The sequence below is a fragment of the Heteronotia binoei genome, chromosome 1 (assembly GCF_032191835.1).
Source record: "Heteronotia binoei isolate CCM8104 ecotype False Entrance Well chromosome 1, APGP_CSIRO_Hbin_v1, whole genome shotgun sequence".
Classification (NCBI taxonomy): domain Eukaryota; kingdom Metazoa; phylum Chordata; class Lepidosauria; order Squamata; family Gekkonidae; genus Heteronotia; species Heteronotia binoei.
Window position 1 is genome coordinate 257,575,552 of NC_083223.1, and position 61,347 is coordinate 257,636,898.

General features: G+C 47.8%; 2 protein-coding genes across 2 annotated transcripts; one reads left to right on the forward strand and one right to left on the reverse strand.

The window, feature by feature from the left end:
- Positions 1–3,799: 3,799 nt before the first annotated feature.
- LOC132582457 (5'-3' exonuclease PLD3-like) lies at positions 3,800–48,826 on the reverse strand. The gene is made up of 13 exons (XM_060254039.1): positions 48,606–48,826; positions 31,098–31,298; positions 29,172–29,249; positions 23,101–23,388; positions 21,749–21,933; positions 17,206–17,389; positions 14,871–14,985; positions 11,855–11,982; positions 11,310–11,510; positions 8,809–8,948; positions 7,487–7,652; positions 7,063–7,162; positions 3,800–4,043 (listed from the first exon to the last, which is right to left on the reverse strand). Exons 1-13 carry the CDS (start codon positions 48,690–48,692, stop codon positions 3,844–3,846), a joined length of 2,073 nt encoding a protein of 690 aa, XP_060110022.1. The 5' UTR covers positions 48,693–48,826; the 3' UTR covers positions 3,800–3,843.
- A 2,483-nt stretch (positions 48,827–51,309) lies between these two features.
- On the forward strand, positions 51,310–55,250 carry ZBTB3 (zinc finger and BTB domain containing 3). The gene is made up of 2 exons (XM_060254051.1): positions 51,310–51,344; positions 52,811–55,250. Exon 2 carries the CDS (start codon positions 52,862–52,864, stop codon positions 54,254–54,256), a length of 1,395 nt encoding a protein of 464 aa, XP_060110034.1. The 5' UTR covers positions 51,310–51,344; positions 52,811–52,861; the 3' UTR covers positions 54,257–55,250.
- The last annotated feature ends 6,097 nt before the right edge of the window (positions 55,251–61,347 follow it).

Here is a 61,347-nt window from a genome sequence, read left to right on the forward strand (position 1 = left end):
ATTAGCAAAAGCGAAGTTTTAAAGATTGCACAAGATCAGCCTGGATCAATAGACCTACATTTAACACAAATTACTCAATAAAAGTTAAAGAAAGTTATTAAGACAGTAAAAGAAAGTTATAACAATAAAAATGTAAGAAAAACTGTTGGCAGTTCTTTCTGGATCTTCGTCTCTCTGGGTTTATTTTGCTTACCAGTAAATGACAGAAGGTGCAATGTAAATGGAGGGGGCGGTGGAACCCAACTTTGGTGGGTTAAAATCTAATTTGAAACTAATTTGAAACTTAATTTTCATGGTGGTAGATCACCAGCACTTTTGTCCAGAAACAATACATCACAACTTGTTCGAAGTTGGACATGCCTGATCTAGGGGTTTTAGTGGACAATACACTGAACATGAGTCAGCAGTGTGATACGGTAGCTAAAAAGGCCAATGCAACTTTAGGCTGTATCAAGAAAAGTATAGTGTCCAGATCAAATAAAGTGATGGTATCACTTTGCTTTGGTTAGATCTCACCTAGAGTATTGTGCTCAGTTTTGGGCACCACAATTTAAGAAGGATATAGATAAGCTGGAACATGTCCGGATGAGGGTGACAAAGATGGTGAAGGGTCTGGAGACCAAGTCCTATGAGGAAAGGCTGAAAGAGCAGGGTATGTTTAGCTTGAAGAGTGGACAACTGAGAGGTGATATGATCACCCATCTTCAAGTACTTGAAGGGGCATCATGTAGACTTGGTGCAGTTGTTTTCTATGGCCCCAGGTCAGACCAGAATCAGTGCATTGAAAGTAAATCAGAAGTTTTTGACTAAACATTAGGAAGAACTTCCTGACAGAGCAATTCCTCAGTGGAACAGGCTTCCTAGGGAGGTGGTGGGCTCTCCTTCTATGGAGGTTTTTAAGCAGAGCCTAGATGGCCATCTGACAGCAATGCTGATTCTGTGAACTTAGGGGGAGGTATTTGTGATTTTCCTGCCTTGTGCAGGAGGTTGGACAAAATGACCCTGGAGGTCCCATCCAACCCTATGGTTCTATCTGAGAAGTGTGTAGTGTCTGATCTAGGAAATCTAGGTTCAAATTCCTACTTTGCCATGGAAGTTTACTGGACAACCATGGGCATGTCACATGCTTTCAGCCTAAACTATCTCAGGGTTGTTGTCTGGATAAAATGAAGGAGAAAATTTTGGAAGCTGCTTTGAGTCCCCATTGGTAGGAAAGGTTGGGACACGGGTGACATAGCATGGTAAAGAAACAAAATGTGTAAGTGGCCTCTGGAAGGAAATTAGGGAGTTTTTGGGTTTGCCACCCTCAAGGTGTGGCCTGGAAATTGAGTCATAACTGATCTCCAGACAACAGACATCTGTTCCCCTGGAGAAAATGGCCACTTTGGAGGTTGGACTTCATGGCATTAAACCTTGGTGAGGTTCCTACCCTCCCCATGCTCCACCCCCAAATCTGTAGGAATTCCCCAAAGTTGGCAACCCTAGTTGCACAAATGCCCCTATTTGAATCCATCAGCTGCCGGAGCGCATTCATTTGTGCCACATGCAGTTAACAAAGAACAGAAGTGATGTATGAATGGCAGCAATGTTCAACACTTCTTTATTAAAAACAGTTGTTGTATAAAAAATATAAATTCTGCAATAGAAAGCAAACCCCGCCACTTCTCCCACGCCAGAACTGCTTGGGCCCTTTTATACAGCCACTCTCTTGCGTATCGCTTAAAGTACATGTAGATTTTTAAAAAGACACACAATTGCTTAACTAAAAAAATCATTCCCTGAGTAAAAAGTCAGGTTCATTGAAAAGACCACCGTGCCAAAGACACTGCCTGCCCATCATCTCCAACAGGGCCCTATTTCTTTGTATGTAGGATATAACAAGAACAAACTTAAAGTACATCCCCCTTTCCAGTCAGTACATAGCTGTGCTCAGGGATGATAGGTTTAGCTATGTTGGTCCACAGAAAAAACCCAAGAACAAAGGGGGGGGGGAATATATTTTATCTGTACTATCCCAAATATCACAGAACGGTGAGCAAGCTTTTGGGCTCTCCCAATTTTTTTTTTTTAATCAGCTGGGTACCACCCAGTACAAAAAACATTTAAGGGTAATTGATGGGAAGAAGCAGGCCTCAGATTCAGCAGGAGCACAGCTTCTGGACCTTTCTGACGGTTCCCCCTCTTCCTCCCAACCTCCCTTGTCCATTGAATAGTAGGTGCAACGGCATAACAATCCCTGGATTAGGAGGACAGGCAGCCAGCCATCTATCAGGGGCCTTGTCATGCCCCCAGCAGCCCTCATTAACCCTTGGAGAAGCCCGTACCACCCTTTCTCCACTTATGTAATTTTGAGCGGCGGGTGGCTTGCTGGTCTTTTGACGGGGGGAGGGGGGGCTGCCCAGGAGAGCCCCAAGCAGGCCTTGCTTACCTGGGGCTCTCCTTTCTTGCATTGGGTTGCTTTTGGCGGGGGGGGGGGAAGGGACAGCATATTTTAATGAATTATGCTAATGAGCCCCACTACCTATTTTTTCTACAAAATGCCCCTGGGAGGAAGAAAACATTTTTTAGGGTATTGTGGAAATGTCCCAAGTCTGCAGCTTTGTAGAATTTTTAAATAGAATACAGAATGTGTTTTGGACTTATCCGGATTAACAGGTACTGGGTGCAAGATAGGTTTTCACCTGATACCTTTTGCTATCAAGCTTCTGGTTTAATTCTGCAAGCCACTTCTTCCATCTGAAGATTTTCACAAATGGCAGACCAGAGGAAGGGGTCTCTCTCACATCCAGCAGTGTCTCGTTCTTCCCCCATTCCCTAACATTTTATTCTTTTTGTTGTTGTCATTTAGCATCCAGCTTGATGGAAAGCTCTGAGGAACTCCTGAAGCTTGCAGACCGCTTTGAGGTTTTTCAGTCATAAGAAAGCTGTTACTAAATTTACCGCTTCTTTATAGGATTTTTCTGAGGGACCAACATAACTAACCTGTGCTTTAAAGCTCTTCCTTCTCCAGAGATTGTCCAGAATATACTGAAAAATTAAGACCTGCTATGTATTCCTCCCCACCATTTCCTCAAAAGGCACCCCGCAGAGCTCCCGATGATTCCCTCCCCAGCACCCTGCAAGTGACCCCCCACCCCTTAATAAGGCTCCAGCTCTGCACAACAGAGCAAGATGCAAGCCAAGCGTAGCATCAGCTGCCTCCTTTTCATCGGCAGCACTTCAAAATCCACAATCCAAGCCTGACAATTTTTTTTAAAAAGAGAAATATTGTAAGTTTTTTTTAATTCTTTCCCGTTTCTGCTACATAGTTTACGGTGCGCATCCACCCTGCCCTGCTGCCACCTGAGTCCACGTGATTGCTGATAGCAACTACTTGCCCCACCATCTGAGGTAGGGTTGCCAGTCCCTCAGGTGGTAGCTGGAATCACCTGGGATTACAACTGATCACCTGGAGGAAATGGCCACTTTGGTAGGTGGACTCTATGGCATTATACCCTCCCCCCCCAAACCCTGCCCCTTCTTAGGCCCCACCCTCCAAATCTCCAGTTATTTCCCAACCCGGAGCTGGCAACCCTATGGAAGCACTCCATATTCTCTGGCTGTGCTGACCATGGCTGTTCTTTTGATGGCTTGTGGTGGGATGTTTGGTCCACCGAAAGCTTGGTTGGCAGATTGCTGGCTGCTTAAAAAGATCACAAGAGCCCTGATGGCTGAGGCCAAAGGTCCATCTAGTCCAGCATCCTGCTTCCAAAAACAGCCAATCAGAAGCTTTGGGAAGCCCATAGCCAGGGTACACAAAGCCTTCTCCGCCGCAGGGTGTTCAGGGCGGCGCCACCTGCTGTCCTAATTCTTCTTAGTGCAACTTCTGTGACTGCTGAGTGGCAGAACATTGGAAGAATCCCAGTCCCGGAGAAAGACTTGCTCCAGTTGGTGGCGCAGGGTGAATTCCTGGCCTGCCGTAATACTGTCATGGTAGCTCTGGTTGATGATCAGCCCCACCCCTGCGGTTTTGGTAAAATAATCTTCAGACCAGTTGGAGGTACCTGGAGGGGGAAAAGACACCCAAATGTCACCCACACAGAATGAAGAGTTTCCTACAGGATCAAGGGCACAGAAAGTCAACCAGAAGTTGGCATTGGGGATATTGGCAAGCGGGGCTGATGGTACATGAAGCATTGCCTGCCAGCATGCTTTGTTCTCCCCACCTCTACCTGTACGCTGGTAAAGCCAGTTTGGTATAGTGCCAGTTTGGTGTAGTGGTTAAGTATGCAGACTTATCTGGGAGAACCAGGTTTGATTCCCCACTCCTCCACTTGCACCTGCTAGCATGGCCTTGGGTCAGCCACAGCTCTGGCAGAGGTTGTTCTTGAAAGGGCAGCTGCCGTGAGAGTCCTCTCAGCCCCACTCACCTCACAGGGTGTCTGTTGTGGGGGAGGAAGGTAAAGGAGATTGTGAGCTGCTCTGAGATTCGGAGTGGAGGGCCGGATATAAATCCAATATCATCATCGTCATCTTAATTTATATTTTACATTTTACAATTTATATTTTCTACAAAAAAGGCCCAGCTGGAACTCATTTGCATATTAAGTCACACCCCCTGATGTCACCATTGTTTGGTGCTGGGGTTTTTTGTAAGAAAAGCCCAACAGGAACTCATTTGCATATTAGACCACACACCCCTGGTGCCAAGCCAAAGCCACTGATGGACCTCTGCTCCATATTTTTATCTAACCCCCTCTTGAAGGTGGCTATGCTTGTGGCCGCCACCACCTCCTGTGGCAGTGAATTCCACATGTTAATCACCCTTTGGGTGAAGAAGTACTTCCTTTTATCCGTTTTAACTTGTCTGCTCAGCATTTCATTGAATGCCCACAAGTTCTTGTATTGTGAGAAAGGGAGAAAAGTACTTCTTTCTCTACTTTCTCCATCCCATTTATTTTAAAAATGTTATACCCTGCCTCTCAGTTCAAAGGGCTTCTATCTAAATCAACCTGTCAAGTGGGATTCTGCAAAACTGCCTGGCTCAGGAAACTGGAGGTGCACAAAACACTATCAAGAAGGTAGTTGGGAACATGGGGGTGGGCAAAAATGGTCAGTTTGAGAGCAGATTGGTCTGAGATATTAAGATGGATTGATCTGACTGAGAAGCCAGGCTACATTCAGAAGATTTATAGCAGGGGTGGTCAAATTTGCTTAACATAAGAGCCACATAGAATAAATATCAGATGTTTGAGAGCCATAAGACATTAAGTAAGGGAGGGAGGCAAATAGATGGGGGAGGGAGAGGTGGAAAGCAAGCAACTTTAATGTTAAATGCATTCTCCAGTCCGCTGGCTGGCTTGGCGAAGTGATTTAAAGAGACAAATGCCTTCTCCAAGCCGGCTGATAGGGTGCTGGGGTCATCGAGAGCCACACAAAATGTGTGAAAGAGCCACATGTGGATCCCAAGCCACAGTTTGGCCACCCCAGTTTATAGGGTTAGGTGGAACTCTATTGACCCCTTAGTGTCATTTGATCCCTGCTGAGTTGGTAGTTGCAATACCACTCTCCAGCCATTGGCCAGGGGTGGTGCTGGAGAGCAGCAGAGTGCAAGCCCTCCACTGCCTCACCAGGCAAGCTCAGTCAAAAGTGCAAAGGGCAAAGAGCTTGAGTCCTGCAGCTAAAGTCCTTGGTTTGAGACTTCTGGCACCTCTCAAGCCCTGTCTGAGAGCCAGCATGGTTTGAGTCTCAGACTAGGGTCTGGCCGACCCAGGTTCCAAAGCCCCATTTTGCCACAGATGACTGCTGCATGACCTTGGGCTGGTCACTCACTCTCGGCCTAACCTCAAACTTAGTTTTTGTATCTGTTTGTTAACTCTTTTATCTGCAGCCTAATGTGCAGTCATTCATAAGTCATACCAACAAGCTTTAATGCAATCAAAGCCATACTTATCGTTCAGTTACTTATGCATCTTGACTCTAACTAGCTCTAACCACCCCCCCCTCTATCTACATGTAAGGTTTGAGGAAGTCAGTTTCAATGTATCTGAAGAAGCGGGTGCGCACATGAAACCTTTCACCCAGAATTAAACTCCGTTGGTCTTAAGGGTGCCATTGGACTCAAACTTTGTTCTACTAATTCACAGGGCTGTTGTGAGGATAAAAATGGAGAAGGGGAGGCGGAATGTTGTAAGCCGCCTTGGGTTCTTGTCGGGGAGAAAAGTGGGGTACAAATGAAGAGAATTAGGTAAAATAAAAACTTGCAAGTTCCTAAATAAATATTTACAGAAAAGACCATCAAGGCTTTACCATTCTTTATGCCCAAGGAAAATGATCTTGCTGAGGTAGTCCTAGCCAGGGGTCATTTAGTAGAAAAAGAGGTGCCAGAGCTCACCTGCACAGCTCATTTGTGTATGCCACACAGCCTGGACATCACCAGAAGGTGTACTAAATTATATCAGCTCAACATCTACCTTAAAATGCTTCTTGAATTATAATTGTCATAATAAAACCTTCCTCTCATCCAGTGTTCCCGTTAAGCTGAGTTAGTGTGAGCTAGCTCACAATTTTTTAGCCTCCAGCTCACACATTTTTGTCTCGACTCAGGAAAAATGACCCTAGAGCAAACTAATTTATGCTGTAGCTCACAACTTTAATGTCAGTAGCTGACAACTTTAATGCCAGTAGCTCACAAAGTAGAATTTTTGCTCACAAGATTCCACAGCTTAGAGGGAACAGTCCCATCATACTTTTTAAATTACTTTCTCCTATGCAGCCATAGTGGCATCTGACTGCTTTATATGTTTTGGTTATTATCCCTTTTGTGTGTGTGTGTTGGGGGGGAGGGGAAATATTAGAAAGTTTGTCAAACATAGAGTTCAACAAAGTTCTCACAAGGGGGTTGAACACTGGAGCCCAGAAGCAAATATTTGGAGGGTGGGGGTAAGAAAGAAAGAGCACAATAAAATTAAAGGTTCTGGAGCTCCACTCCTTCGAGCTCCTCCCGAGATGAGGCCTGGCCTTGCCATCCCAACAGCGAACACAGATGGGGAGAGAAGGCACAGGGCTCTGAGAAGTACGTACCAATGTAGGCCAGGCGGTCGGTCACCATATACTTGTTGTGATTGACATGTGAGTACGGGATGGGTGGGCGCTCTCCCCCTCCAGGAACCACAAAAAGATTCTGAAAGGAAAGCAAATGTTACAGCCTTGTGTGTGGGGGGGGCGGGGGTCATTTTCAAGGGAGGGGATGAGGCTCAAGGCTTGAATATTTGGTACGCAGAAGGCCCCAGGTTCAATTCCATTCAGGGTGTTGGGAAAGACCTAAACAGGCACCCCCTGCTACGGAAGTAGAGAACAGCAGACAGGGATGGCATTCCACAGCTAGTGTGACTGGCAGTGGGTCTCCAAACCAAGAGACGCCAAGCAGCACACATCTGGCTCAAGAAAAAAATGGTCTACGCAAAAGGTCCTTCCACAGCTTTCGCACTTCAGTCCCAGGACTCACCACCTCAATGGGGCAGCCCAGTGGCTTCTGGCTGAGGATGCTGAGAGACTCCAGGAAGACGAACATGGCAGGGTGCGAGTGTGGCCAGCAACTGATGAGGAGGCGCACATTCACTCTTCTGTCACAGGCTGCAGCACGCAGGGCATCGTCGATAATGGGCCAGAACCTGGAGGGTGGGGGGGTGAACATGGCACAACAGTGTTACGGGCAATCCTAGGTGGTGATCTCAACAAAGAAATGGGCTGATTGCAAATAGGGCGTTACCAACAGCTCTGGCTTGCTGTTCATCCAGTCTGAAGACAGATGGGTCAGCCACAGTTCTCTCGGAGCTCTCTCAGCCCCACCTACCTCACAGGCAGTGTTCCCTCTGAGTTAGTGTGAGCTAAGTCACAGTTTTTTAGCTTCCAGCTCACACATTTTTTGTCTTCGCTCGGAAAAAGTGGTCCCAGAGCAAGCTAATGTATGCAGTAACTCACAACTTTAATGACTGTAGCTCAGCGAGTAGAATTTTTGCTCACAAGACTCTACAGCTTAGAGGGAGTATTGCTCACAGGGCGTCTGCTGTGGGGAGGGGAAGGACACCATCAGCCGCTCTGAGACTCCAAGTGAAGGGAGGGGTTTAAATCCAATTTCCTCCTCCAGTTTGGTGTAGTGGTTAAGTGTGGGGACTCTTATCTGGGAGAACCGGGTTTGATTCCCCACTCCTCCACTTGCAGCTGCTGGAATGTCCTTGGGTCAGCCATAGCTCCCGTAGGAGTTGTCCTTGAAAGGGGAGCTTCTGGGAGAGCTCTCTCAGCCCCACCTACCTCACAGGGTGTCTGTTGGGGGGGAAGGTAAAGGAGATTGTGACCGCTCTGAGATTCAGAGTATAGGGCGGGATATAAATCCAATATCTTCTACTTCTAAAGGAAAAATTCCTTGCAGGTAGAAAATCAGGATTCAATCTAATTCTCACTGATGTGCTATTTTTCTGCCATCAGGGACATCCTGTCCCACCTCCAGAAAGCAACAGCAGTCTTGCAACATGGGGTGGCAGTCCTGTAGTACAGGGTGGGGGGGTGGGATCAGTTTTACTGCTTATGTGGCAAATTGTAGCTTCAGTTGTAGCTGAAGACCATCCCCAGCCCTTGCCTCTTTGTTTTTGGCTGATCCTTCCAGTCTACCCTTCCTTCCCTTCTTCCTTCCCAACAAGGACAGAAGGCATGTCCTTCTCCCTTGTTCCGGAGGAACCAAAAGAATCCACATCCAAACCCAAAAGCCCACATCCACAGTATTGAGGCTCTTGAACTCCTGGCCTCAGCTTCTCCATCCCCTGCTCCTACCTCCTGGGACTGCAGAATGTGCACTGGGGCTCATAGTCCATCACAGCAATGTAGACGAAGGCCTGGGCATCCTCGATCGTCCGCACAATAGCTGTGAGATCAGAGGTGCGGCCTGCTGAACACAGGGCCGGTGGGGAGCTCTGCAACAGCAACAACAACAATCACAGAGCTGCAAGGGAGACGGAGGTGCCCCTGAACATGCAAGCTTCAGCATAGTTTGACCTGTGTAGCAGTGGCTATACAGCGATTCAGGACAAGGGAGGTCTGTTCCTAACACCTCCTGTCTCCAAACACTCTGGAAATGCAAGGGATTTAATATAAGATCAGCCAGGCTGGATTGGACCAATGATCCATCCAGCCCAGCTGGATTTGAATCTAGTCACACCTCTGTCCAAGAGTCCACAGGTGAACTCTGTGGGTCCCCAGGGCTGCTGTACCCAAACCTTTCCTTATTTTTTAATATTATGTGAAGTTTTATTTCACTTCTGTCAAAACAAAAGAGTTCACCTACAGGCAACACAGCGGACTAATACAGCAGAAAAACAAGAAAACTAGCGTTAGCTAGCTAGCATGTTTTCAAAACCTACATTAAAAGGCACAAACCTGAAGCCCAAACATCAAAGGCCATACATGGCTCATGCGTTCTCTACATTGTTATCTATTGCAATATAAGCAAATCATAGCTCAGGCCTTCAGAATCCAAGCTAGCCTCCTTTATCCAGGCCCTTAGCACAATTATAGCTTTTTTGGTCAAGTAGCATCAGGTGATGCTGACACCCAATCAGGACACGTTTGTAATGGAACATTTTGGAAAATTAGCTCATCACTTGATTCCCACCCTATGCGCTGAAGGTTCTTATGAGAAGCTAATTACCACATTTTCTGCGTTGGCCTTGAAGATGATAAGGGCTGCAGAGGCTGAGAGACCAATTAATAATGCCTGAAGGGCAGAACGGGCCATAACCATTCACATTAACCCTGGGGGAAGGGGAAACAGGTTATAACCATTCACATTAACTTTTTTGGGGGAAGGGTGCTTTGCGTCGCAATCTCAGAGACCAACAAGATTTCTGGAGTATGAGCTTTCAAGAGCTAAGGTTTCCTTTGTCAGAGATCTAGCTATTCTGTTGTAGAGAAACTCAGCTACCTTCGGAAACCATCTGGTCTAGTATCCTGTTTCACACAGCAGTCAACCAGGTGCCCCTGAAAAGGCTTATAAGCCTGGCACAGAACAAGAAGTACTTTCCTCATGGAATGAGTAATTAACCTGGGAAATTCACTGCCACAGGATGTAATGACGGCTACTAATTTACTAAGCTTTCAAAGGGGGCTGTCATTGGACAGATTCATGGTGAAGTCCATAAATGGTCACTGCCCGCAAGGACTAAAGGGAACCTCCACATGCAGGGACAGTGAACCTCTGAATACCAGACTTCAGTGAATGGGGTGGGAGGGGCAACAGCACAGGGAGGCCTCGGCCTCTATGCCCTGTTTGCTGGCCACTGCGTGAAACAGAATGCAAATGAAGCCGCCTCGTGCTGCATCAGAGCACTAGTGCATCATGGTTGGGACACTAGCAACGGCTCTCAAGGGTCTTCTGCACCACCTCCTACCTGATCTGAGGGGGACAGCAATGCTTTTGGGGGACCCGACTGCTTTCAGTGAGCGCCACCTGCCTGGCCCTCTACTTGCTGCCCTGACCCCTCGCCTGGTATATCACTGTGGATGGGACAATTCCAGGTTTTGGAGGGCCCCCTGGGCAGAGTGCCCAGGTTTCCCTATGCCAGTTTGGTGTAGTGGTTAAATGTGCGGACTCTAATCTGAGAGAACCAGGTTTGATTCCCCGCTCCTCCACTTGCCGCTGCTGGAACAGCCTTGGGTCAGCCATAACTCTGGTAGGAGTTGTCCTTGAAAGGGCAGCTGCTGTGAGAGCTCTCTCAGCCCCACCCACCTCACAGGGTGTCTGTTGTGGGGGAGGAAGATAAGGGGATTGTGAGTTGCTCTGAGATTCAGAGTGGAGGGCAGGATATAAGTCCAATATCATCATCCTCGTCGTCATCTGCTCACTACTAGGCTTTTCATCCTGCCCACCTACCCACATGCCTCTACATCCTTCCTCTGCCCATCTGCAAGTCTCCTATCACCTGGGTGCAGCCAGGAGCACCAATGCCATGGTCACTGGGAACAGCGATGCTTTGTACGTTGCCCACATGCAGCAAGGAGCAGAGACGACAAAGCACTCAAAAGCAGGCAGTGGAAGGGTGGGAGTACAGACATCAGAGCAGACGCATCAGTAGGGAGGGAGCACCAGTCAGCCCCAGCAAAATCCATGGGCCCAGGCAGCTGCCTCACCTCAGGGTACACTGCGGTTAGCCCTGAGTGCAGAATCTGATAACACAATTGGGTTTCCCTGGATCTTTCCTTGCGGTGAAACTGACCTGCCCCAGAACTTCCCGCTGCTCAAGGGAAACAAAGAGAGCAAAAACAATAGCCAGACTTACAGAGAGGTAGAGTTCTGCACCGGCGCCGTTGAGCTGCAGCTTCAGGGGCTGATCCAGGCTGGACTCTGCCGCAAGGCTGGCCGGCCATGTGGCTGGGATGGAAACCCCTTCTCCTCCCAGCATGTGGTACATGGCAAAGATCCGGCCCAGATCCTGAGCCAGACAGCTGCAGTTGTACAGGACAGCACCCAGCTCCTTGACCTGCCGCACAAAGAACACTGCAAAAATGGCCTCTCTTGCACCAGCCAACCTCCCCTCTAGCTAGGGCTACCAAACTCCCGCTGGGAGCAGGGAATTCCTCCGGTCTGCAGGGCCCCAACCTGCCAGCACGGAGCAGGCCGCTGGGGGGCTCCCCACCCGCGAAGAGCCTCATGGCTGCATGACATGCCCTGTGCGATGACATAACCCAGAAGCGATATCATCATGCTGGGGATGCTCTAGAATTGTGGTAAAACTCTATGATACGAGAGAACAGTGGAGAGAGTTGGCAGCCCTATCTCTAGCAGGGTGCTGTTTCTCAGCAATCTCCCTCCCCCTGGAGGTACCTGAGTGAGGGAGCGCCAGTCCATGTTGGCGCTGCCTATGTAGACGTGCTTCTGATCTACTACCCAAAACTTGGTGTGCACGATCCCCCCGGTTAAGTCCTTCATATTCACATACTGTATGTCAGCACCTGTGGAGGATGCAGACAACGCACTAGATTTACTCTGACAAATGGCCAGTGCCTCCTTTCTTTGTCATTCATCCATTTCAGGGGCCACAAATGGTAGAGAAAGAACAAAAAGCCACTTGAAGGTTGCCTTAATCCCCGAGGCTCTGTGTTTCCCACAACGAAGTACTGGGAACCAACGTTCAGCAAATTTTTAGACCGGGGTCCCCAACTTGGTGCCCAGGGGCACCATGGCACCCACTGATTCCTTTTTTGGTACTGCCAAATGTTATTAGAAAGTGGGAGGGGCCTGGGTGGGCCTTCTATCCAGCAGTGCTTCTGACGGACATTAAAGATTTAATTGGATGGACAGATTTTTTAAAATGTGGTTTTGCCAGCAGCTGCCACCACAGCATAAAGACGTGTAGTATGTGACTGAAGGTAAGCAGTGGCAGCCATTTTGTGGCTGCACCCACTGTGCTGTGCCAGAATTCCAAAGGTGCCCACAGGCTCAAAAAGTTGGGGACCCCTGTTTTAGTCCACGGCATTGCAAAACTATGCTTCAAAGCATGTGGGCAGTGCCTAGAACACTCTCAGAAGCCACTGCAAAACACAGAGGTTTCGGGTTTCCAAGAGATGTGAAGAAAAATGTCCTTTCCTTTTAAGAGAGTGGGGAATGTGTGGAAATGGGCAGCTGAAGCTTTTCAAGGCAAGGAGGTAAATAACATCCCATTCAGCCTCTACTAAAGGGACAGGACATTTCCCCCTCAAGGCAGTTGGCAAGCCTATGAGAGATTCCATGATTGATCTGCAAGAACATCTTGACAGACAAATCACTGTGGAAGAGAATCTCTGAATCTAGAAAGCAAAAGGCATTGCTCTAGCCCCAGCAATGTGAGTTTCTGGAGAATTCTGAACCAGAAAAGGTTCCCAGTGTAAATCTATCAGGATATAATTTAGCAAAATGTGGGGAAAAGAATGCCAGGCTGAGTAAATCTCTCTAAAGTCCCACTTCATAAGCAAAAGTTATTAAACTGAAATATTTGATTAAGAAAAAATAAATCCAAATTAAGCACACACAACATTGGGTTGGAGCCAGACTAAATTGACCTTTTCCACTGATTCCCCCTTCCAGTTGCAGACCCCCTGGTTCCAGTCCTCAGGGTCCCTTGTACCCTAAGAGGACCATTTCTTGGAAATCAGTGGGCTGCTCTTGGGGGGGTGGGGGTGGAGAAAGACAAATTCCATTCTGCCATTTGAAAATTTACACCTGATCCAACCCATTCTCTTCAGGACAAACCGAATGAGACACGGGACTTTTGCACATTATCATTTTCCTCGCTTGTGTGTTCCTGTTACTTCACAGTTCTTTATGTTCCGTACATGTTTTGGCAGGGCTTTTTTGGTAGAAAAAGCCCAGCAAGAACCCATTTGCATATTGGGCAACACCCCATGACATTGCCAATGTTTCAGACAGGGCTTTTTGTGGAAAAGGTCCAGCAGGAACTCATTTCCATATTAGGCCACACTCCCTTACCCTGAGCCAGCAGGAACTGTGTTCCTGCTCAAAAAAAGCCCTGTGTTTTGCTTCCTCTACTGGTTGACTTAATATTACATTGCTATATGAGAGAGCCAGTTTGGTGTAGTGGTTAACTGCACGGACTCTTATCTGGGAGAACCGGGTTTGATTCCCCACTCCTCCACTTGCACCTGCTGAGATGGCCTTGGGTCAGCCATAGCTCTGGCAGAAGTTGTCCTTGAAAGGGCAGCTGCTGTGAGAGCCCTCTCAGCCCCACCCACCTCACAGGGTGTCTGTTGTGCGGGAAGAAGGTAAAGGAGATTGTGAGCCGCTCTGAGATTCAGAGTGGAGGGCAGGATATAAATCCAATATCTTCTTCTTCTTCTATATGTCCAGCATAAAAACTTGCTATTTAAATCTGCAGGGAGATATGCAGGCTATACAGTTATGTAATATCGAACCAACCGCTAGAGGGAGCAGAAGCCCATGGGGAAGTCCAGTATAATTGGGGCGCCATGTACTGAATGCGAACCATGGCACAAGGGAGGGGACTAAACCTCCCACTCCCGTGGTATTTTCCCAACCAAAAGAATGCCACTCCCCATAAGACTCTTTCTCCAGCAACCACCTGCCTAACTCCAAGAAACTGGGAGCCCGCAGAGAAGGCCCTCTCCATCTCTCTAGTACATATTTATAGACCCAGTTTCGTAAATTAGAATTATTAATCAAAGCCCCTAATAGATCATCTGGAATAGATTAACAAACAAGTATGTTATTATAGCAAGCAAACCAGGGTGTATCCAGCGATAAAACTATTTAAAAGTAAGGCAGTTCCCCACCTTCTTTATGGCATAAAAGTCTGGGAATGGAAGGAACATATTATCCCCAGACTGGAACCAATACAAAATCTGTTCATTAGAAGACTTCTTGTTCTACCCAAGGGAATCCCTGCAGCCCTAATGAGGGCAGAACTGGACCTGCCCTCTATCAGAGCTCGTGTTTATCTAGCTTTGCTTAAATCCTAGAATAAACTTAACAGCCCCAACATATTTAGCAAACAATGTCATCAGCTAATGACACATAAGGATACACCCTGGTTTGCTTGCTATAACAACATACTTGTTCGTTATTCTAGTACATTTTTATCCCACCTTTCCTCCAAGAAATACATGCTCCTCTATCCCCATGTTATTACAACAACCCTGTTAGGTAGGTCAGGCCAAGAGAGAGAAACTGGCTCAGGGTTACCCAATGAAATTCATGGTTGAGCGCTGGGATTTAAACCCATGCTTCTTCCATCGTAACCCAATGCACTAACCACTGCACCAAGCCCCACTGACTTAGAAAGACCTTAGAAGATGATTGTCATTACTAGGAAAATGTCTGCCATTACCTTGGCGGGCCAACTCCTCCGTGTCGTCCTCTGACATCTGAGGGCTATTCACAGCGATGCTGAGCTTCACCCCCCGAGAAGGCAGGCCCAGCAGGGAGTCAAACACGTCTCTGCCCTGCACAATGAAAGCGCCTTAATGTTTAGTATTTATACAACACAGTTTGTACTTCCCCAATATTCCCTATAACACCCCTGCAAAGCAGTGCTTCTATTGTAGAAAAAGCCCAGCAGGAGCTCATGTGGATATTAGGCCACAACGGCTGGTCTGGGAGCACGTGGCTGCTGCATGGGAGGTTGGACCAGCTGGAGCCCTGGCCAGCCCAGGTGGAGCTCCACTTCTGTGGGCTCCGGCAGAAAAAAAACTCCTGCCTGCGAACCCAGAGTTATTACCTCTAGGTTGCTGAGAAAGGGCTGACTGGAAGGTGGTTTTGCCTGGAGGTGGTTTGCCTTGTTTCTTTTCAACATTTTTTTTTATTACTTGCTTTGGATCTTTTCTTGAATGTAAAAGTGTATTTAGCTGCAGTATCCATTTTAATTTTTTGTTAGTTTATTTATAGCCCACCTTTCTCACTGAGACTCAGTGCAGATTACAGAATACAGAAAGGGGTTGGGGAGAAATGTAATTGTAAAGTTTAAGACACTGAATGGACAGTGCAAGACGACTAGGAGTACCAAACTAAATGACAGGGAGAGCAAAGATGCAGATAAGGTATAATGCAAATGAATAATGGCAGAGGATTTGGAATACTAGGAATGCCAATACCAGTGCAATGGGACTTCGAATATTAGAAATGTCAAAACTAGTGCAATAGGACTAGGGATGCAGGAGGGGTTACATGAGTGCTTAATTCTCATGGTCCCTTCGTACACGTTCAGGGAAATGTTCACCATTTCGGGGTCAGGCAGCAATTTTTCTTCAGGTCAGGTTGGCCAAGGATCCTGGAGAGATTCCACCCCCCCTCCCCTTCTTTGCCATTTTCTGGGCTTGGAGCAGGGGTCACTGGGTGTGTGGGTAGGGGGAGCATACTTGTGAGTTTCCTGCATTGTGCAGGGGGTTAGACTTGGAGTTCCCTTCCCACTCTATGATTCTATGAATGTCAGTACCAGTGCAATAGGAGTAGAATTAGAAGGAATGCAAATACCAGTGCAAGGAATACAAAAAAATCTGTATATGAGTAAGATCAGAAATTTTGAAAATGTAGCACCGAGTACGATCGTATGAAATTGTTGGTTTTAATTAGATCGTTTTAAGGGAATTTAAAGGAAATTGTATAATGTTGTAGATTATTGTTTTATTATGTAATCTTTGTATTTTATATTATGTTGTGAGCCGCCCTTAGCCTGCTTTGGCGGGGAGGCAGGGTATAAATTAAATGTTATTATTATTATTAACATTATGAACAGTGTGAACATTGGACTGCCCAGGCGAGGATTTCAGAATGTGGACTTTAGCTGAGGGTTGACCTTGAATTGTTCATTTAATAAGCAAACCCTGCTTCTAAAACTGCTTGCAGACAGGGGCAAGAACTTGTGACAGCAGCAGCAGCAAGCGGTGCAGAAATGGGCAGGAAGAGTGCCCATGCACTCCTGTTCTCCTACTGCTCGCTGCTGCCACCTCCTACCCCACCCCACCCCTCTCCCTCCCCACTGTCACACTTGTGCAAACATGCAGGCATGATGGGAGTTATGCTTGAAGCTCCCATGGACTGGAAACTCCCTTTTCTGCTTGCTTGCGCTTTCCCTACTGAGTTGTGTTGTAATGCTACATTGCATACATAAGGAAAGGCACAAAAGACCTTTAAAGGGCTAAAGGTGGGAGATGGTACATGGCAGCCATTTTGAAAGCAGAGTTTAGCTTTGCCTCCCTCCTTGTAATAATAAATGGAGGGAGCATCCACATGGGATGTTCTTCAGGGGAACATCAGGGAAGATCTTGGCCTCTATGCCCTGTTGCTGGCCACCCAGAGGAATGGTTTGGCCACTGCGTGACACAGGATGCTGGCCTAGATGGACTATTGGTGTGATCCAGCAGGGCTCTTCTTAGGTTTTTATGATCTTAAGGATGCTGCTCCACAGATTCGGCTTTCAGCTGGAGGAAAAACAGGTCTGGTTTTTCTTCAAAGCCCTGGGAACCCTACAAGCTGTGCTTGGGACAAGTACAACCCCCCCTGAGGCTGTTCCCTTCTTAGTGTGTCCGCAGCACTCAGCAGCCCTGCCTAATCCATCAGCCAATCTCTGCTGCAGTTCTACCCTTGCCTTCTACAAACAGCTTGAGGTCATGTGGCCTTTTTACTTTCCTCCCAATGCTCTGCCATGCCCCAGAAGCATGTCTTACCTGCTGGGAAGAGGGATCCTCCACCTTAATATCCGAGTCTCGGAGAGTGAAGTAGAAAGCCGCAATATCCACACTGCTGTTGGCCCCATTCAGAAGGTCCATCCAGGCCTGGTAGATACTCAAATGGCGAGGGTCTTCTGGTCGGTATGTCAAGCTGCCCGGGATGCTCTCCACCAGCACTAGGCTGCAGCCAAAGAAGGGAGAGGAAGAAAATGTAACAGGACATCACTACTGGTTCCCAGCTGTGCTGAATTTTACTTACCAAGCAAGAAAGGTACACAGCTGAACCACAACTATAAAAAAGGGTACCTGACCATGGTAGCAAATTATCAAGAATGAGGCCTCTGATTAATGTGTTTGCTTTTGGTCATAGACAATATTCATCAAAAAATTTCACCTTGTTTAATTTATAAGAACTGATTGTTGCATTGTAATGTCAGGACTCAGGAGCCATTTTGTAATATCACTTGTTTGACCAATGAGGAAGGCCAATGGGCTGTCGTCAGGGCCAGTATCTTTTTTTCAATCTACTTTGTAATGAACTTGTATATTTTTGTATGTTTGCCAATATTTGAAGTTTCTAATTTGACTAACAGAATTATTGGGCCTATACATTAATAATAATAAACTTTTATTTATATCCCGCCCTCCCCACCATGGCAGGCTCAGGGCGGCTCACAGGACATGGTTAGGCTTCCCAATCCCCAGGTCCCAGTGGGGGATCCCCTGGTTTTACAGGCTTCCCCCCTTCCCCAGCCAGCTGGCCGGCGGGGGAAGCTCCACCCCCATAGCCATTATGCACCTTCAGGAACGATTCCCATAGGGAATGATGGGGTATTGATCCGCGGTTGTCAGGGGCTCTGGGGGGGCTGTTTTTTGAGGTAGAGGTGCCAAATTTTCAGTATAGCATCTAGTGCCTCTCCCCAAAATATCTCCCAAGTTTCAAAAAGATTGGACCTGGGGGGCCAATTCTATGAGCCCCAAAAGAAGGTGCCCCATCCTTCATTATTTTCTATGGAAGGAAGGCATTCTAAAAGGTGTGCTGTCCCTTTAAATGTGATGGCCAGAACTCCCTTGGAGTTCAATTATGCTTGTCACACCCTTACTCCTGGCTCCGCCCCCAGTGTCTCCTGGCTCCACCCCCCAAAGTCTCCTGGCTCCGCCCCCAAAGTCCCCAGATATTTTTTGAATTGGACTTGGCAACCCTAGACATGGTGCATACCATGATTACAATAAAATACAATTAATACAATAAAATACAGTTAAAATGCAATTAGATAAATAAATTAAAACCAATATAAATTGAAGGTGCTACAGTACAATACATATATATCAAGATGGCTAGATGTCATTTTCAGGATTCCACCTTAAAAGCCAGTTGAAAGAGGACAGTTTTACAAGCCCTGCTCTATATGTTTTATTATCTTACTGTTTTAAATTGTTGTAAATTGATGTTTTTTACAGCTAAACTTATGTTAGATTTTATATGTTGTAAGCCGCCCTGAGCCGCTTCGGTGGGAAGGGCGGGATATAAATTGAAATAAACTGAAACTGAAACTGATTAAAGTCCCGCAGGGCTCGCACCTCCTCCGGCAGCTGATTCCACCAGTGGGGAGCCATTATTGAGAAGGCCTGCTCCCTCGTTGTTTTCAGTTTGGCCTCCCTTGGTCCAGGGATTTTTAGAAGATTTTGAGAACTAGATCTCAGTGCTCTCTGGGGAACATATGGAGAGAGGCGGTCCCTAAGGTAGGCAGGTCCTCGGCAATATAGGGCTTTAAAGGTAATAACCAGCACCTTGTAATGAACTCGGTACACAATTGGCAGCCAGTGCATTTCCCGCAGCCTAGACTGTACATGTTCCCACCGAGGTAGTCCCACTAATAATAATACTACTAATAATAAATTTATTCTTATATCCTGCCCTCCCCCGCCGAAGCAGGCTCACTAACAGCCTGGCTACCGCATTTTGCACTAGCTGCAGTTTCCGAGTTCGGTACAGGGGCAGCCCCATGTAGAGGGCATTACAGTAGTCCAACCTCGAGGTGACCGTTGCATGGATCACTGTTGCCAGGTCGCTACGTTCCAGGAAGGGGGCCAACTGCCTCGCCCTCCTAAGATGGAAAAAGGCGGATTTAGCAGTGGCTGCTATCTGTGCCTCCATTGTCAAAGAAGGCTCCAGTCGCACTCCCAGGCTCTTGACCCTGCGCACTGGTATCAGCGACGCACCGTCAAAGGCTGGTAGGGAGATCTCCTCTCCCAGCCTGCCGCGACCTATGCAAAGGACCTCTGTCTTCGCAGGATTCAGCTTCAGCCCACTCAGCTTAAGCCAACCTGCCACGGCTTGCAATGCCCAGTCCAGGTTTATAGGGACATCATCAGTCCGGCCGCCCATCAATAGATAGAGCTGGGTGTCATCAGCGTACTGATGGCAACCCAGCCCGTGCCTCCGGGCAATCTGGGCAAGGGGGCGCATGTAGATGTTAAACAACATCGGGGAGAGAACTGCCCCCTGAGGCACCCCACAATTAAGTAGGTGTCTCTGGGACAGCTCTCCTCCAATCACCACCCTTTGTCCCCGACCCTCAAGGAAGGAGGAAAGCCACTGTAAGGCTAGCCCCTGAATTCCTGAGGCGGCGGGTCAGCAGCTGATGGTCGACCATATCGAATGCAGCCGATAGGTCTAACAACAGCAATACTGCCGAGCCGCCTCGATCCAGATGTCGCCGGAGGTCATCCATGAGGGCGACCAACACTGTCTCTGTCCCGTGGCCTGGGCGGAAGCCGGACTGGTATAGGTCTAAGGTGGAAGCGTCATTCAGGAAACCCTGTAACTGCAACGCCACAGCCCTCTCAATGATTTTGCCCAAAAAGGGCAAATTTGAGACCGGCTGATAGTGAGCCAATTCAGACCTTCTTAACTTTTAGGTTCTTAATTTAAGTCAAAAGCCACACCAACTTCCTGCATTCGAGTTGGTCTGATGGCTGAAAACCTGCAGTCCCAGTGCTACGATTTTTAGATGGCTCAATCTGCTGTTTCATTTGGTTTGCTACCGTCATTTCCATTATTTGTTACAGTCTGCAATGTGTGTGGGGTGGGGGGTGTCTTTGATAGCCACCAGTGAATATGGTCAATCACACAAAAGCTGGGATATAAATATTTTCATTGAAATAAATTAATATATTCCAGCAGGGCTTTTTTTGAGCAGGAGCGCCCAGGAATACAGTTCCGGCTGACTTGACATCAGGGGGTGTGGCCTAATATGTAAAAAAGTTCCTTCTGGGCTTGTTCTACAAAAAAAAGCCCTGTATTTCAGTGTTTTCTAACCTTGGACCCTTCTTCTAAGGCCTGCATCGCTTGTTATGCAGAAAGCTATGTAACTTCCATTTTTTTTTTCAAAATGAAAAGTAGCCACTGCAGGCTGCAATAATGAGGACTGAAAGAAAAATAGGTGAAAAGGAGGCGGGGGGAGGGGGTTTGACCCTTCTTCTTCTCATAGCTGGTCCCCTCCCCTCAAGCTGCCTTTTCTCCCCAGAAGGAAAATTCAATATCTCTTCCCCTGCAGGGACTAAAGATCCCCTTCCATCTCCCTCCCCCAGCCTTCCACTCTCAATTGCAGTCTCCAGGGGCTATTTTTCATTTAAAAGGGAGGTAAACAGAACACTGCATAATTTGTAGATTAGTGAAATAAAAAACTTTGCTTTTTGGGACAGACTTGATTGATAGCCGTGGTACATGTAGGGGAAAAAACCATCTTACAGATTCACTTGCAGCTTTAGGGTTGCCAGGTGCCCCCCAGTAGGGTCACCAATCCACAGTTGGGGGCCAGGGATTCCCTGGTTTCGAAGCCCTCCCCCTCCTTCAGAGCTAGCAGAAACCAAGAGGTGGGGAGGGAAGGAAATGGCCGCTGAATACTCCATTATACCCTATGGAGACTGGTTCTCATAGGGTATAATGAGAAATTAATCTGTGGGTATCTGGGGCTCTGGGATAGATGCTGTTTTTTGAGGTAGAGGCACCAAATTTTCAGCATAGCATCTGGTGATTCTCCTAAAAAAACCCCCCAAGTTTCAAAAAGATTGGACCGGAGGGTCTAATTCTATGAGCCCCAAAGGAAGGTTCCCCCCATCCTCCATTATTTCCAATGGAAGGAAGGCATTTTGAAAGAATGTGGTCCCTTTAAATGTGACGGCCAGAACTCCCTTCGGAGTTCAATTGTGCTTGTCACAACCTTGCTCCTGGCTCCAACCGCCAAAGTCTCTTGGCTCCACTCCCAAAGTCCTCAGGTATTTCCTGAGTGGGACCTGGTAACTCTACCCTCTGGAGATTTGGGCGTGGAGCCTGAGGAGGACAGGGGCCTCAGTGGAGCACAATGCCATAGAGTCACCCTCCAAAGCATCCATTTTCTCCAAGCATCTGATCTCTGTAGTAATGTAATTCCAGGAGATCCCCAGGCCCCACCTGGAGGCTGGCATCCCTTGGTCACATCCCATATAACACATGCCTACAGGCTGGCCAGAGCACTTGCACCCACCCCTCCCTTACCTGCACTGAGTGGTGCATTCCTCCGTCCCGCTCCACAGCCTCGGCATGCTGCTCAGTCCCCACTGCCCATATGCTGCCAACCCCAGGAAAGAGACGGGGCTTCCGTATCTCCATATGAACCAGCAAGCGAAGCCCAGGACGAGCAGGAAGAGGAGGAGGCAGAGACTGGGCAGAGAAAAGAGTCGCTAAGAAGAGAAGGAAAAGGTGGAGAGAGGTTGAGAAACCTGCCGTTCACACAACCACAGCCCCCCCCCCTTTTCAAAAGACCACCTGGTCCTCAAACTCTGTCTGCTGCAAGCCGCAATTCTCAGACTCTGTCAGTCACAGTGCCCACCCCATCAAGGAAACTTCAGCCAAAGCCCCCCCCCCCCCCCAAAGAACCTAAAGACACTTCTGCCTGGCTCAGATCTGAGGGCTGTCTCTTTTCTTTTTTTGACATCAAGTCACAATTGACTTACGGCGACCCTGGAGGGTTTTCAAGGTAAGAAGAATTCAGAGGCGGTTTGCCATGGCTTGACTCTGCGTCATGACCCCAGACCTCCTCAGTAGCCCCCCATCCAACCAGGGCCGATCCTGCTTAGCTTCCAAAGTCTGACAAGATCAGGCTAGCTTGAGCTATCCAGTCAGAAGGGCTGCTGAGTGTTGTTTCCAAGAGTGGCTAGCCAAAAGCTGTCAGGGTGACCACATAAAGGTGACAGCCCTTCCTTCGTTCTGGCCCCAATACTTGGCAATCAAAAGTAGACTGCCTCTGAACGAAGGCTTCAATCACATGCAGGTTAAAAATAGAGCTCAAAATGTGCAGCAGTTTCTTTTTAATATGTGTCTGCACGCAGTGCTCAGAGGCCAAGAGGAAGTGGGTAGGATCGTCTCCTTCCATCTGGAGTGCAGCAGGAAACACTTGTTTGCTCCACTCTGCCTTGATAAGCAACAGAAACCTCTGCCTCATCCACACAGAGGGCCATGGCCTCAGTCCACTGGGAACCTGCACTGGGGAATCCAAACTATGCTCACTGCATGCACATGCTGGGGGTTTTTTTGGCGGGGGGGGGGGAGCGGGGAAGGGGTGTTGGGGTTGGTGTTGTCACATCTGTTTTCTGGTGACCCTGTGGGGTTTTCAGGGTAAGAGATGTTCAGAGGTGCTTTGCCATTGCCTGCCTCTGCATCATTACCCTGGTATTCCTCGGGGTCTCCCATTCGAATACTGACCAGAGCCGACCCTGCTTAGCTTCCGATTGGGTTATCCTGGGCAGGGCACGCATGCTATTACATGGGGACATATTAATTTCAATGGAACTCATACAGGAGAACTTCCTGGTGCCCAAGAAACAATGGAAATAATAGTCTTTTGGTACCTTGGTCCATTTTTCGCTGCGTGCTTGGGGTGGCAAAGTTGTCCTTGGCAGCTTGTGAGGGTCAGACTCCTTCCTGGCCTGGATTTGTGACGCCGGGCCCCACCACCGAGGGGCAAGCCCCACCCTGGCTTGCTGCCTAAGAGTCCTGTTTGCCACCATGCCTTGCTGGCTGGGTGCCCCCTGTTCCACCGTCGCCCTCTCCTCTGTGCTCCGGGGTCTGGTCTCCAGCACCCGCAGCCGGGCTTGCTGGTCTTTCACCACTTCCCACTCGACGTCCGGGTCCCGTGGCTGTGGGGAGAAGTGAACCAGAAGGCTGTTCTGTCTCGCTGTGAACAGAGGTGTGACTTACAGAACACTCCCCTCCGGGGACAAAGAAAAACAATTTACAAAGGCCCCAGTCGGTACTGGGAGCATGGCTGAATGCCCACCCACCTGGCAGACTTCAGCAACTGCTTCCCAAAATAGAAAGAGGAGGTACATCACCTGCTCCAGCTGTAATGACAGTTCTGATAAGAACATCAGAAAAGCCATGCTGGATCAGGCCAGGGGCCCATCCAGTCCAATGCTCTGGGTCCCACAGTGGCCAACACCCAGGCGTTGATCTGGCACCTCTGCCTGGGAAATAACTTCTTTAATTTTGGTTTTGCCTTTGGGGGACAAGCCTTGCTCCAATGTTGTGTGAACTGTGAGCATTCAAGGTTCAGCTTTGTCTCACGGATGGCAGCATTTCTTCTGTGTGCTTGTCAGTGAACGCACATGAGCACTAAGGCACTAGGCACATGCAGCCTGCCACTGCACAGACGGCAACAACAGGAAACACCAATTACTACACAACTGAAAAACGAATTTTAGCAAAAAATTATTGTGTATTTGTTATATAATATCAAAGCGACTCTCCTGAAAGAGAAGCCAGCATTGCTTGACCCGTATGTGGTTGTTCAGAAATACTGAAACTACATGTGTCGTCCCTGTTCCAGAACCTGAGGAAGCTAGATTCTGTGAAACGGCTGATCCAGCTAGCGGCACCATGGCCAGAGTGGTGAGGCCGGATCACATGGGACACTTCATGAATTTGCATTTTTGGACACTTGTGAAGAGACTTTTTTTCTGAATGTTTGATTGGTTTCCATGCGAAAGTCTAAGAGGTCTTTGTGAAATGTTCACCCCTCAGTGTAGGGATTTCTTTCAGGCCAAGACGCTGTGAGTAATGAGAATCACTTTGATATTACATAAAAGCACACAATAATTTTTTGCTAAAATTCCTTTTTCAGGTGCGTAATAATTAGACCATGGGCCGTTTGGCATTTCTTGTTGTTTCTTCTGCGGTTTCCTCGTGGGTATGTTTGGTGGTACTTCACAGACTGCAGCAGTTAAGGTATATTTTGAATTGATGATATATGTCTTTCAAATAGGACTTTGAAAACAAGGTCTGTCTTGGTTTTCAAACCAGTAGATTGTTGGAGGGTAAACTGACAGGGTGTAAGGCAGGTGGAGTGGAAACTTCACTCTGCACATGCACATTATGTGCACTAAAATCAAAATTTGTGTAAAGGTGAAATAGCCCCAGCTCTCTGCATACACACAAAAGCCAGTTTGTGACCATGCAGAATAGATAATGAGCATTTTAAATCAGCCCCTGCCCATGCAGACTCAGGAAATCTAACCTTTGTGTGTTGGGGGATATGAGGACTTTATTTCAACTTTGCCCTGGGAGTGTTGGATCTCCCAGCTGTATAACTGATGTGAACAAACATGAACACATGAAGCTGCCTTGCACTGAATCACACTATTAGTCTATCAGAGTCAATATTGTCTGCTCAGATTGGCAGCAGCTCTTAGGCAGAGGTCTTTCACGCCACCTACTGCCTGATGTAAGCCCAAGCCCCCTCCTCCATCTTTAATAGACTATGTTCATTCTAGCCCTGGTACCAGACTCCCTGGACTCTTAGTTATTATGGGCTATGTATCCTCATAAGCACATATATCCTGCTACACTGGACTCTCAGCCTTGCTTGAGTCCAATCAATCACAGGGGTTTCAGCTCAATATGTGTGAATCTGCATCAGTGTTCCTTGCCAGTTTCCAGTCAGCTTCATGCACGGTCTACAGAGAAGGACTCTAGATCACACTTCTCTCCTGAACTGCTCAGCCTGCAGATCCTAACTGCATTCCTGTTTCTGAGAGCTGTCAAGCAGTCTAGAAGCCACTTTCCTGTGTTGTCCTAAAACAACAATGTCAATCCTCTCTGGAGGCCATAAGAGCCAAACAGGAGCCCCACATATTCAGGATACACCTTGGAGATGCAAATGGGGAAGCAAATATTATAGACTTGATAATTTCATCCTCTCACCTGGACAAAAGACTGTTTCTGCCAGACAGCCAAAGCAGTTACGTACACAATACAACTTCAGCCAGGACAAAGACCAGCTCCAGCATGGAGACCGTTCCCATTGTGTTTAGCTTTGGTGCCACAATAGGAAGCAATTTGGCCCCAGATTATCCCATTATGTTTCTTTGTTTAGGTTAGGTAAACCCATCATGGCTCACTAATCTTGTGAACCTCCTAGGATCCTGCCCCTTTTGGTGACATGGGGTCACAAGAACTGGCGTCATGTAGTGTCATAAGACACCTGACCTCTGTCATGGGTCACCTGATATCATGGCCCAGGAATATGATTTAGGTTATAAAAAGCCATGTGCTTGACTACTCAGGTGTGTCTCTACAGTATCCTCACTTTGCTGTTTGAGCCATCCCCAATTATCTAATTGGGCCCCATTATGGCTAGTGATGCTGGTCATCTTTGGCTCCCCCTTTCCTTATTGTTTTCACTACTGACCCATTTTGCAGTCTTCAAGATAGAAGAAGAAGAAGATATTGGATTTATATCCCGCCCACCACTCAGAGCAGCTCACAATCTCCTTTACCTTCTTCCCGCACAACAGACACCCTGTGAGGTGGGTGGGGCTGAGAGGGCTCCCACAGCAGCTGCCCTTTCAAGGACAACCTCTGCCAGAGCTATGGCTGACCCAAGGCCACACTGGCAGGTGCAAGTGGAGAAGTGGGGAATCAAACCCGGTTCTCCCAGATAAGAGACCGCACACTTAACCACTACACCAAACTGTAAAGTATAAGCCCTGTATGTCTTTCCCTTATATGTAATTTTCATCTCTATTTTTCTTAGGAACTGTGTGATTGATGAGTGATTTTATTTTCTTGTATGTTTGAATAATTTTCTAGTAAAACCAATTATAAAAAGGTAAAGGTAAAGGTAGTCCCCTGTGCAAGCACCAGTCGTTTCTGACTCCACATGTTAATCACCCTTTGGGTGAAGAAGTACTTCCTTTTATCTGTTTTAACCTGACTGCTCAGCAATTTCATCAAATGCCCACGAGTTCTTGTATTATGAGAAAGGGAGAAAAGTACTTCTTTCTCTACTTTCTCCATCCCATGCATTATCTTGTAAACCTCTATCATGTCACCCCGCAGTCGACGTTTCTCCAAGCTAAAGAGCCCCAAGTGTTTTAACCTTTCTTCACAGGGAAAGTGTTCCAACCCTTTAATCATTCTAGTTGCCCTTTTCTGGACTTTTTCCAATGCTATAATATCCTTTCTGAGGTGCGGTGACTTTGCTTTCACAACCTTTTCACAGCAGACTTTTTACGGGGTGGTTTGCCATTGCCTTCCCCAGCCATCTACACTTTTCCCCCAGCAAACTGGGTACTCATTTTACTGACCTCGGAAGGATGGAAGGCTGAGTCAAACTTGAGCCAGCTACCTGAGCCAGCTTCCGCTGGGATCAAACTCAGGTCATGAGCAGAGCTTAGTACTGCAGCTTTAACACTCTGTGCCACGGGCTCTTACAAAACCAATTATAGTTTACCAAAATTCTCCTCATTATTTAAAAGGGAAATTCTTGGGAGTCCACCACCTGTATGCACAGGTTTATGACCCCGCTTAAGCAGGCCATCTTTGCCCACCAGACTAATTCCCCAACCTCTTTTGAGAGCAATTTGGTTTACACTGGTTCTTTAACTGGAGATGCCAGGGATTGAACCTGGGACCTTCTGCATACCAAGAAGAAGATCGTTGGCTCATCAAGGTCTACTTTGTCTACTCAGACTGACAACAGCTCTGGAGGAGGTCTTTTGCACCACCTACTGCCCGGTCCCTTTTAACTAAAGATGCCAGAGATGGAACCTGAGAACCTTCAAGGGCAACTCTCACAGATGCACAGAGTTTTATTGCAAAGTTATTCCAAGAGTCTGAACGTTGCAGCAGCCTGTTGCATGAAAAATTACTGCTTGCGACCCTGGTGCATGAGGCAAAGCAGCTTTAGCCTCCTGCCACCCAGTGCTCTTTTCACATCCTCAGACTGCCCCGTGGAGACACTGCAGGCTCTGTTGCAAAAACTAAATGTAGTGATCTAAGCAATAAAGTCAAAAGTGACACATCAGCTACACAGTCCTCATGTCGCTCCCCAACAAACAGAAGGGCTTAGTGATGAGAAGACTTGGCCCTCTGTGTTGAGGGGCTGTGGAATAGATGGGCTCAGTATGGTTACGGAGAGCAAGTTTGGTGTAGTGGTTAAGTGTGCGGACTCTTATCTGGGAGAACCGGGTTTGATTCCCCACTCCTCCACTTGCACCTGCTAGCATGGCCTTGGGTCAGCCATAGCTCTGGCAGAGGTTGTTCTTGAAAGGGCAGCTGCTGTGAGAGCTCTCTCCAGCCCCACCCACCTCACAGGGTGTTTGTTGTGGGGGAGGAAGGTAAAGAAGATTGTGAGCCGCTCTGAGACTCTTCGGAGTGGAGGGCAGGATATAAATCCAATATCTTCTTCTTCTTCTTATGTTCACCCTTCCATGCATGTTTATTTCAACGTGCACAATGCCATGTGCAGGGGGGGCTTGTGTAATGAGGGAAGGCAGCCCTCAAGCAGTGAGCCTCTGCATGATAAGTGGAGTGTTGGAAGCATGACCCTCTTCTCAGCTATAAAATGTTATGAGAGCTGAGAATCAGAATCGCGACAGTTTTCCTCCAGCCATAGCTCCTGCACCTTGAAATTCACCTTGTGAATCTTTTCCCACTCTGGAGGAAAGCTTTGTCAGCTGAATTTCTGCCTGAAACTTTAACAAGCCGTGCCTGATCCTAGGGTTGCTTATTTTCCTACAAAGGCAGAGGTAGGGTTGCCAAGTCCAATTCAAGAAATATCTGGGCACTTTGGGGCTGGAGGCAGTAGAATTTGGGGGTGGAGCCAGGAACAAGGCTATGACAAGCACGATTGAACTCCAAAGCGAGTTCTGGCCATCACTTTTAAAGGGACTGCACATCTTTTGAATGCCTTCCTTCCATTGGAAATAATGAAGGATAGGGGCATCTTTATTGGGGCTCATAGAATTGGACCCCCTGGTCCAGTCCTTTTGAAACTTGGTGTTTTTATAAAAGGCATCAGATGCTATGCTATAATTTTGGTGCCTCTATCTCAAAAAACAGCCTCCCCCCCAGAGTCCCAGATACCCATAGATTAATACTCCATTATACCCTATGGGAATTGGTCTCCATAGGGAATAATGGAGTGCCAAGCACACATTTCCCTCCCCACCCCCCGCTTTCAGATGACCCTGAAGTGGGGGGAGGGCCTCCAAACCAAAGGATCCCCTTCCCCCACCTGGGGATTGGCAGCCCTAGGTGGAAAATCTCTTATCACCAGCGTGCCCTTCCTGTTGCTGCTCAGCTGGGCAGCAGGAGAAAAGGGGGGGGGGTAAAAAGGGGAGGGACAGCCAGCTTATTGACATCAAGATGCCATTCCAGCATTTGGTAAAAACTCTATGGTTAAACCATAGAATTTGGGCTGAATGCTAGAATATCACCAGTAATGCACTGACATCAGCATGTTGCTGTTGTCATCCACTGCCATCCCCATCACTACCATCAGTTGCTAGCCTCACCCTAGGCAACCCTACATGATCACACTCTGCAGAGGGCAAGAGGCAAGCAGGAGAATTTTCCTTAGGTAAATTATACTTCCCAAGGGCCCCTGGATTTGCACACCATTGCATCTAGCCCTGGTTACCTCTTTGGGCTTGTTTTGGTGTGGGGAAGACTCCTCTTCCTGCGGGATGTCCAGTCTTCTCAGCCTGACAACAGGAGGCTGAAAAGGAAAATGGATGTATGTCTTATTTTCCATTCAATGCATTCAGCTGTGGTGGACATCTTTGTTTTCTCGGCCTGTAACAGCAGCCTGACTCACACACATCGAAACAACAGATGCTTTCTCCAACGGCCTGGTTCGCCTGCTAGATCTACGTGTATGTCAGGAGGCTGCCAGAAGACTTTGAAGGCCGTCAATCTACCTCTTGAAGAGCTACCAGCCTGAGGTGAGCAGGTAAGGCAAGCCAGAGCATCTGATTCAGAATGCCAGGTGCCATTAAATGAAAAAAAGCAAAGTTCTAGAGATGCCAACCCCTGGTTGGGGAATTCCTGGAGATTTGGGGGGTGGAACCTGAGGACGGCGGGGTTTGGAAGGGAGGGACTTCACTAGGGTCTAATGGCACAGAGTCCACCTTCCAAAGTGCAGTGAGGGAGGGGAGGGGAGGGGAGGGGAGGGGAGGGGAAGGAAGGAAGGAAGGAAGGAAGGAAGGAAGGAAGGAAGGAAGGAAGGAAGGAAGGAAGGAAGGAAGGAAGGAAGGGAGGGAGGGAGGGAGGGAGGGAGGGAGGGAGGGAGGGGATCACAGCAGCATATAATTCCTTGCAGTCCATCCTTCAAAGCAGCCCTGCCACAGGAGGTGGTGGTGGCTACAAGCATAGCCAGCTTCAAGAGGGGATTGGATAAAAATATGGAGCAGAGGTCCATCAGTGGCTATTAGCCACAGTGTGTGTGTGTGTGTGTGTATTGGCCACTGTGTGATACAGAGTGTTGGACTGGATGGGCCATTGGCCTAATCCAACATGGCTTCTCTTATGTTCTTATCCAGGGAAACTGAACTCTGCAGTCTGGAGAACAGTTGTGAGTGACTGCAGATTTCCAGGTCCCACCTGGAAGCTGGCAACACTAGATCTGACTTAGGGGCCTGAAGGGCACAATCCACCCAGAAATTCTCCTGCACCAACCCCACTAAATGAATAATAGTTGTGCAGGACTGTTTTGTGTCTCAGTTGGGCCTGTGCAGATCCCTGTAAATTGTGCTCCATGTTAAAGCCAAACTGGACACGATACAATGGTATCTCACAACAAGCTTTAAAAAAAACTTCACAGCAGCTACAGAGAGGCTCTGAGTCTGACGAGAGCAGCTGTGGAAGCAAGAGGGGGGTTAACATTCCCCCCCCCCCAAAAAAAATCTCCCCTTCCTGCTACTCTTTCACATACAGATGGAAAATTTTAACTAACAATTAAATTAAATTGAAACCACAAATTTTATTGTAGCATAAGCTTTCAAGAAACTTTCAAGTGTTTCTCGAAAACTTATGCTACAATCAAATGTGTTAGTCTTAAAGGTGCTACTGGACTCTTTGCTATTTTTTCAGCAACAGACTAACACAGCTAATTCCTCTGGGTCTACAAATGGAAAGAGAGTGTTCTCATTTCTTTTCACCTAAAAGAAGAAAAGCTTGGTAAGCTATAAGGAGAAATGTGCAGCCTCCACATTTCCCCTTGTATCTCCACAAGGAAAACAACTACAGACTTACGGTAATTGTCAAGTCGGTTCTCCGGTGATGGTGGTGGAGAATGGTGTGAGGGCTGAGCTAGGGAAAATGGTAGGACCTGCAAAAATGTACAGATTCCCATCCACATGGCATCCAATGGTGCTTTTGACTGATATATTTCCAAAAAGATCATACCAAACTAGGTTTTTGAAAGCTTGCAACAAAGCCATCATTTGGATGCTCCCCCAAACAGCACTGCCATGCAAAAGCTAAGGTGAAGCAAAACATTCTTAGGAAAACAGTCCTCAATGAAACCCAAAATCTGAACCAACCAAAATTGTGTCTCAGGACTCACCAATAGATTGTCTTTTTCCGAGACGGCTTGTTTGCTGTCTTTTGGAGCTTCTGGCTCTGATAGCAACAGAGGACCATGGGAGGGAGGAGGAGGTGACGGTTCCTTAGTTGGGATAACTTGTCTGTGAGCTCTGATACTCTCACGGGGCTGAAGAATGTCAGTGATGCTCCTTTCCTTTGAGTGTTGGGGCTCCTTTGAAACCTGCAGCTAAGATAGCACACAGAAATGAGTCAAGAAACACCCCAAACCAGGGTTTTGTAGAAAAAGCCCAGCAGGAACTCATTTTCATATTAGGCCACATCCCCTGACATCATCATTGTCTCACATAGGACTTTTTTGTAGAAAAAGCCCCGCAGGAACTCATTTGCGTATTGGGCCACCACACCCCGACACCAAGCCAGATCCCTTCTTTTCCTTTCTGTTGGTTCTTCTCATATATACTTTCATTTCTATAATGAGGATCTTCTTCTCCCCGCCCCTTCCTTCCTGCCCGCCCTTAAAGCTGCTGCAGCTAGGCAGCTTCAAGCCAACACACACTCCTAATGAAGACAGTGAGCTCAGGTGCCCAGAACATAAGAGAAGCCATGTTGGATCAGGCCAATGGCCCATCTAGTGTGTGACACTCTGTGTCACACAGTGGCCCCAAAAAAATTTTTATACATATATATTTATATATACACACACACATATATATACACACTGTGGCTAATAGCCACTGACGGACCTCCGCTCCATATTTTTATCTAACCCCCTCTTGAAGCTGGCTATGCTTGTAGCCGCCACCACCTCCTGTGGCAGTGAATTCCACATGTTAATCACCCTTTGGGTGAAGAAGTACTTCCTGTTATCCGTTTTAACCTGACTGCTCAGCAATTTCATCAAATGCCCACGAGTTCTTGTATTGTGAGAAAGGGAGAAAAATTCTTTTTCTCTACTTTCTCCAACCCATGCATTATCTTGTAAACCTCTATCATGTCACCCCGCAGGCGATGTTTCTCCAAGCTAAAGAGCCCCAAGCGTTTTAACCTTTCTTCATAGGGAAAGTGTTCCAAACCTTTAATCATTCTAGTTGCCCTTTTCTGCACTTTTTCTAATGCTATAATATCCTTTTTGAGGTGCGGTGACCAGAATTGCACACAGTATTCCAAATGAGACCGCACCATCGATTTATACAGGGGCATTATGATACTGGCTGATTTGTTTTCAGTTCCCTTCCTAATAATTCCCGGCGTTGGCCTTTTTTATTGCAATCGCACACTGTCTTGACATTTTCAGTGAGTTATCTACCATGACCCCAAGATCTCTCTCTTGGTCAGTCTCTGCCAGTTCACACCCCATCAACTTGTATTTGTAGCTGGGATTCTTGGCCCCAGTGTGCAGTACTTTGCACTTGGCCACACCGAACCGCATCTGCCACGTTGACGCCCACTCACCCAGCCTCAACAGATCCCTTTGGGTGCCTCACAATCCTCTCTGGTACTCACCACCCTGAACAATTTAATGTCATCTGCAAACTTGGCCACTTCACTGCTCACTCCCAAATCCAAATCATTTATGAACAAGTTAAACAGCATGGGACCCAGTACCGAGCCCTGTGGCACCCCACTGCTTACCGTCCTCCACTGCGAAGACTGCCCATTTATATTCACTCTCTGCTTCCTATTAATTAGCCAGTTTTTGATCCACAAGAGGACCTGTCCTTTTACACCATGATTCTCAAGCTTTCTAAGAAGCCTTTGATGAGGAACTTTATCAAAAGCTTTCTGGAAGTCAAGGTAAACAACATCTGTTGGGTCTCCTTTGTCCACATGTTTGTTCACCCGCTCAAAGAAATGTAACAGGTTAGTAAGGCAAGATCTTCCCTTACAGAACCCATGCTGAGTCTTCCTCAATAACCCATGTTCATCAATGTGCCTACTCATTCTGTCCTTGATAAAGGTTTCTACCAACTTTCCCGGTATTGAAGTCAGACTGACTGGCCTCTAGAACCCTTTTTAAAGATGGGGGTGACATTTGCTACCTTCCAGTCCTCAGGAATGGAGGCAGCTTTCAATGAAAGATTACATATTTTTGTCAGAAGATCCACAAGTTCAACTTTTAGTTCTTTCAGAACTCTTGGATGTATGCCATCCGGACCTGGTGACTTATTAGACACTGTGAGTGATACGAGGGCTGGCCCCAGACTGCCTGGCACCCTAGGCAAGGCTAACTTCTGGTGCCTTCCTTTGCACTGATAATGTCACTGAGTCGCATGGGGGGGTGCCCAATTTGGTGCCCCCACAAAGGCTGGCACCCTAGGCAATCGCCTAGTATGACTAGTGGCACAGTCAACCCTGAGTGATACAGAGGCGACTGCAGCTCGTCTTTCTCCTCTTGCCAGTTCCAGCACCACCCCAACCTCTCCATTCTCCCTCTGCTTTTAGAACAAGAAGTTGTCCCTTTAACAGCAGTTTTTGTTGTCCCTTTAACAGCAGTTTGATCAGCAAGAAATTATCAGGCAAACTTATTTAAAGTCATGCCTTGAAAAGCTTCAACTGCGTATCTGTGCTCATCAAACCTCTATGAATGAGACCGGACTTTTTTTCCTGGCCAGCCGGCAACCTTATTTAACGTGCCTTTCAGGGACAAACCAAATGTGACAAGGGTAAGGATGTTACAAGGAATGCCAGCTTCCAGTTCCCACCTGGCGATCGCCTGGAATTACAGCTCATCTTCAGACTACAGAGACCAGTTCCCCTGGAGGAAAAGGATGTGTTGGAGGGCGAACTCTGCAGCATTGTACCCCACTGAGGCCGCTGTTCTCCCCAGGCTCCACCCCCAAATCTCCAGGAATTTCCCAACTTGAATCTGGCAACCTCCTCTTCTCTTGTCAGTAGCCAGTGGGGACCTGGCAACCTTATGTAGGATCAGGCCCACAACACAACAGGCTAAAGCATTCTCGTGCCCTCCGACTGCCTTATCAAGTGACCAAATGGCTGCAAGCCTCTCCCTGCTGCTTCAGCACTTGGAAAGGGGGAGGGGACAAAAGCACTGCCCTGCAGGCTCTTGTGACAGCTTTAAATGGCTTCAAAATGGCCGTGGAGTCTTTGTAGTGGCCACAAGGATGCTGTCACATCTACTTTGGCCTTAAGCTGGCTGGAGAAGAGGTGTGAGTTTGGAGTTAGGCCAGGTCAGTGTTTTCTTTGCCAATGCATGTGGATTGTACCCTCTGGATATATTTTTAATATCGACGATAGTGACTGACACGCAAAGCAACACAGCAGTACCCTTCTGGGAAAGTTTAGGGCTTTTTTAGTTGCCATAAAAATGTACTATTTAAGATTTTCCCAGTAAAATAACCTCATGGCAAACAATTTAAGTTAAGGTTGCCAATTCCCAAGTGGGGGCTGGGGATCCCCCGGTTTGGAGGCCCTCCCCTGCTTCAGGGTCATCAGAAAGTGTGTGGGTGGGAGTGAAATGTCTGCTGAGCGCTCCATTATTCCCGATGGAGACCGATTCCGATAAGATATAATGGAAAATTGATCCATGGGTATCTGGGCTCTGTGGGGGGGGGGGGGCTGCTTTTTGACATAGAGGCACCAAATTTGCAGCACAGCATCCGGTGCCTCTCCCCAAGATACCCTTCAAGTTTCAAAAGGATTGGACCAGGGGGTCCAATTCTATGAGCCCCCAAAGAAGATGCCCCTATCCTTCATTATTTCCAATGGAGGGAAGACATTTAAAAGGTGTGCAGTCCCTTTAAATGTGATGGCCAGAACTCCCTTTGGAGTACAGTTATGCTTGCCACACCCTGGCTCCTGGCTCCATCCCCAATGACCCCCAAAGCCCCCAGATATTTCTTGAATTGGACTTGGCAACCCTAATTTAAGTTCTTATGGATTTGTGGAAAGGAAGGCCATAGGGAATAGACCAATCTTGTTGGATCTCGGAAACTATGCAGGGTTGGTGCTTGGCTGGGAGATCACCAAGGAAGACTCAGCAGAGGAAGGACAATGGAAAAAGACAGGTTGCCTACCTGTAACTGTAGATCTTCGAGTGGTCATCTGTGCATTCACACTCATGGGATTGTGCGCCTGCGCCGATCCCCGAATCGGTATCTGAAAAAGCCCGGGATTTTTCCGCGCCCGGCGCCAGTGGGCATGCGCAGGCGTCCCACTGCGCATGCCCACCAGCGCCCGCGCGGGGATCCCGCCAGTTCCTTCCTGACCGCTGGAAGCCCCTTACTGGAGGGAGACCGTCAGCAGTGGGGAAGGAGGGCGGGTAGTGTGAATGCACAGATGACCACTCGAAGATCTACAGTTACAGGTAGGCAACCTGTCTATCTTCTTCGTGGTCTCTGTGCTTCACACTCATGGGAGATTAGCAAGCAAAAGCATACCTGGAGGTGGGAAGACGGTCAGCCCAAAGAAACAGCCTGTAACACCGCAGCTCCCAACCGAGTCCTCTGCTGAGCATGCACGTCCAGTGCGTAGTGCTTCATGAAGGCATGCGGAGAAGACCAGGTAGCCGCTTTGCAGACATCAGAAAGGGACACACCCTTCAGGAATGCCACCGACGTGGCCATCGCCCTTGTGGAGTGTCCACGAACAGGTCCAGGTAGAGGCTTCTTAGCCAACAAATAACAAAGTTTGATCGTCTCAGTGAGCCACTTGGAAAGTCTTTGAGACGAAATTTTGGACCCTAACTTGGGGGCAGAATAGGAGACAAAAAGCTGATTGTCCTTACGGAAACCCCGTGAACGATCCAAATAAAACAGGAGGGCACGCTTAACATCTAATGCATGCAGCCTGCGTTCCTCATCCGAGGAAGGGCTAGGGTAAAAAGTGGGCAACCAAACTTCTAAGTTAAGGTGAAACTGGGAAACCACTTTCGGGAGAAATGTAATGTCCGGGGCCAAAGATACCCCAGCCTCCCTAAAGGCAAGGTATGGGTAATCACACCGCATCGCCGTGAGTTCCCCCACACGACGCGCCGAAGTGATGGCAACTAAGAATGCAGTCTTCCAAGACAAAAGATGCAGGGAACACGTTGCCATGGGTTCAAAGGGACGGCGAGTCAACTTGTCCAAAACCAGAGTCAAGTCCCACAACTGTGGAGGGGATCTAGAAGGGGGATGAAGGCGGAACAGCCCTTTCATGAACCTTTTGGACTGCGGGTGAGCAAAAACAGAGTAACCCTCAACTGAACCATGGAAAGCAGAAATAGCTGCTAAGTAGACCTTGATGGAGGAGAATACCAGCCCCTCGTCCACCAAAGACAAAAGAAACTCAAAAACTGCCGATAGCCCAACAGAGTCCGGCGGCATTGAGGAGTCAGCCACAAATTTACTAAACTTCTTCCACTTCCTCTCATAAGAGGCACGGGTGGAAGGTTTCCTGCTGCTTTGGAGCACCTGCTGGACCCTGGTGGAAAAGTCTAGTGGTCGATGAACCACGCTGTCAGCTTCAGGTGCGGCACGTTGTGATGGAACACGTGCCCGCCCTGGGCCGACAACAGGTCCGGTTCTGCCGGAAACTGGTAAAAGATCCCCCTCGACTGCTGGAGCAGAATCGAGAACCAGCTCTGACGGGGCCACCACGGAGTCACCAGAATGCAACGCGGCTTCTCCTGCACTAGCTTGTGGACCACCCTCGTCAGCAGAGGTAGGGGCGGGAACATGTACAGGAACCAGCCCCCCCATTGAAGTAGAAGTCCGTCTCCCAAGGAAGCCGGATCCGCACCTCTCCTGGCACAGAACAAGGGGCACTTCTTGTTCTGCGCTGTGGCAAAGACATCCAGCTGCGGGTAACCCCAAAGCTGGAACACCGGCTCCAGGAACCTCCATTGCAGCTCCCATTCGTGTGGGGAGGCTCCACCCCTGCTGAGAGAGTCCGCCTGTATGTTGAGGACCCCCGGCAGATGTGTAGCCTTCACAAAAATGTCCCATTGGAGGCACTCCTCCCAGAGATCTACTGCCAGCGAGCACAGCCTGCGAGACACTGTCCCCCCCTGTCTGTTTATATAACACAGGGCAGTGGTATTGTCCGTAAGCAACGCTACAGTCTTTCCCGCTAACAGTGGGCGGAAGGATCGAAGGGCAAAGTGAACTGCCAGCAGTTCTAGATAGTTTATATGGCACCGGCTCAATTTCGGTGTCCACTTGCCTCCCACACATAGATCTTCCAGGTGAGCTCCCCACCCCCACATGGAAGCATCGGTGGCGATGGTCACTGTAGGGGCCGGCAGATGAAAAGGAGCCCCTTGGCAGATGTTGCTCTCTGCTCCCCACCATTGCAGTGAACAGAGAGTCCCGGGTGGGATGGTGAACCTCTTTCGAGGTGAGTCTCTGAGAGGTCGAAAATGGCGCAAGAACCATAACTGTAGGCCTCTCATGTGCAGTCTTGCGAAGCGTAGCACGCTTGTCGTCGCAGCCATCAACCCCAGCATCCGCTGGAGCTGCTGGGCCGTGCCCCACTGCCGCCTTCGGAGAAGATGTACCAGATCGATGATGTCCTTCGCTCTCTGTGAAGGAAGGAATGCTCGATGCTGCTGTGTGTCCAACAGAGCCCCTATGAATTGAACTGTCTTTGAAGGAGTGAGATGGGACTTCTCCAGGTTGACCTGCAACCCCAGGGTGCCGAGAAGACGCAGAGTAATGGCAATGTGCGTTGTTAGATCCTCCCTCGACTTCGCCACAAGAAGCCAGTCGTCGATGTATGGGAAGACGACGACTCCCCGCAGACGAAGGTGGGCAGCCACCACGCTCATCAGCTTCGTGAACACCCGAGGAGCAGTAGACAGTCCAAACGGCAGGGCCCTGAATTGGAAGTGCCGAGCACCTACTGCAAACCTTAGGAAACGCCTGAACGCAGGATGGATGCTGACATGAAAGTAGGCATCCTTGAGGTCCAGGGTCGCCATCCAGTCCCCTTGATTGATGAGGGGCAGGATTGTTTGCAGCGTGGCCATCCTGAACTTCTGGTACCGAATAAATTTGTTCAGACTCCGAAGGTCCATGATAGGCCTCAAGCCCCCGTCCCGTTTGGGGACCAGGAAGTAGCGGGAGTAGAAACCTCCTGTCCTGGCCTCCAATGGAACTTCCTCTATGGCTTGTTTCTGTAGGAGGTTGTTCACCTCCGCCAGCAGAGGTGGGGAAGGGGAAGTGGTAACTACCACGGACTGGTCTGGGGTCTGAACAAACTCTATTTTGTAGCCCTCTTTCACGATGGACAGAGCCCACCTGTCTGTAGAGATCAACTCCCAAGCAGGTAGGAAAGGGCGAAGGCGGATAGAAGGATTTCCCGTAGGGGCGACGACGCGTGCTTGCAGAAAGTCAAACTCCCTGCTTCTGGGAGCGAGCCCCCTTAGACTTATTAGGAGGTTGTGACCCGTAACGGTTCCTGCCGTTACCCGGATAAGGTGATCGTTCAGGCTGGGCAGGGCGGGGACGCCATTGCTCAGGGGAGACCTTCTGATAGGGTTTCTTGGTCCAGGGTTTAGACCATTGCTTGGATCTGGAAGCCCTAGGGGTAGATTGGACGCCCAAGTTCTTAGAGGTCTTGACACTCTTGTCGAACTCTTGCAGCGCCGAGTCAGTTGTGGTGCTGAAGAGCCCGTCCCCTTCAAAAGGCAGGTCTTCAATGAAGGTTTTCGTGTCCTGGTGGAGTGCCGTAGATCTGAGCCAGGAGTGCCGCCGAATGCAGACTGCAGAGGTTATTTGTTTGGCTGAGGCTTCCACCATATGTTTCGCTGCAGCCAGTTGTTGTCTGGCCACAGCGAGACCTTCTTTCTGTAACTTGGTTGCAGCAGCCCTCTTGTCTTCACTCAAAGAGGAGAGGAGGGGGGAAAGCTGTTCCCACACGGCATACTGATATCTAGCCATGCAGGCTGCATAGTTAGACACCTTGATGCCGAGTGCCCCCGCGGAATAGACCTTGCGGCCCATTCCATCGATCTTCCTCCCTTCTTTATCCGGTGGGGAGGAGTGGACCTTCCTTGCCTTTGCGGAGGAAGAGACTACCACTGAGTTAGGGCGCGGGTGGGTGAATAGAAATTCAGCCCCAGTCTCTTGGACCCTATACATGTGGTCCAGCCGTTTCGATGAGACGGGCGTCGATGAAGGTTTTGCCCAAGGTTCCTTAACCACCTGGAGGATCACCTTGGTAACCGGCAGGGCAACCGCAGTGGACGTGTTCCTTTGCATTATGTCGAACACATTGTCGTCCACTACGGGTTCTGGCTGGGTCACAGGCAGTCTGAGGGTGGCAGCAATCCGCTTCACAAGGTCCCCATAGGACTTCAGGTCTTCCGAAGGGGAAATCGGGAGATCCTCGGCCGTCTGGGAACCAGGTGAAGGTTCCAAATCTTGAACTTCACTCTCCGCCTCCGATGATGAGGAGTCTTGATGAGTGGAGTGCTCCGAGAGCATCGGGGTCGATTCTCTCGGTGGAAGGACCGGTGGTCTTCGAGCAGCTTCTACCGGAACCAATTGTCGATCCGGGGGAACCGACGCCGACGCCTTTCGGGATCGGTGCGATACTCTCGACATCGAGGAGAGTTGTGAAGCCTGCTCCCAGTCTGGATAGTCGTCCGGGTACCAACGACAGGTCTCGTACCGGGAGTAGGGAGGCTGCCACCGGCGCTGCTCCCACGGTGGTATCGGGAAGCGCTGAGGTGCGTAGAATGTGTCACGCCTGACTCGGGGCTTGAACGGTGGGTCAATGACCGGTGTCGATGCGTCAACCTCCGAGGTCGATTCGCTGGCTGAGCGACGGCGTGAACCCGACGATGAAGACCGCTGAGTCAGGTCGATCTCGGGTTCTTGTTCCGACGCCGACAGGCGCTGCTGGGCCGATGGGCTACGGCGCGGAGACGCCCTAGTCTTCTGCGCCGGTTTTGTTGACGTCGACGCCGACGCATCGCCCGATGGAGAAGGAGTGCGGGGTCTTTTTCGCTTCTCCTTCGACTTCGCCTTTTTCGGAGCTCGGGTCCCCGAGTCCTTCCGGCGTTTCTCAGCGGGCGTATCCACCGAGCCCTCATGGGAACGTTTCGTGGAGCCACGCTCTTCCGGCGAATCCAAAGTCAGTATCGGAGCAGCATCAGCCGATGCAAGCTCCAGAGCCGGAGTTTCGGTCGACTTCGGTGCCGACACCTCCATCGGTCGAAGAGGTCGAAGCGCCGATTCGGTGAGCGCTGCCGCCAGCCGAGCCGCTCGGTTTTTTCTGGTTTGTTTCGAAAACCGGAGGCAATGCGAGCAGGCCTCTACGCGGTGCGACTCTCCCAGGCACAACAGGCAGAGGGAATGGCCGTCCGGAGGGGCGATCTTCTTCCCACAAGCACGGCAGCGCTTGAAAAACCCCCAGCGACTTTCCATAGACGACAGTCGCACGGAAAAAACTACTCAGAAGGTCTGAGAGAAAAACGGGGGGAAAAGCGCGCGAACGGAATACCCCGAAGGGTAATCCGCTAGACAACCTAAGAAACGCTTTTTTGTTGTTGTTGTTTTTAACACTAACTAACTATAACTACAGTAACTAACTAACTAACTATTTAAGAACGATAACGGGCAAAAAGAGAAAATCTCACCGACCGGGGAAACCGAAAGGAACACCTCTCAGCGCGGCGGTCAGAAAGGAACTGGCGGGATCCCCGCGCGGGCGCTGGTGGGCATGCGCAGTGGGACGCCTGCGCATGCCCACTGGCGCCGGGCGCGGAAAAATCCCGGGCTTTTTCAGATACCGATTCGGGGATCGGCGCAGGCGCACAATCCCATGAGTGTGAAGCACAGAGACCACGAAGAAGATCTACCTCAGCTTCTCACTTGCCTGGAAAGCCCCTTGCTGGGGTCACCATAAATTGGTTGCAACTTGGCAGGACTTTGTATGTATTTATGGGTTTGCACATCCTCCGCTGTATTGTCAGTGGAATATAATGCCTGCTAGATCAGGAGGAGGATCCATTTGGGAAAACATCTTGTTTCCAAATGTTGTCAAACAGATATCCCTGGGAAACTCACAAGAAGGGCATAAAAGCAATAGCTAGTGCTACCCTGCAATTCCCAGAAACTAGTATTCAGAGATATGCGATCTCTTTATTTGAAAGTTCCATTTAGCTATCATGGCTTTTATTAACACCTCCCATTAATTTCTCTAACATCTTGTAAAATCACTTAAGCCAGTGACCATTATTAAATTCCACTAAGAAGAACATAAGAAGAGTCCTGCTGGATAAGACTAGTGGTCCATCTAGTCCAGCATCCTGTTTCACATAGTAGCCAACCAGTTCCTTTGGAGGGCCAACAACAGGGTATAGAGCAGGGGTGTCAAACATGCAGTTTGGGGGCTGAATCAGACCCCCAGAGGGCTCCTATCAGGCCCCCGAGCAACTGGCTGTCATCTGCTTCCTTCTCCCTCTCTCTTGCTTCCTTCTGCATAACAGCTTGCTTTGCCAGGCTTGCTCAATTGCACAGGAACTACAGAGCAAAACCTCTATTTTCTCCATTGATTGAGGCTCCTGCCTTGGGGAGAAAGGGGGGAGGAACAGCTTGCTTTGCCAGGCTCTCTCAATTGCACAGTAGAGCTACTGAGCCAAGCCTCTCTTCCCTCTATTGACTGAGGCTCCTCCCTCCCAGTCCTTTGCCCAGTTCCCTAGATCCCATGGGAGAAATACAAAGAAAGGACCTTTAAGACCAATGAGTGTTAATGTTTTAGATTTTTAAAAATATATATATTTCTATTGGTCAGCGTTCATTATAAAATGTATATCTCTGCTACCTAATCTTAAATAGGTACACACATGGCCCAACATGGCTTGGCTCAACCCAACATGGCCCGGCCCTTCAAGGTCTCATTTATGTCAGATCCAGCGCTCATGAATTCAACACCCCTGTTATAGAGGCAAGGCTATCCCCTGATAAGAAGAGCCCAGCTGGATCAGACCAGTGGCCCATCTAGTCCAACATCCTATATCGTACAGAAGCCAGCCAGTAGGTCTAACGAAGAGGCACAGAGTCCAAGGCCTTCACAGGAACACAAGAAGAGCCCTGCTGGATCTGACTAATGGTCCATCTAGTCTAGCATCTTGTCTTGCACAGTGGCCTCAACCAGCTTCTCTGGAGGGCAAACAAAGTGTGTTTAAGGCCGAGGTTTTCCCCTGATGCTGCCTCGTGGCTCTGGGATTCAGAGGTTTAGTGCTTCTGGAGGTTCCCCTCAGCCACCAAGGCTAGTAGCCACTGCTAGACCTATCCTCCATTAATTTATATAATCCCCTTTTAAAGCTGTTTATTCCTGTGGCCATCACAGCATCCTCTGGCAGCAAATTCCACATTTTAATCTGTGTAAAGAAGTATTTCTATCCTGAACCTACTGCCCATCAGCTTCATTGGATGCCCTCAAGTTCTACTATTTTGGAAGAGTGAGAAAAATTTTCTCTTCGTCAACTCTACCCCAGGCATCATTACTTCTATCATGTCCCCCAGGAAGGGCCACAACTGCCTCACCAGTCAAAGCTGGTAAATGGTAACCCTGGCCAATGCTACCACTGGTTTATCTAACACAGAGGTGTCAAGCATGTAGCCTAAGGACTGAATCAGGCCCCTGGAGGGCTCTTATCAGGCCCATGAGCACCTCACTGTCATCTGCTTCCTTCCCTCTCCCTCTTGCTTCTTTCTGAATCATAGCTTGCTTTGCCAGGCTTGCTCAATCACACAAGAGCTACAGAACAAAGCCTCTATCTTCTCCATTGGCTGACCAGTACGTGAAGCAACTTATGTACAAAAGCTCACAATGCCCAGCCATTTCATGTTTCCCCCTGGATCTTAGACTCAAAGCACTGACCATGAGTTTTCTGTAATGGATGTCAATAAATCAAAAATAGGTTTGCAATTTACATACACACCCCTGAACAACACCTGAACAGTATACTCAAGATTGCTACAGCACAGACATTATCTCCAGATTTTGACGCAATAATTCATAGCAGGAGGTGTCAGTTATCAGAGACAGTTAAATAAACAAAATATTACAAGAGTGCTAATCTTTTAAGCATATTTTAAGTTTTTTAAAAAATTTGTGTTTGTTTGCATCTTTTATAAAATTTATATCTTCGCTACCTGGCATTACATTTTATGATACACATGGCCTGACAAGGTCTCATTTATGTCAGATCTGGCCCTCATAACAAATGAGTTTGACACCCTTGATCTAACAGGAGGCCTGGGTCCCGGAGCATGCCCAAGCAACAAGCCTGCCCCTTTAGGGGAAGTGCAATCCCATCCAGAACAGAGGAGAACCCATTTCCTGGGTCTAGGGTTGACAAATCCCCCTGGCCTCCCGTGGGGGAGGGTTGCCAGATCCAGCCTGGGAAACTTCCGAAAATTTGGGGATGGAGTCTGGGGAAGTCAGGAACCTTAGTGGGGTATAATGCCACAGAGTCCTTACTCCAAAACATCCATTTTCTCCAGGAGAACTGATCTCTCTAGTCAGGAGATGCTGTAATTCCAGGGGATTCTCAGGTCCCAGCTGGAGACTGGCATCCCTAGTTCAGTTACACCACCCCTCAACAGTACTGCCTCCATTTTGTTGGGATTAAGTTTCAGCTTGTTAGCCTTATCAATTCTGAAAGTGCCTGTAGGCACCTGTCCATGGCTTCCACAGCCTCCCTGGGATCTGCTGGCACTGCAAGATGGAGTACGGTATTTCATATTCTACCCACGGCTATATTTAGTGGCCCATGAACATGTACAAACAAATGGTCTGTGTGCCTGCTTGCTATTCAGGTCTAAAGCATGTCCACCTTGCAACAATGCTTAGCAGTGAAAAGCAGCATAAACCTGTCTCCTCTCTATGGGCCAGTAAGAAAGATGCTTTTCATATTTTTAATTAGGAAGTTATTTGTTAAACTCCCATCTTCTAAAAAAGGCACTTTGCAAATCATGCACAAAACAAGAAATTAAGCATACATCTTCTATCAATAAATAAACCGCTCAGAGCTCAATTGCTGGGCAAGAGGCAGGATAACAATGAAATGCAATTAATAATACATGAATAAAACCAACCAAATGGTCTATGCAGAAAGATCACACTGGGCTAAAAAAAAAAAAAAGGCCTTTCTGCAATTCAAAAAGGTTTGGCAAGCAGTCAAAAATATTACACATGCGTTGCTGAAAAGGGATGCGCGAGACTCGTGTGCAGGACTATTTTGTAATATGCAGTCACGGATGTTTTGACCAATCGTGTGAGAAAGCCCCTGAAGACGGAGTAAACAGAGGCTGCCTTTTGCAACTGTTAAAAAGTTGCAGTTAAGGCAGCTGAGCTCTCTTGGGAGTTTCCGCTTGCACGCAAACTGCACAGATGTTTCTACAGTTGCAAAGAGATAGGCGCTCGAAGAAGGTGTCTCCCGCCTTCTCAGCCACTCACAGCTATTTCCTGCCTTTGCAAAGGAATGTAGTACGAAGCTGTTTTATACCGTGCCAGCCTACAGGGGCCATCTAACATTATTTAACAGAGATCTGCTTTAGGGTGATTTCTAGTGCATGTAATACAAATAGAAAGGCACTTACATACATTACATTCTCACACATGTTACAGAATACATACATTTTTCCACACAATATTGTGTTTTATTTGTGTTGGGGAAAATACATGGATTAGAAAATTCACTTCTTTCCTAAGTCATACTCGACTCTGAACAGCAATAGAACGAAGTTGGAGTCCAGTAGCACCTTTAAGACCAACTAAGTTTTATTCACAATGTAAGCTTTCATGTGTAAACACACACTTCATCGGACAACAGTATGGGATGGAGTGAGTCCTACGTATATAGAGAGTGGGCAGTGAACTAGTATGCAAAATGGTGAAAACAGTTTTAGCAGATTAAAAGAATAGCAGTGGATATATACCGCTCAAGTGCGGGTTAAACTAACAACATCCTTTTCTAAGAATAGTTCTGTCAGAGAGATTTCTACTCTGTTATATTGTATACTATCACAGACGTTATTCTGATACACTATTCTAAAAGAGAAATACAGTGGAATACAGTGGATGTAAATCTCTATTTGGTGAGGATGAGTTTAGCATATGTAATTACACAAGAAACCAATATCCCTGTTCAGTCCTGGGGAGGTGTTTGTTCCAAGTTTCATAATAACTTGTAATTCAGCAGCTTCCCTTTCCATTCTATTCTTGACATTCCTTTGCAGTAAAACAGCTACTCTGAGGTAACCAAATGAATGTCCTGGAAGGTTGAAGTGTAAAACATGCTGCTCGGGGGCCAAAGCAGCCCCCCAGAGGGCTCCTATCAGCTGCCCCCAAGCAACTGGCTGTTGTCTGCTTCCTTCTCTCTCTCTCTCTTGCTTCCTTCTGCATCACAGCACGTTTTCCCAGGCTTGCTCAATCGCACAGGAGCTACAGAGCAAAACCTCTATTTTCTCCACTGGCTGAGGCTCCTCTGTTGAGGAGGAGTGGAGGAAGAGCTTGCTTTGCCAGGCTCTCTCAATCGCACAGCACAGCTACTGAGCCAAGCCTCTCTCCTTTCTATTGGCTGAGATTCCTCCCCCTCCTGGTCCCTTGGGGAAAGAAGGAAAGAGCCAGAGCTTCTGTTGCCCAGTTCCCTGGATCTCTCCTGTGATACAAAGAAAGCACCTTTAAGACCAACAAGTGCTAATGTCTTAAGCATGTTTTATTTTAAGTTTTTTAAAAAAAAATCTTTGTTTGTCAGTGTCCTTTATAGAATTTATATTTCTGCTATCTGGTGCTACATTTTATGACACACATGGCCCGGCCCAACAAGGTCTGATTTATTTCAGATCTGGCCCTCATAACAAATGAGTTCAACACCCCTGTTCTCAATTCCAATGTATTTCTGTATTCTGATGTATTTTTGTATTAGCATTTGAACACAGCAGAGTAGATTCCAGCTTCATTCTACAGAAAAATGTTATTTTATTCTTGCTTTAGAGGAGATCAATGAAACATTACAACAGACTCCAGCTTATTACTTTTCACACTTAGGAGGCCTGGTGATGTGGACCTCAATCTCCAATTCTGATGTTTATTGCCTTTGCTATTTTTTCTGCCCAGTCAACCCAGGCTGACAATTGCCAGACCCCAACTAGCTATTCTTAATTTTCACTATTTTGCATACTAGTTCACTGCCCACTCTCTATATATGTAAGCCTAATTCCACCCCATACTGTTGTCTGATGAAGTGCGTTTTAGCACTTGAAAGCTTTCATTGTGAATAAAATTTTGCTGGTCTTAGCTGCTACTGGACTCCAGCTTTGCTCTATTGCTTCAGATCAACATGGCAGTTCACCTGGATGTATCTGAACAGCAGTGGGTCTCCAAGCTCTCAGGCAGAGAAAGGCTCCCCCACCCCCAACTTGGCCTACTTGACTTCCTCCATTGGGGAGGGATACCAGGGTGCCATCCTGGATCCTTCTGCATGCAAAGCTGCATGCAAATATAATTCCATATAACCGCTGAGTTATATTTTCTTCCAAAATGGCAGCGGCCATATGAAGGTGCCTTCAACCATCTATTCTGACTGGCAGTGGCCTTCCAGGCCTCAGGCAGAGAAAGGTATTTCACAGAGCCTGCTACCTGAGGTACTTTTTACCTATACATACATACATACATAGATTTATGTAGAAAATATCTATGCCGCCATTCCAGAGAACCTGTTGGAGGTGGCTTGCAAAGTAAAGCATAACGTAACCACGAAGGGTGTTTGCAATTAATAAACTAAAACCTGGCATCAAAAAAATCCAGCTTTTTGCATAAACACAGCATATAACAGCGAGCAACTTGAAAGGAGCCTCGTAAAACACTTTGATGGCACACTACAAAAGTCATGTGGAAAGATCAGCCCCTTAATTAAGAAGGCTGGGTAAGTAAGAACATTTTGGCCTGGCGCCTAGAAAGGGGCAGGCACAGTGTAAGCTTCACAGGGGAGGGTGTTCCAAAGGGAGAGGTGTCACTGGGGTTTCCCCCTACAGTCTTCTGCAAAATAAATGTACACAACGACATCCAAAAGTGTCTAAAACTTGGCCACCGGGATTCAGTTCTCACTGGAATGTCCAAGTTTCATCTAACACATGGATTTGGCAAAATGGCCATTGTTTTTCAAGCTCCTAAACATGGGAGGGAGAGAAAGCAGCATGGTACATAGCTTGATCTCGTTAGATCTCGGAAGCTAAGCAGGGTCAGTACTAGGATGGAAGACCACCACCAAGGAAGACTGCAGAGAAAGGCCATGGCAAACCACCCCTGCTTAAGCAGTTGCCTTGAAAACCCTTTGCTGGGGTAGCTGTGAACAGTGCTCCCTCTAAGCTGAGTTAGTGTGAGCTAACTCACAATTTTTTAGCTTCCAGCTCACACATTTTTGTCTCCGCTCAGGAAAAATGACCCCAGAGCAAACTAATTGATGCAGTAGTTCACACCTTTAATACCAGTAACTTACAAAGTAGAATTTTTGCTCACAAGACTCCACAGCTTAGAGGGAGTATTAGCTGTGAGTCGGCTACAACTTGGCGGTCCTTCACACATACACACACACAAATTGGAGTTTATGGAAACCTGCCGCCCATAAAAGTTGTCTAGGCTCCTTCTCTGAATTTCCAGCTTTCATTGTTTTTAACACTATGTTTTTACCTCTCTTGTTTTGGAAGAGATAGAAATAAACAAGAAAGGTGGGCAATTCCATTTAGAACTACTAGAGCTGTTCCCGCTTTCTGTATTCTGGCTAATAAGCACAAAAGCACTGCAGTGATAAATCCTAAACTACCTGTCAGTCAGGGTGTTGTTGTTGTTTTTTTAAATTAAAATTTGATTTTCACCAAAATGAATTAAGACATACTGTCAATTCAACACAGTAAATGAGTGTATGCAAGCGTTTGCAGTTTCACCAGCCAACCCCACCCCTCCACAAATGTGAAAAAAAATACCCACTTTCTCTATATTTAGGACGGCTTGCTATTCCATTTTTGATGAAGTCTGCTTACAGCATACGAAAGCTTACATTCTGAATAAAACTTAGTTGGTCTTAAAGGTGCCACTTGTCTACTGCTTTGTGAAAAAAAATTCTGGCAAAGGGAACTGGTCACCTGACTTTAGATTCCACATCCCCCCCCCCCCCCCCAATATGAAAGGGGCTAGAGCTCTTCCTTCACACACGTGCCATTGTAAAAAACTGGCTCTTGCATCCCCAGAATTTATTTATTTGTGCAATCATAATTATGATCATTAAACATGTGCGATGTTGTTTTTCCTACCGGTGCCTGTGGCAGGCAAGGCTGTTTTGGATGCATAAGGAGCTGTCCAGCTGTCCTCGGGCGCTGTTTTATACCAGCCCCTCGGTCCATTTAGCACTGGGCAGTCTCCTCTGACCCGCAGCTGCTCTCCAAAGACCGTCCCCTGAGGCTCCTTTTACTGAGAGATGCCAAGGGCCGAACCTGGGATCTTGCGTTTGCCAAGCCAGGGCCACTGAGCCATGCCCCACCCTGGCAGGGTTGTTTCCTGCCCCCAGCCTCACCTGCGGCTGCTCCCAAGTTTTCTCTTGCTGCAGGCGGGTGGATCTTCTCAGAGGGGTGTCCCCCCTCGCAGGCTCTCTCTTCCTCATCTTGCGTCAGGATAAGCGAAAGGGCCCCCCCTCCGGAGATGCCCACCGGCGGCACGCTCTCGCTCCCGCTCCCTCCCCAAAAAGGGCTGTTCCAAAGTCCCACTGAAACTTTCCGGCTCCGCTCCAACCACGCAGAGACGTTAAGAGTTTCAAACCTGCTGGATGGGTTTGAAATGACAGCTAGCAATTGGCTGGCGGGCTAGCTGGGCTGTTCTTAGGCTTCGTCCGCCAGCCGACTCCTAGCGGCTGCTATCAGAAGGCAGGGAGGCAGGCGAACAAGAATGCCAGTGAGTGAGTGAGTGCATACTGCCGATGGACCTTTCGAGGCACAATAAACATTTAATGATACACAAGGTTGGAAGCACCATGAAGCTCCGAGGAAGCAAGACTCGATCAAGAAAGTATTAGAAATAGCCTGAATAGATGTATTGGCGCTTCGCCTTAAAGGTAAATTATCAAGTGATGAAGAAAATCCTTGGAAACTTTTCTCTGATTGGCTTAATGCACAATTATGATTTTGTATATGATCTGGGACACTTTTCTGTATATTCCTCAGTTCTGATATTATAAAATTATACTAGCAAATTATTAGTTATCATCTATAGATTATAAATTTTCTAGAAACTAAGAATATGATCTTCAATCTAGTGATGCAGAGCATTTGTTGTCGAAATCATTTTATTTCCCCTTTTCCATTCTGTATCTCCCTATCCTGTTTTCCCTTAAAATTCTAATAAAAATATATGAAACAAAGAACGCCAGTGAGTGTAACGAGACTGCTGGGTCTGTAGGTCTTGCGCTGGAGCAAAGACAGAAGCCGAGCACCCCAGTCCTGTGACAGGTCCAAATGAGAACAATCCCCCCCACACCCAGTTTTCCGGCTGCCGTCAAAGGGGGTGTCTTAAGGAGGGGAGGCAGCAGCCAGAGAATCCCTCCACCAAGCCAGGATCCACGTCCAGAGTGTGGTTAGTGGGAAGTGCCCTCAGGTCACAGTTGGCTTATGGCAACCCCGTGCGGTTTTTGAAGTCAGGAGACAAATAGAGGGGTTTTTGCCATTGCCTGCCTCCATGTCACAACCCCAGGAATCCTGGGAAGTCTCCCATCCAACTACTAGCCAAAGCCAACCCTGCTTAGCTAAACTGACAGAAATCTGACATTAAAACAACAACAACAACATAATACTCAAAAAGCACTTGGGAGAACACTATAATATGCTGGGTCATTCCATTGCTGATCTAAGAGTAGCAATCCTCAAACACGGATGCTTCAAGGGGAGATTACAAGGTGAGATCACTGGATTTCATTCACAAATTCAGAACGATGGACTCCCTGCCCCCCCCCATCAGTCTTTACACAGTGAGTGGTTAAAATGTGGAATTTGCTGCCTAGAGGAGGTAATGATGATCCAGGCACAGACAGCTTTAAAAGGGGATTAGATAGATTTGTGGAAGATAATTCTGTCAGTGGCCACTAGCCATGATGACTAAAGGGAACCTCCACATTCAGAGGCAGTCCACCTCTGAATTCCAACGCCAGGAGGCAGCATCAGGAAAAGGCCTTGGCTTCTATGCCCAGTTCCTGGACAGAATGCTGAACTAAATCAACCTCTGATCTGATTCAGCAGAGCTCTTATGTTGTTATGTTCAGGGCTGAATAAGGACATAAGATTTCTCTGTCACTACAGATGCTAATTTTCTGCCCTCCAAGCATTTCCCCTCTGCTCTAATCAAGCTGTGCATTGTACGTTTGCATCACCCCTCCCACCTTTTGACTGGAATACAAGGACTCTGAGATCTCCATTCCAGCTGGCAGGGCTTTTTTTGTAGCAGGAACTCCTTTGCATGCTAAGCCACACACCCCTGATGTAGCCAATCCTCCTTACAGTAGGCCCTGTGCTAAGAGCCCTGAAAGCTCTTGGAGGATTGGTTACATCAGGGGCGTGTGTGGCCTAAGATGCAAAAGAGTTCCTGCCACAAGACATGCACATCAGATGTTTGAGAGCCACAAATAGATGGGGGAAGGGGAGGTGGAAAGAAAGCAACTTTAAATGCCTTTTCCAAGCTGGCCGATGAGATGGTGGAAGCCTCCAGAGCCACTCAATGTGTGTGAAAGAGCTCGCTATGTGGCTCGCTAGCTGCATTTTGACCACCCCTGTTAGCACGACTCCCAGTAACTATAGAAACTGAATCTCCGCCTCTTCTTCCTATGGAGGACTTCCAGAAGAAGTTCCACCAATCGACGCTAACGGCCAAGAGTCAACGGACGGTCTCCGAGATGTTACGTCGACGCAGCTCCTCCAATCAAAAAGTCGAGAGCGGTTCGTGATTGACAAAGAAGGGGTAGGCCAATGGGAGAATACATTAGGACAGCAAAAGACCCACCCTCCGTCTCTGTCTCCCGTCTCTGTTTTCAAGGTAAGCCCATTCAAAACCAGTTGAATAAAGATTGGACGAGCGCGACCCCAGGCCAAGAAAGCGATCCAATGAGCGCCGCGAGTGGGCGGGCAGGCGGAGAGCCAGTCGGGAGGAGGGGAGAGTGACAGATGGGCACCGCAAAGCCTCGCCTTTCGATGTGGCGGGAGAGAAGTGACAGGGAAGAGCAGCCAATCAGGAGGGAGGGGGCGGGTCCCTCGAGGCCTCTGCTTTGTGGTGGGTAAGTGGGGGGAAAAGAAGGGGTTCTCCAGCAACACCCAACGCACCCCATGCTGGGGGGAGGAAAAAAGGGTGCCTTCCTTCATATTTGTATTATATGCTGAAAGAAGGAAACTCGTGAAATCCCCTGCGGGGGGGCCTGGGGAGGCCATGTAGAGGGGGGTCAAGGTGGGGGAGGGGTGGACCAGGGAGAACTGTCTTTGGGAAGGGGGTCCTCATGGGGGGCAGCTATAATGGGGTTAGGGTTATGGGGGAAGCAGAGGAAAAACGCAGATGCGGGGGGGAAGGGGAGAACCCGCCCAAGGTTCAGGAGGGGAGATTCATTATGTGGGGAATTGGAACATAACAGGCAGGTATTATTTGGGAGCACACCAGAACATAGGCTGAAGGCAAGTGGGTGTGGGGATTCATTACAGAGAGAATTTTTAAGGGATGGAAGGGTTGGGTGCTAAGGAGGGGTCTGGTAAGAGGAGCTTAGAGTAAGGGACATTCTTGTTGGGAGCACAATTTGGGTGAATTGGTAATTGAGGGGAAAACATCCTTATAAAGGAAATATGGTGTGTGTGGGGGGGGGGAGATTCCAACAGACTGGCAGCAGATATCTAGATAAAGAGGACCCATAGCAATGCATTTGTGCTAATTATTGAAGACAGGCATACAGGTACTGGGAACAGCATGGGCTCATTTGGGATGCTTTGGAAAGGTGCTCAAGTTATGCTGACTGCCGGGAGTAAAATTTGTGGAGGGATCTGGGAGGAGAAAAGCCTTGGCATCGGCTGTCTAGCTTAACAAGCATTTGGGTCAGAGAGGTTGTAGTACCCCAAATGAAAGAGATGGAGGATTGGAGTGAGAAATCTCTAGGCAAGTTCGAAGTAAAAATTTCTACCTTTCTGCTCTAGGCCAGGCAAGCTTGATCTTGTCAGATCTCAGAAGCTAAGCAGGGTTGACTTAGATGGTACTTAGATGGGAGATCTCCTTGAAATACCAACAGTTGGGAGGACAGGGGCGGACAGGGGCAGGCTTTATTCAGCCTCCACTCTAAATAACCTCCAGGCCCCCAATAGGGGTCAGTCACCAGAAGCTGCCATGACTTCCAGGTGTGTGTGCACATATATATACAGACATATAAGTACAAAAATAAAAGTTCTACCTTTCTGCCCCTCAGACAGCAAAAGGCAAAGGTTGGTCGCTTGAAGGTAGAGCCCCAGATAGCAGAGGTGAGGATGCTGTCCCAGAAAGGCCCCCACGTCATTTTTAAAGCCTCTCAGGTAGTCTTGCTGGGAAAACTGCTCTGGAGACCTGCTGCCAGACAGAGGAGATCATTTGGGCTAGATGAACTAATAATATAAGCTAACTGTTCAACTTGCCTTGGATTCCAGAATGTGGCCCAAGGTCTGGAAATGTAACTTTTCACAGCCCTTGTAATGAAGTTACTAAGTGTCTCCTCCTTTTTCCTTGCATCCCAAGGGCATAAAGGTATGCCATTAGTGTCTCCACAATCCTGAAAGGACCGCTACCATGGATTTCCCCGACCACAGCAAGAACCTGTTGCGGAGCCTGCGGGACCAGCAACACGAGGGTTTCCTTTGCGACTGCACGGTGCTGGTGGGCAACACCCAATTCCTGGCCCACCGGGCCGTGCTAGCCTCGTGCAGTGCCTTCTTTCACATGTTCTACAAGGAAGGGCTGGACAAGGGGGACTTGGTGTGCATCAACAATGAGATTGTCACGGCCCCGGCGTTTGGACTGCTCCTGGAATTCATGTACCAAGGCAGCCTGTCCTTCAGTGACACTCCAGTGGAGGACGTCCTGGCTGCTGCCAGCTACCTGCACATGAACGACATTGTGAAAGTGTGTAAGAAGAAACTGCAGGCCCGGGCTTTGACTGAAGCAGACAGCACCAAGAAGGAAGAAGATTCCCCAGCCAGTTCAGAACTTCTACCCAGCACCTCCAAGTGCCAGCCACTGGCCCCTGAGGCACAGTCATTGCCCCCACTCCCTCAGCCTTGTGAAGCAGAGACGAAAAACACAGAGGAGCGGAAGGGAGGAGAGAAAGCCAGTTCTGATGAACTGCTGGCCTCCACGCTAGACGTTGCAGACACCACCCAGCCTGGCATGGAGGGCGATTCCCCACATGCCCTTCCCCCAACCAGACCCCTTCCACCAGCTGTCATTGACATCTCCCTCTCCAGCCCCAGCAGTTCTACCGAAACCATCTCACACAGCTGTTTTCCCCTGGGGAACATTGCTGAGGGCCCTACCAGTATGGACACTGCTCCGGAGAAGTATGCGGAACAGCTGGAAGGCAGCGTCGGTGTAGTTTGCCAAAAGGAGCCAAACAGGTCCTCCATCAAAGTCAAAATGGAAGCCATTGTGATCTCTGATGAGGAGCCAGACACAGCTGAGCAGCTGGAGGGGCAGAACCCAGAGGAGAGGCTGGAGAGTGTCTTCCAGCGGCCTACTATGGAAGCAGGGTCAGTTGGAGGCTGCAGCCGGCATCTGGACAACTTTGCAGAGCCTGGTGGGCTAGAGGAAGTATCTTCAGAGGGTGCCTTCCTGCCTCAGGAAACTGTACCCTATCATATGATCCCTGTGCCCAGCGGGCAAAGTTTCTCCAACATGGCGATTCCGCCTCTGCACGAGCAGATGTATCTACAGGACTATGAGGTTCACCCTAACTTTGGCATCTTCACTGAGGACATGCCCACTTGTAAGACATGCGGAAAGACCTTCTCCTGCTCCTACACACTCCGGCGCCATGCCACAGTCCACACACGGGAGCGTCCCTATGAATGCCGCTACTGCATGCGCAGCTACACCCAATCTGGAGACCTCTACCGGCACATTCGGAAGGCACACAATGCAGACCTGGCAGCCAAACGTTGCAAACAGGATGTGGAGAATCCCTCGTAGGGTGCCCACATCTGGGCCAAAGTCTGAGGTTCATCAGCTCAGTTGCCAACCAACATGAAGGCCAAATTTTTCTCCTTTTTGAACTTTGTGCAAAAAGCCACAGTGTCTGTAGCCAAATGACAAAGCCACTTACTACTCCGCATTTTTCTTGGTTCAGTCTTCCCACACAGTCCTTCAGTGTTCCTCCAACTTTTGCCTTGAGGATTTGGTGTTGTATTTTCACAGGGTAGTTCTTGGTCAACACAATTCATATCCAGGCTTTGGATACTGCACATAGTTTGGAAGAAGCCACAGAATATGAACTCTTAGTATCTTGGAAAGAATTTTTTCTCTGTCTATTTATGTCTTTAGGGAACATGAGACTGGAGGAGGAATGAGATCTCTTGGTTCCCCAGCCAAGGGATCTTGGCTTGGTTTTTGCTCGAAAGAGGGTGTGGAAGCTTTTTAATCGTGGCAGTTTATGGAGATTGTAATTTCATTTGAAAACCTTTTCTAGCCCAAAACTCTGTGCACAACCTATAGAGATGTGAAGGCCCAGAAAAAAATAGGAAAATTCAAGGCGGAGTGTGCCCCTGCTATTATTTCTCTAGGACTTTTTATCTGTTTGTCCAGCAGAAAAATTGAGAACGTTTGGGGAACACTTCTGTGAAATATTTTCGCTTTTAGAATGAGTAAAATGCTTTTTAAGGGTAAAGGTTTTTGTATTCAAAATGTATAGGATGAAAACATACAAGGGTTTAAATTTTTCAAGTAGGACATTTTGGGAAGTGCTGACTGCCCCCCATAAAATATGTTCTGTTTCTGAGGGAGAAAAACCTTGTCTTACAAAGCATTGAACTCATTCCAAACGTATAGGATGAAAAAAAATCTGAGGTCTTTCTCAAGGGTTCAGTATTCTTAATGTTAAGATGTTAACTTGATATCCAAACATTCTGCCAGTCCTACGTTTTGGGACTGCACAAAAGTCTGTTAATAGCCTTTCTTTTGTTTACTACAGAATTTGTTTTTTGTTTTTTTTAACCTTCAAAATGTATTGTTTCCTATCTCACAGGTGGAAAACAATCAAAGACACCTGCGTTTTATTCCTGTGACTTTAAAATTTCCAGAAATTTTACATCTCTGAGGAAGCCGCTTGGCATGTCCCCAGTGACATCATCTCCTCCTGTCGTGTGGGTGGAGTCAGGCAGCAGTTTTTCTCCAGCCAGTTTAGCCAGGGATCCTGGAGACTTTTTTTGCAATCTTCTGGGCATAGAACAGGGGTCGCTGAGATGTGTGTGGGAGTACTTGGGAATCTCCTTTATTGTCCAGGGGGTTGGACTAGATGATCCTGGAGGTCCCTTCCAACTCTGTGATTCTATGAACTCTGGCTAAAGAGGCTGATCTGTTGAGATCATTCTAATATTCCCATGTTACAAATGGAGGCTGTGAGACATGGGCTTAGTGCTCCCCTGTGTGGGTGGCATAGCCCTGAACTCTCTTTTTATTCAGCTTAAATTTGCTTCGTTCCCTCTTTCTCCAGTCCCTGCTTCAGAATCTCAAAGCTACCACTGCCAGTTTCCAGCTCACCCTCAGGACTCATACCCTTCCGGTATCCCTTTTGCTTTTTCTTCCTTCTCTCCAAAGCTGTTGGCCTCACTGGGGTTACCTATTGGGGCAGCGGCTTCCAGACCTGAAAGTCTGCCACTATGTAGAACCTCAATAGTACCCCTTGGGGCTGTCAAATATATGGCCCATGGGCCAGATATAGCCCCTGCAAGACTCCAGTCAGGCCTGCAAACAGACCTCTGATAAGGTCTGCTGCTTCTTACTTTCTGTTCCTACTTCCTGTTTCCAGCACTGGAGCTGGCTTTCCCCCAGTCTCTCCTATTCCTGCTTTGCAGAGGAGAGAAAGAAAGCCATGCCTCCTTTCTCTCGATTGGCTGAGGGCTTCTCCCATGGAGGGGGGGGGGAGGAAAGAGCCAGAGTGAGAGTCCCATAGCACTTTCAAGAAGACCAAGAACAACATTTTATTCCAGGTATAAGCTTTTGTGTGCCTGTACACTTCTTTGGCAGGGGAGGGGGGCGGGCTGGGAGAAGGAGGGAAAGAAAGAGCCAGAGAGAGAGTCCCATGGCACTCGGAGAGATCCCGCTTTCGAGTTCTAACAGATGGGGGGAAGAAATCGAAGAGCACAGTTTGCATTCCTTATTAGTGGAAGGGAGCAAGAGTGCAGTAGCCTCTTAACTAACAAAATTTGTGGCAGGGCATGAGCTTTTACGAGTCACTGCTCACTTCTTCAGATACACCTAGAATGTGAGTCCAACTGCCCTTATATCTTGGAGAGTGAAGTAATTTCAGATGCCAAATGACAATAGCAGGCATTGATAATGAAAGAAGAAACTTCGGTCTCAGTTCAGTCCAGGAGGAAGCATTGTCTTGAGTTTCATTATCAGTTTCAATTCAGTGGTCTCTCTTTCCAGTCTCCCTTTTGAGATTCTCTTGTAAGAGAACTGCTACTCTTAAGTCAGCTGGTGAATGTCCTGGAAGGTGAAAATGTTCCTCCACTGGTTTTTTTAATATTGTGGTTTCTAATAGCAGTAGAAAGAGTAAGAGTCCAGTAGCACCTTGAAGACTAACACAATTTGCGGCAGGGTATGTGCTTTGTGAGTCATTGCTCTTTGGTTCAGGCTTATTTCCATTCATTCTTTGCATCCTCCCAAACTGAATCCTCCTGTACTAAACTGAGACCTAGGTTTCCTGTCTTTGCTGATATCTTTACACCTTCTGCATATCACACCTAATCCAATCTCCCCTGCTATTACCATTCAGCATCGGAAATCACCTGTATAAAGTTTGTTTCTCTGGTACCTCTTATTACCTTTTATGGCACATATGGCCTGGCCTGACAAAGTGACATTCATGTCAGATCCGGCCCTTGTAACAAATGAATTCAACACCTCTGTTTTAAACTGTGGCGTATACTGCCCTGAGCCCTTTGGGGGAGGGTGGTTTATAAATCAAATGAATAATGATAATAACCATCCTAATGTATATATAGCGTGTTTCTCCAGCAAGTTAACTGTCAGCAGCCTCACTGCCAAAAACACACCATCTAAAGTAAAAACCAACCACCAAGTAAGCCTGTCCACTTTGTTTCCTGTTGTGTGTTCTCTTTCTCCAGGATGTTTGTGTACGTATATATATTTGCAATATAAATTTAAACCAGAGACAATTTTATTTGCTCTTCAGCATGTTAGTGTTTTAAATTTTAGAACCTGAAGGGATTATTATCTCTCAAGTATACCCCATACTCTTTTTCTACACTAGGAATGAAAGGAGATGGAAGATCATGGAATTATGATCCTGTGGGGCGGGGGGGAGAGGTTTTTCCTCTCTATTTTCTACTTGGATCACCCAGTAGAACTGAACAGCACTTCACGGAATTCACTGCCTGAGAAAAGCAGCCAGGCTCAGATGGCTTAAAACAAAACCAGACTGATACATGGTGGGGAAATGGAACCTCCATAGTCTCTGGCAGTAGCTATCCAGGTACCAGTTGCCTGGAGATAAGCAGGGCAGTAGAACTGTCCTTCAGACTCTTCTTGCAAACTTTGGATGTTATGTTGCTGTTGGCCACCGTGAATTACATTATGGTCTGATCCAGCAGAGTTCTCATCTGCCAAGAAATTATCCATATCATCAATGACCTTGTTGACAATTCCAGTTCGAAATGTAACGGTTTCCCCCACACTGATTTCCAGTGCAGAGTATATAGGGCTTTCAACGTAAGAAAGTGAAGGAACAGAACACTGCCAGAATTGTGACCAAGAGTTCAAACTATGTGCTTCTGTTTTTGCTCTGCTTTAAACTAGATTTATTTCACTTCACCTACCCCCAAACCTGGGAAATGTAGGCTGATTACCATGTCCCTTTGTCCACTTAACACAGCTTAGAAAGAGGAGCACATTGCCATGAATTTAGATAGCCCAGGCAATCCTGATCTCATCAGATCTCAGAAGCTAAGTGGGGCCAACCCTGACAAATGCTTGGATGGAAAGCCTCCGTGGATGACCAAGAGGCAGACCGTATCAAACCACTTCTCTGAATGTCCTCCATGACCCCAGTAGGGTTCACCAGAAGTCTCCATGGCTTCCAGGCACACACATACACAAAATGTCAACAAAAAAAGAGAAAAGGGTGCACATTTAATAACTTGGACGTGGCTACGTGATTCTCTTCAGTCTTGGCCTTTCTGCAGCAGGGTTGAAAGGGAAATGGGCCAGAAGGAATACCTTAATTTCATCTAAAGAAGATTGCAGCCTCCATTGCTCTTACAGCTCAAGGACCACCTGCAGCTCTTCTAGGCACTGTCATCCTATCCTAGCCCATGTTTCAGGATAGAGTGCAAGCCCAGCCCTTTAGGACTTATGGCTGGCAAGTGGTTCCCACCTTGAAATAGCTGCTGAAAGGACTTGGAAGAGGGGTGTAGGTCTCATAGGGCTGCCAGCTTCCAGGTGGTAATGAGAAAAGGCCACTGCCTCTCTGTAAGTCTCAACACCATACTAAATATGATTGTAACAAAATAAATTTTTTTCTCAAATTGCAATCAAATAGTAAAAGTCCATCTAATGGTCTGCTGGAATACACAGAACAAGTACAGCATGGAATCGCTAATCCAAACCTTCAAAATCTGACAGATAACCCTTTATAATGTGAACCAGTGACCTTTTTCCTATGCGCAGATTTATTTTGTGTTCCAAACACTGCCCATTAATACTCCATCTTGAGCAACAGTCCAACTTGATCCCAAGAAGCAACTAACAAGCGTCCTCAGAATACTAAACTCGTTTTGCTGTATGTTTTTGTCTAAGCTTTACATTCAAGTGGAAAATCTTACCAATCAGAAACATCCAACTATTCTTCCCAAAGATTATTATATTTTGTTGCAATGCTATTTAGCATGGTGTTATTTACACAGAGGCAGTAGCCTTTATTCATTGTCATCTCATCCACGTTTCTCACTTTTGTTGCTGAACTTCCTGGTGGTGGCTGGAGATTTCCCATTATTTCATCTCCTGGTGATAGATGAAGAGGAGTTGGTTTTTATACCGTTTTTCTTTACCCTAAGGAGTCGGCTTACAATCTTCTTCCTTTCCTTTCCTCTCACAACCATCACCTTGTGAGGCAGGTGGGGCTGAGAGTTCTGAGGGAACAGTGTCTGGCCCAAGATCACCTACCAGGCTTCATATGGAGGATTACAAAATCAAACCTTCCAGATTAGAGGCTGCCACTCTGACCACCACGCTGGCTTTCAGATATCAGCCCCTGGAGAAAATGGCTGCTCTGAAATATGGACTCTTATGGTATTATACTCCATTGAAGTCCCACCCCAAACCACACCCTCAGGCTCCACCCCCAAAATCTCCAGGCAACCCTACTCATGTCAGGGGTGGAGCTGAAGGCCCTCCCTTCTCAGCAACTTCTGTATTCTCATCCCAACACCTGGCCAGCTGCCAGATGAACAAGCTGGCCACAGAGGGGGGGAAAGTAAAATACCTGCCACTGTAGAAGTCATCCAGGAAACCAACAAGCAGACCACAGTGTGTGTGTGTGATATCAAACCCCCCTCCCCTTTCATAGCTAATTTGCTTTTTTTCCAGGCACCTTACCCTCTCACCTGACCTGTACCTCATGCAGAGGGCATGCAAACTTCCCATTGTAGAAACCCACTCTGCTTGCTAAGCAAGGCTCACAATACTGCTTGGCTGGCTTACAATGACATTATATGAACATATGAAGCTGCCTTATACTGAATCAGACTTTCGGTCCATCAAAGTCAGTATTGTCCGCTCAGACTGGCAGTGGCTCTCCAGGGTCTCAAGCTGAGGTTTTTCATGCCTACTTGCCTGAACCCTTTTTAGTTGGAGATGCTGGGGATTGAACCTGGGACCTTCTGCTTACCAAGCAGATACTCTTAACACTGAGCCACCGTCCCTCCCATTCTGCTGGGCACCCTTCTCTTGCTGTTTTCTTGCTCTCCCCAGCATGAGGCAGAGTAGCTTGGTCTCTCTCTCTCTCTCTCATATGAGCTTTGGGGCTTGTGCCATGGAAATGGCAAAGAAAGTAGAAAGGCACACAGCCTTCCCAACAGCAGTGTCTCCCTTTGCAATGCTTGTGGCCTGACCAGGCATACGCCTGCAGGAGGAAGCTTGAACACAATTGATTTCCATCTCTATTTCCTCTCTCGTCTCAGCATGAAGCACAGACTCTAGAGGAGGTTTTTGTGAATTTCCTCCATTGTGCAGGGGGTTGGACTAGATGACCCTGGAAGGTCTCTTTCAACTCTATGATTCTGATTCCTGCAGCAGCTGTCCAGAGAAATGAGCAAGGCTTGGTCCCTGGGGTGGGAGGCTTCTCCAACCAGCTGGCCCTGTCCTGGCTGATGAAGAGGGAAAAGAGAAGTAAAAGCACTAGAAAAACTGGGATCATTTCATAGTTAATAGGAGTCTTCACCAACGTTCCCTCTAAGCTGCAGAGTTCTGTGAGCAAAAATTCTACTTTGTGAGCTACTGGCATTGAAGTTGTGAGCTACGTCATAGTGTGCTCTGGGGTCATCTTTCCTGAGCTAAGACAAAGATGTGTGCGCTGGAGGCTAAAAATCTGTGAGCTAGCCCACACTAACTCAGCTTACAGCCCAGGCTAGCTCAATCATCAGAACCTAAGCAGGTGCCCAACTATATGTGCCCAACTGAGCCACCTTGTATACCTTCTTATGATTTGTTAAATTGTATTGATTTGCTTCTTAACTGTTATTTTATACTGTTTTTAGGATGTTGTCATCCGCCCTGAGCCCATTTTTGGGAAAGGACGGACTATATCGCCTAAGTAAATATTTGGATGGGAGACCACCAGGTCGCAACATGGAGGCAGACAATGGCAAACCACCTCTGAACATCTCTTGCCTTGAAAGCCCATGGGGCTGCTCTAAGTCAGTTGTGACTGGGTGTCAGGTTCTCCACCGCTCTCACTCCCTTTGTCAGGCAAAAAGACCTCCAGGATGAAGAATCAGGTGGGGAGTTAAGTGGGAAACAGTTTTCTGCCACTGTTATCTTCC

Excerpts from the sequence above, each read along its gene's own strand:
- ZBTB3 (XM_060254051.1), top strand. The coding sequence starts at position 52,862 with ATGGATTTCCCCGACCACAGCAAGAACCTGTTGCGGAGCCTGCGGGAC.
- LOC132582457 (XM_060254039.1), bottom strand. The coding sequence starts at position 48,692 with ATGAGGAAGAGAGAGCCTGCGAGGGGGGACACCCCTCTGAGAAGATCC. Across the intron at positions 23,389-29,171 it reads ACCAAAACAAGCCCAAAGAG|CCACGGGACCCGGACGTCGA; the intron begins GTAACCAGGGCT and ends TTCTCCCCACAG. Across the intron at positions 4,044-7,062 it reads CGACCGCCTGGCCTACATTG|GTACCTCCAACTGGTCTGAA; the intron begins GTACGTACTTCT and ends TTCCCCCTCCAG.